At 45.3% G+C, this 64,527-nt stretch overlaps 2 protein-coding genes across 3 annotated transcripts; one reads left to right on the top strand and one right to left on the bottom strand.

Annotated features, from left to right (window-relative positions):
• Nucleotides 1–15,142: 15,142 nt before the first annotated feature.
• LINS1 (lines homolog 1) lies at nucleotides 15,143–31,011 on the bottom strand. 2 transcript variants are annotated; one of them, XM_090263645.1, is made up of 7 exons: nucleotides 30,938–31,011; nucleotides 21,909–22,391; nucleotides 21,708–21,797; nucleotides 20,728–20,869; nucleotides 19,717–20,307; nucleotides 18,377–18,548; nucleotides 15,143–16,532 (listed from the first exon to the last, which is right to left on the bottom strand). In XM_090263645.1, the coding sequence occupies exons 2-7, from the start codon at nucleotides 22,290–22,292 to the stop codon at nucleotides 15,668–15,670; spliced, it is 2,244 nt and encodes a 747-aa protein (XP_090119771.1). In that variant the 5' UTR covers nucleotides 22,293–22,391; nucleotides 30,938–31,011; the 3' UTR covers nucleotides 15,143–15,667. The 2 variants fall into 2 exon arrangements, with proteins under 2 accessions (XP_090119771.1, XP_090119772.1); XM_090263646.1 differs by lacking the exons at nucleotides 15,143–16,532; nucleotides 30,938–31,011 and having other exon boundaries at nucleotides 18,393–18,537; nucleotides 21,909–22,383.
• Nucleotides 31,012–32,031: 1,020 nt separating this feature from the next.
• Nucleotides 32,032–61,598, top strand: ASB7 (ankyrin repeat and SOCS box containing 7). The gene is made up of 5 exons (XM_090263605.1): nucleotides 32,032–32,125; nucleotides 39,274–39,389; nucleotides 41,151–41,412; nucleotides 48,863–49,468; nucleotides 61,260–61,598. Exons 3-5 carry the CDS (start codon nucleotides 41,202–41,204, stop codon nucleotides 61,397–61,399), a joined length of 957 nt encoding a protein of 318 aa, XP_090119731.1. The 5' UTR covers nucleotides 32,032–32,125; nucleotides 39,274–39,389; nucleotides 41,151–41,201; the 3' UTR covers nucleotides 61,400–61,598.
• The last annotated feature ends 2,929 nt before the right edge of the window (nucleotides 61,599–64,527 follow it).

Raw genomic sequence — 64,527 nt, 5'->3', positions numbered from 1 at the left:
CTGGCCTGCAAACCAAAGGGTCGCTGGTTTGATTCCCAGTCAGGGCACAAACCTGGGTTGTGAGCCAGGTCCCCAGTTGGAGGCGCATGAGAGGCAACCACACATGGATGTTTCTTTCTCTTTCTCCTTCCCTTCCCCTCTCTCTAAAAATAAATAAATAATTTTAAAAATCTTAACAAGTCATTGCATTTAAAAAGTGAATATCACCTCTCTGACAATTAAACGTAGGCAATTAAGCCTGATCTCAGTGGAGAGGTTTTGTGGGGAGCAGCCGGAATGGTTTTTCACACACCAGGCAAGGCTGACACTAAGTGCTACCTAAGTAAGTGTTTAAAGCACCTACTGCAGAGATTTCCTGTAGTAAAGTAAGGGAGGGCATAAGAGCAGAGCGGACCCAATCAGGGTTCCAGAGGGTCCCCTAGGCATGCAGCAGAGGAGATCAGAGTAAGCAGGACAGAGGAACACGGGCCCTGGCCCACGGGCAGAAGAGAACTGGATACCGTGCCCACGGCTCTGCAGGTCAAGAGCAAAGGGGGCACAGCTGCATGGAGTGCAGACGTGGATGGAAGCAGGGCAACGTCGGTATTCTTGGTTGGATGGTATGTTTCAAACAACCCTTCACCTGGTTTTCTAGAAAAGAACATGTAAATATGATAACCTTGACTTGTTTTTCCATCAAAGGAGAGAGTCCCTTTTAAGAAACAATGAATACAGTTTGGGCCATATTGATCTAACCTTGCCAGCCCAATTTCTGAGCTTTTATTAACAACAAACTCGGTTTTCCTATAATGTTTCATCTTATCATTTTTACAGACTTTTCACATGCAAAGCTTTGCTCATGGATAGAAATGTTAGTCAAAAGGCTACCAAACTCTATTGTGGAAAATCTCCTGTGGTATATAACGAAACAAACAAACGCCTTCGTAGATGCCGAGACCAATACCTGCACAGACTGAATTTGGAGACCACATCTGACTGACATAAAATAGTCCCCTCGATGATTGGCCTGAATCGACACAATGGACCACAGATCACGCGCACCCACCAGAGCTCTCACGTTCCCTACCAGGCCCCTTTGTGAGAAAGTGAGAAACTGGAAGAGAAGATCATCAGAACTAGTGGGGTTCACATACTCCTGCCCGAGTGCCCGAACTCCATCCCCTGTCCTGCTGTGTTTCCCCACGTCACTTGGCACGTCTAACACAGGGACCTCTTACTTATTTCCATGAGGATGCCAGCTGGGACTTCTGTCTGCTTGGTTCACTGCTGAGTTTGTGGGAGTCAGCACAGTTTTTGGCAAAGCCAACACTCAGTGCTGCAAGAGTACTTTTATTTAGTGGTTTGCGGTGTGTCTCTTCCTCTCTAACCAACAGGTTCTTTTTCAAAGGTAACTCACTGGGGTTTTTCAAAAGTTAAAGTCTATACTGCGAGTCGTGAAGATGGCCAGATCTACTCTGAGTTTGTTTGGAGCGGGGAGACTTCTCCCACGAAGACACGTCGCTCCCTCACTGAGCCCTTGAAACAGAGGGCTTTTGGAGCCCATCTGGCCTGTGCTCTGGGAAGGCTGGGGAGCCGTTTGCCAACCAGATCACACGTCTGTCACGTGAACGGTCTCTCAACAGCCTCGCGGCGCACAGCCCCCACTGGGGGCGGGCGAGGTTTTCTGTGCACACAGCCCCTGGCCACAGGTGTGGCTGGCAGGAATGGGGCCGGCGGCATCTCAGCTCGTCTCTTCTTCCAGAAGGTTTTTGTTGCTAAACCCCAGTCCCACTTGGTTCTCGTCATGTGACCTTACTCTGGTAGGGTGTGTGGCTCCAGACCAGTCACTTAACCTAACTCAGTTCTTTGGATTTCTCAGATGCAAAGGGAAGAAAATAATAGCAATACCTTTTGAAGTTGCAGAAACATTAATATTTATTAAAGCACTTGGGAGAGAGCCTGGCGTATAGTAAGCACTATGTCACTGTTAGCTATGATTATACTTATAATTATTAGTTTATTTCATCCACAGGCTTTATTCCTATGTTACTTCAGAATAGGCTTTACTTCATGTTTATAGACTTACTTTCTCCAGTTAAATCTCAAGTACAAGGACTTTGTAATGTTTCAAAAAATAGCATCCATTACCATTTTCTGAACATAGTACTTATTCATTAACTTATTCAATAGTAGTTATTGGGTTCATACTATGTGCCAGGCACATGATACCTTTTAAAGAATAAAAGTATAGCATGACTGCCAAAACTGACATAGACACTCATACAGATGAGCAAACGTGTTCTCACACTTACTGCACAGAGTGCAGAGGGAAACCCACCCATGCGAATGCCATGTGGGTGCATTTACATTCTCTCCACAGCTACAGATTGGGGCCTCAGAGCAGATGGACTCGCAAACATCTACTATTTCACATCCCACATGCATGCAAGCATGAGCCATGGATTTTACATGAGGAGCTAAGACCACGTAAATATGACATCGGGACACAGTCAGAAATGGGCAAAGTTTTCACCCCCTCCCCCAGAAAAAGCAACCCGTCCCATGGCTCTCTCAGCCCGTGAAGGCAGAACCTGGTGGCATCCACACTGGTGCTCCCTTTATCCAATGCTGTGCTGACATCTAAGTAAAGTAAATATCCCATGTGCTTTGAATGGATTTATACAAGATCGGCACTTGTACAGGTAGGAAGAAACAGGAGGCAAGAGGGAGATGAGTGAATCAATATGTCAGTTGTCAACGCCGTGTCCTGGATGACAGGCAAGGAGGAAACAAAATGCCCCTTCTCCATCCAACCATCCCTCCTTCAACATCTGTCTTCTATAAGGGGTTTGGAATGCAAACATGGGGACAATGTTTCCGACCTCAGAGACATCACTGCCTACCTTCTCCCTCTCGCTCCCGTTCTCTCTCCTCTCCCATACTCCCGACAAGGACTGGGAGATCTGCTTGGCGAACCCTGGGACGGGCACCTCTCTTTAGCATGTGGGTTCTTAGGGACGACGTTTGAAAAGCAGGATGGAAAAATCACAGTGCTCAGTGGCAGACTGTAAACTAGTGCAGCTAACTGTCTTTAATGTTTATTTTCATTTAAAGTTTGTTTTCATTTGAAAGAAGAAGAAAAAAAGCAGGATGGTGTACCCCATGAAAAACACAAGCTGGACAAAGCTTCGCAGTGTCAGCCAACTGAGGCTCATTCTCATGAAGAAGACACGTGTGACTCTGCCTTCTTATTAACAGAAGGCTTGGTGACTCCACGGGGCCCCAGAAGCACAGACCAGGCTTGAGGTTGAGTGAGCACACGTGGGACTGTGGCTGTCGGACAGGCTCGGTCACTCTGGTCATTTCCAGACCCTCTAACGGCGGACTTCTAAACCAAGTGCCTTTCCCCGCATCAGTTGCTTTTGGTGGATGCCGCCACCAAAGCTTTCGTGGCGACTAGAAAATCCCAGTGCACCTTAAACGTAATACTGAGACCCCAGTCCTGGGGGGGTATTTTCTTTTCCTTTCTGATCCCTGAGGTCAAGCTGCCTCCCTGCCTGCCAGATCACCAGGTAATCTTAAGACAGAGCCAACATCAAGTTACCTCCTTGCTCCAGAAATTATGGCTTCTTTACACTGGTTACATTAAACAGAAACTTCTGTGACTGGCTATTTCCTAACTCCCCTTCAAAATGGAATCCTCACCCTGCCTACCCCACTTTACTCTCCCCTGTACCCCAGTACTTGTCTCCCCTGGGCTGAGCCAGTGGCTACGCTCCCTCTGACCTTTGCTCACGTTCACCCACGACACCTCCTCATCCATCCATGCCCCACTCAGCTTAGCTTCTCAAACCAACCTGAATCAACGTTTCTCTTCCTTGAGTCTTTACACTTATTTTCCAAGCCCCGCCATGGTCCCCATTTTATATGCAGCCCCATTCTTTAATAGGAAAGTACAAACTACTTCTGTAATACAACTTGATCAGTGTGTGTGTGTGTGTGTGTGTGTGCCCGCGCAGATACACATGTAGATATGAGCCCTGTCTCACCATATGAGCCCAGCTCTAACCCCAGAAACACTACCAGGTTCATAGGGGACCCTCAGTAAATATGAGTTAAAGATCTGATAACACTTTCCCGTATATTTTAAGCTATATGTACCTTCTGCTGTTGCTCTTCCTCCTTCCATGGGGTGGATGTTGGTTCCTTCAACAATTATTAATGGAGCGCTTCCTATGTGCCTGGAAAGAAGGAAATCACAGTGAACAAGGCGGCTATAGTCCCTGCTTTCTCGGTCCTAAGAGTCTCGAGTTTTGGCTGTGGCTGGAAAACCAGGCCCTCTCTCTGAATGTTGACAGTCATCTGCTCTCCCTCTGTGGGAGACAACCACCAGGCCAACTGGGCTACACAGCAACTGCTGGAAGACAGCAATGGGATACGAGCAAAATGCCACATACGAAGTTGGTTAGAAAGTGTCCTTCCTCACTGGCTTCTGCTGAGATCTCAAACGAGGAAAAATATTCTTTTTTTTAAACCTCTCTTGCATCAGGCTGGTTTTGAATTAAAAATTGAGATGTCTCAACCTGTTCACTCTTGGGTGCTGTTTGAAAGTGTTCTACAGGACAGGGTGGTTTCTATTTACTTATCTCTCTTCAAAGCCATAATTTCCCTGAAATAAGTCGGTCATTATTATTATCGTAAAAGAAACCAGTATAAAAATTAAGTTTTACTAAAAACTAATGATACGAATCACTGAATGCTTACATGAATAATTTACAATAATATTCATTCATTCTTTCATTCATATATTAATGGAATTCTTATAGCAGTTATACCAGTGAGTATGATTAAAGTAAAAATAGTTTGCTTGACCGTGTTAAACTGTCACAATGCCCATCTGGAAAATAGAATACTAGCCATTTACAGTTAAATATCTGCCCTAGACGTTAGAGGGTAAATTAGAGGATAAAACTGGGACCTTATCTCTAACAGCTTCAAGTCCAAACTTCTGGTGGTTTAAACCCTTAAAATCAAAATCAACCAAGCATTCAGCAAATACACATAAATACAAAATATAAAAGTAATTATTGGAATAAGCATTAAAGGCTTCAAATTTTAGTTATTTTTAAAAGTCTTTTATCAAAGCTGAAAAGAGCATCATCTGACAACTCAACAAGAAAACCCCTTTAGCCCCAGATGCTCTGTGTCCAGGTCCCGTTTTCAGAGAAAGCAACATAACAAACGAGAACAGACCAGAAAACTCTTGGACTGTTAAACTGCCTTGCCAGGTTGCAGGCAGGGCAATGTTAAGCAAGGATCCTCAGAGAGCCACACAGGGCAGAAGCAGAAGCGACCTATAAATCATGCATATTTTCACAGCAAGAAGGCTGGCTCGTGGCTTCGGTAATCAGCAGCCATCAGAGTGAGTGCCGCCACACAGGAGAGCAATTCTGCCATTCCATTCCTTCCAGGTCAGCAACGATCTGCTCTGCCTGTGATGGACCAGATACCGGACAGATGCCATGCTAATGCCATGTAAAGTAAACATAAAACATGGAGCTAATTAGGGCAGAAATACCATCTGACTCTTCCACAGTTTCGATCACATAACTAGTTGGTTTCAAGGCAGATGATAACAACTTGCAAGGGTCCTTCCTGATGATGTCACATATTTATCCAGTCTACACCAGCAGCTTAATTTTTCAAGTGTGACCCACAATCAATATATTTTACATTTTACATCATGACCTAGTCCCAACGCATGTACAAATATAAAAAATAAAATATAAAATCATATTTTCCTAAAGCAATACTTACCCATACTACTAGTGATGCATTTGATGGCCTATTCTAGCCTCATACAGACTTTTAAAAAACGCTGATCTGGACTTCCTAAAGTATTGGATAATGGGGCTCAGTGTACCCTGCCCAGGCCGGCCTACAACTCTACACACTACCTAGTTTTTTTGTTTTTTGTTTTCTCATTCCAGTTGATTTAAAGACATTTTATAATGGGATAATATATATATGCAGCAAATATCAGAGTACGATTTAGGGCCGCAAACTATGACGACTGGAAGAGGGTAGGTGCCCTTCTCATCTCTGAGGCCCCAGTCCCTAGACCTCAGTACAGGGTCCTTGATACATTTTGTTGAATTTTAGAGCCAATAAAGCAAGGGGTAGTTTTAGTGTTTCAAGTCCAGGCCTGAGGATAATGTCACCGAGAAAAACAAAGCCCAGTCCAAGAGGCTTCCTGGCCAGGGGTCCACAGGCCACAGAGACCCTTGGCCTCCAGCCTGGGCCCTCACTCCATCGGGACAGCTGCCAGGGCCCCCCGCGGGACCCCGGCCCGCCGACCCTGTCGGAACCCTGGGCTAGACCACGATTCCCGCGAGCGGCGCTCCTATCCAGAGACGACGGACCGACCCCGAAAATGCGCACAAAACCATTGAGGTATCAGAAAATCGCTTGGCACTGTCGCCCTGGGCGGCACCTACGGGACTTGGCCAGGCCCAGGACGCAGGGGCTGCAGCGAGAGGCGCGGTCACCCCGCCTGGGAGACGGCCTCGGCCGGTGTGGGCGACAGTGGCCCAGGACCGCCCTGAGCGGCGACAGGGCCTCAAACACGACCTGCGCTGGACAGGCACTCAGGACAAGGCCTCGACCTGTGCAGGTGGTGAGGCCGTCCCCATCCCCACACGTCAGAGCTCCACACACTCCGCACCTGTCTCCCGCGCCTCGGGGTCCTGAGGGGGAGGCTTGGTTGTGGCGCTGGTGGTCAGCGCGGTGCATCCTGGGACGATGCTCGACGCCCCGTATGGGGCCGGTGGTCAGCGCGGTGCATCCTGGGACGACGCTCGACGCCCCGTATGGGGCCGGTGGTCAGCGCGGTGCATCCTGGGACGACGCTCGACGCCCTGGGTGGGGCCGATGGTCAGCGTGGTGCATCCTGGGACGATGCTCGACGCCCCGTGTGGGGCTGATGGTCAGCGCGGTGCATTCTGGGACGACGCTCGAGGCTGGGCACATGCGCGGTGGGGGCACAGAGGGACCCTGCCGGCCACCCACCGCGCTGTTCCCCAATGACAGCATCCTTCTCTTTGTGGCAGGTACTTGACCTGGGCTACTCTTCTCTGAATCGGCACGTTGATTAAAATATAAATAAACCTATGAACATCATTTATGGAGGCGGCATAGTGCAGTGAGGGTGACAAGCTTTAGAGCCCAGGGCGTAAACAGCGACTCTTCGATTGACTAACTTTGGGATGTGTGACCTCGGCCTATTTAATAGCCTATTAAAATGCTAATTTCTTCCGGAGTAAAACGGGGGTAATAATTCCTCCTTGCAAGGTGTCCTGAGCATTAAATGAGATAATTTCTAGAAAGTATGTAGCGTAAAGACTGAGCACTCAGAAAAAGATCGTTTTAGTATTTGCACAAAATTATTGTTTTGTTAAGTCTTATTAAGTCTTTAATGAGGTCTCCGTGAAATAAGAACAGAAAGGCATCACGGAGAGCTCAGGATAATATAGAAAACCAAGGAGTCGGGATGCAGGTACGAGACTGATAGACGTGGATGAAAGAAGATAGCAAAGAAGTGGGAAAGTAATCACAGATTTATCACCTGCTCTGGCGGTGACGGTGAACCGAACTGACACTGGAGAAGATCTAATCAGGTATGAAGAAATCAAGAGCTCAGGTATTGTCCCAGAATAGAGAGAAGAACAAAGATGCAAGTGCTAAGCCAGGAAGCCTGGAGATTAGAAAGTGGAAATGCAAATGATGATTTAAAAATGAATTGTAAATATTGAAGGAATGGCAAAGAGAAAGAAAAACAATATCTGGGATGGTACAGAAGACTCATCATGTTCTAAGCAAGAATACTCAAAACAGCACCAGATCTGGAGAGCATCTCAGGGCATTTTTGAATTTCAATGACAATAAATTATTTGTGACACACCCATCAGAAAAAAATCACAGTTAACCTGAAAATAATCAAATGAGGATGTTCCCAGCTTTCTTCTCCAGAACAGCTACGGAGAGAAAACGACAGAGCAAAAGGGCAACAGTTTAAGAAAACTTGTAACACAAAAACTATTCCCCCGATAAGTTGTCACGTAGCTCAGCAAAGGGAATGGCAACCAAAAGACACACTCTGATACGCAAAAGACACACTCTCTTCCTAGAAAAGCTGGTGAGAGGCATATTCCAGCCATCCCTCCTGCAAACATTACCCAACGGGAAGCAAAAATGAGGTTAGCTCATTAGAAAGTGTTAAAACTAAGTAATACAGGTAATGGTGATGATAAAATGGAATGTAAAAGGTAAAAGTGAAACTTGAAGATAGATCATGTACAGAGTTATTGGGAATAGCAACTTGGTTTGTGAATTTAGATGAAATTAACACTGGCCGGAAACCTTGAGTGGGCAGGAGAGTGAAAGTGAACTAAATTCTGCTCATAACAGAGTCTACATTTATGGCTTCCATCTTGGCTTTGATGACAAGAAAAAGGAATTTTCAAACATGTTTTTTGAAAGCATCAATGGTAATGATTATACAGTTAAAAAAGTAGGTGTTTTCCAAATAACTATCAGACATAAATACAAATAACTAACAACCCACCTCAACCTAAGAGAAAACAAAGGAAATACCAAGAAAGAATAAAATATAAAATGGCAAATATGTAATTTATTTTTTTAAATCATAGATAAAACTGGGTATGCTATATGTCAGTGACAATGAGTAAGTTTTGATTTTCAAAAGGGGGAAACTTTCCGTTGTGTTTACAATCTAAAATCCAATTACCCATTATCTGCTGCTTATACCTGATCAAACCAAAGAAACCATTCCAAAAGGTTTGGATTAAAAGTCACACCATATAGTTGGGGAACCTCAGACCCTGGTCCTGGATGGTCCCAATGTACTTTTCTTTAGATACCACAGTTTTTTGTTTTCTGTATTTCCCCAGCTGGTTCACAACAGGCAGGCTGGACAATACAGGCTTCATGAGAGTTCCAGCATCATCTGTTCTATACATCACTACTGCAGGTGGCACGCTGTTGTGTTTGTGAGTCCAGCCTCCCACGGTGGTTATGTCACCGCTGACCTGTCACAATTGGAATGACACAACTTCCTGAAGATGGGCCTCTGCCATCCCCACAACAGACGATTAAAGAACTAAAAAGGAGGTACTGTTAGCTTACTTTTTTATAATGCTGTTGAAATAAATGCTCCTGGTGGAATTCCAATGGCTTCTCTCTCCATGCCAATCCGGGAAGTACAGCATGGTGTTCAAGATCCATTTCCAAATCCCCAGCTGATGATGTGCTGACGTGTTTTTTGTTTTGTTTTTGTTTTTAATTTACCCAAACAGACCTTTCAGAGAATCGGGTTATTTGTGGTTACTCATAAATGTTACTCTGATTCCACATTTCGTTTGTAATAAAACTCACCCGTAGAGAGAAAGCTGTTGGCAATTAAGTTTATTTTCCAGTTCACCACTCACCTTCCTTTCCATATAATCATCAAATCATTCATTATGCAGGCTATACTAGTTTTATGTTTTACAGAAATGAACAACAACAACAAAAAATAAAAAACCCAGAAATTTAGAAATGAAAAATAAACTCTTCTCAGCAAATAAAGTTTAGCTGCACTAATTACAGGACACCTGCCCATCCTTATGATAATTTATTGAATAACTTAAAAAAGAAAGTCATAAGCAATCATAAATGTATTGCTGGTGTGTTCACTTCGGGGGCCTAAGGGGCGAAGTGTCTTAAGAATGCCTGAAGCACTTGAAAAATACACACTCTAATGAGGACACAGGTAATTCCAACTGCCACCCCTAGAAAAATACCTTTAATGTGAATCATGTTTTAAACTCTATAGCTTTCAATGACTGGGGAGACTCTTGTTTCCAACCAGACCGAGAACACTTGAACGTTTCTCACTGAACAGAAAATCATACCCTGATCACATTTTATTTACCAGTTCTTCTAAATCTCAAAGAACTGCACTATCTTTGAAAACAAAGCAAGAGTCTCCAAAATGAGAAAGGCAAGTAAACCAGAGTGTACACAAATTTGTATTTTATCCAGTGTAGTCACTGTACTATTGTTTAAACTACTTGGTAAAGCTCAAAGTCAATGGCAAATTTAGACGGAGATCACTGCTTTTCTTGTATCTTAAAAAGATGTACCAGTGAGCTTCGTGATTAGGAGGGAACACATGGTGTTAACTATAAAGGCTCTGATGCCTTTGTCCAGCTCCACCTTCCTTAGAATAAGCAGGAAAACTCAGAATTGGTTTGCTAGTGTGACCTATGATAACAGTCAGAAGAGGCATTTTATCAACCCCAATTTTCCAAAGGGCCTTCTACTAAAGCGACATAACTTTATACGCTGTCCTAAACGAGGAGACCAATTAAAAGTTTAGTATTTAGGTCAAGTTTCCAAACACCTGGGCAGTTCAAGCCTGTTGAATGTAGCCCAGGTGGGGTGTGTGACGCACAGGGGACCCATGTGCTTCCGGAAGAGGTGGGAGGAACCGGAGGACAGGCCAGAGCCTGAGGCCGAGTGACCTGAACTTGGCCTTCAGGGATGGTGTTCAGGTGGTTGCTGACTTGGATGGTGTGGTCTTTAGCCTGTCTATCATTTCAAAGGTGCCACCAAAAAAATAAAAACTAAAAATAATTCCCAGTATTCTGATGGTACAGAGAATACAAACACGTTGAAAACCTCTGTCCTTTTGTGGTCTCTCTCCTCCCCTCCCGTGCACATCTGGGTCCCACTAAAATTGCTGTCACAAGTCAGCCACTGCCTCTCAACGGTCAAAACACCCAGGGGCTTCTTTTCAGACAGTGAACTCCACACACACTCGACTTCTCAAAACCCTATCTAACCTGTTTTCTGCTAGCGTTTTTGTGTTTTCCTGCCAGTGCAATTCCATATCCCTTCTCCTATCCAGGACGTTTCCCCTCCTCCCGAGTTGCAGGGCCCACAATTTTTTGACTCCTATGTTTTGCTCAAATGCTGGCCTCATTTTCCACACAGGATCTGTCTGTTGGACATCAACACGTACTGATGGCAGCACCTAAAGCCACTCAGGGGAAAACAACTCATTTTCTCTCTCTTAAGACTTCCTGCTTCCCTAGTTCCTTGAACAGCGAGCGGAAGCAGCTACACCGTGAAAAAACGTACCAAGGTTGAGCCTCTCCCTCTTTGTAAAAATTTTGGTGCCTCCGCCGCCCAGTTATATGTTTAAACACTCAAGTCTCTGAGTTCTGGAAATTTCTTAAATTTCTTTCGTACTTTCTGCTCTCTATTTCCTCTCTTCTCTCTTTGTGGAACTTCTATTATTCAGTGACGGAACTTTGGGGACCGGTCCCCAAGTTTTTGCATCATTTCTCATTTCCAATTTCCTTCTCCTGTTCTTACACTTTCTAGATTTCCTCCACTTAATTTTACTACATGTCTGTTGAGTTTCAGTTTCTGTTACCATATTATCCATTAATGAGGGTCTTTTTTTCCCCCACTGAATATCCTTTTATACATCCTTTATAACCAGGGCTCTCTGAGAGTATCAACAGATGAACTTCCTCCTTGCTTAATCTGGCTCATGTTAGAGATTTTTCCCGAATGCCTGATAATCCGTGGCTGCTCACTTCAGGATAAGAGTTGGGCACATAAATGCCACTTAGAAGGTCTACACTAAGGGGTGAGGTTTGCCACTCTGGGTTTCATAGTATGGAAACTTGGCTGAGCAGTTTCTGTGGGGAAACCCAGTGTATCTTGCGATCTTTTGGGGTGGTCAGAGTCCCCAAAAGTCCCTTCTGGTTTCCCGGGGGAAGACTAGGCAGTGGTTTTCAGATTTCGGTGTTAAGCGTCAAATCAATCCCATATTCGGTGTGCCGTACCTACCTATCCTTGGCTGTGCCTGCCAAGGACTTGGTTCTCTTGGGCTGCTAGGTCAGTCATTGTGTGTCTCCTGCTCTTGATTTTGGCCCCTTTACTCATCTTAGATGGCTGGTTTGGCTCAGTGGATTGAGCGTCGGCCTGCGAGCTAAGTGTCGCTGGTTCAATCTTCCAGTCAGGGCACATCAGAGAAGGAAAACTCTGACTCCAAAAAACCTCCGCTGCCTTGCGGCATACCTCTTCAGGGGAAAGGCTAAGGGAGTAAACCCCGACAGAAAATCCGGAGCCGGAGTCCCTAAGGCGGTTTGACGTTGTAGTCAACACCGGCAACTCCTGCGGCGCACCTGAAGCCAAGCTGTATTGACTCCGTCTTTCCCTTGGACCCTTCAGCTGCGAAGAGAGGGGGGTCTGCTGCATGGGCAACAGCAGACTCTCCATATCACCCTGCCCAGGCTCTGTAGCTTCAGCTTCACTGGAGGGGACACTCCAGCGTCATCGCACGATGTCGATTCAACACGGGAGGAGACAGATACCGTGTCACTCCCGAGTCGGACTGCACAGCCATTCTCGGCGGTGCAGATAGACTCTTAAGAAGCTACACCATCGTCTCTCGAGACGGACGGCTGCCGACGACGACGACGACGACCCATCTTAGAGGGTCCCCGGAGGGAGAGAGCCTGCTGCAGGCATTCAGTCACGAGGCCTTGGTCCCCTCGTCCATTCCCCGTGCCCTGGCTCCAGTGGGACGTCCGTGGGACTTCCGTACGTCCTCTGAAGTCACTGCCTTCAAACACAAAACCAGTGATTTACTCAGAAACCTCGCTGGCTCTCCACGGCCTACGGAACAATCAACACCCAAGGTCTTGGGCGATCTGACCCCAATGTTATCTTTCAAGCATGATTTCTCATCCGACCACCCACTCCACAGACCCAGGGCTGCAGTAATTTTAGTTTTAATAATGCATCCTGTCTTGAAGACTATCAGTTACGGTTGGAACCTGACTGTTTGCGTCCATCACCTGGTCTCTGCCACTTTACCAGCTGCATGATGTTGAGCAAGCGACTTAATCTCCTCATCTGGAAGCCGGGGACTTTAATAGCGCCCGCCCTCCACAGCCTTGTGAGGATTAGAGCATCCAGAACAATGGCTGGCACGTAGCGAGTGCACTGTGTTCAAAGATTTTACGTCTCCGCACACCTGTCTGCCTCACTAGGTTATCCAATCCTCGGAGACGGAACTCCGCATTTACGCAGCACTTGTCATGTGCTTACAATGGGACAGACGTGACGCTATTCACCAGGGACCATGTGAAAGAGAGCTTGGCAAATGGAGACTGTTGACTAAGGATTAAAATATACCGTGGCAAATGCTATGATACGGGAAAGAACACGGGGAAGGGAACACGCAGAGTAAGAGCGAATGGTTCAAATCAGACGGGGAAGGCTTCGTGGATCCAACATGGAAGACGGGGCCTGATGAACGGCTGTGTAAGAAAACACCAAGGTGGTGCTGCTAATAGGACAGTGGGTGGGGGAGAGCCACAGGCCAGAGGAGCAGGTTGGGGCCAATTGCACAAGGCCCTGCAGAACCTGTTTGCTTCCCCAGTTTGTTTGAGGCTGTGTTTGTGTTTCACCATCCTGGCAGGTGGGGAGTGCCGGAGACAATTTGGGGAAGTTTCAGAGCCGAAATGCAGCTCCTGGACACTCATTGAGAAAATAAATTGGAACACGCTCCCAAATAACGCTGAAGAAGCCAGCCACAAAAGAACATATATTCTAGGATTCCATTTATAGAAAAGACAAAACCAGGCAAAATTTGTCTGTGCTGTTTTAATTCAGGATAGTTACCTTGTGGGCAGATAGGGGACTGGAAGATCCAAGAGTGGCTTCTGGGATACAAGTAACATTGTTTCTTGATCTGGGTTCTGGTTCTACAGGTACTCTGTGAAAATTCACTGAGTTCGAAGTTATATACTTATTTGTGTACTTTAAAACAAGAAAGCAGGCTCATTCCACTGTGCTCACTGGGACACGCACAGGCTTTAACTCAGGGAAGAGGTGGAGTTAGCGACTGGGCAAATACCCCAGCTTCGATGTTCCTTTAAGGACTAACTCAGAACAGCTCTTGGATACCCTCAGTGGCTGGGGGTAGTTACAACACAGCCGGCACCAGTCAGTGTCACCAACAGTGGGACTGCCTGAGTGTATGACAGACTGACCCACACCCAGGGGTAGGTTATATATGTGGAGGTTCTGAAACACCAACACTCAGCAGCTGCATTAGACTGCCTTTTTCTCATATGACCAGGGGCTGGTGGTTCCTTATTAACCTTATTGAGAAGAAACATGCATCAAAAACACATTTGTACAAGCATGACTTAATGCAGTCAACATTTATGTACCCTTGGAAACATAAAGAATCAGGTGGGTTTTGGCCTTTCTTTTCTTTAAAAGTTATTTTTATTAAAAAATGTGTGTGCACAGTTAAAAACAAAAGAATAAAAAAAAAGATATATGAGAAGTCAAATCTTCTACTTCCCATCTGTTTCCCAAAGCAACCACTATTACAACTTTCTTATATATTCTTATACATTTTATAAACCATAAAAGCATATATAAATCTGTATTATTCCTGCCCCACCTTTTCTTAAACATTATTTTACTACATGTTTCATATCTGTAAACATGAATAGAGCTCAGTCTTTATATAAGTATTCCACTCAGTATGTGTTATGACTTATTAACTTATTTCTAGTCTTTTGCTTCTATAATCGGGCATTGACCATATGTGGGTAAATGCTCTTTGACATTCTTTTTACTTTATGTGGAAATTGCCCCAATATATACCCCAACTCTATTATCAAACATTTTGACCTCTGCATTTCTAAGTGGTTGACATTAGTATCTCACTGTTATTTTAATTAGCAATTCTCTGTTTAGTTCATTGATCTTTCCATTTCTACCCGAGTACTAACCTGTTTTAACTACTAGTCTTTAATGACTAGTGCATTGCCTTCCTTATATTTTTCTCCAAAGGGGTCATTTAAAAAAAAAATTAGGACATTTCATATTTTTAAATAGGAAAATACCTAAGGATTAACACATACATATACATAGAGCTAATTACCTCTTTTTTAAAAAGTTGCTAAGATTTAAAATTTTTACATTTCAGAATCTGGAGGAAATAATAACTGTACTGGGTCAGTGTCCCCCAGGCTCACGTCCACCTGGAACCTGTGCATGTGGCCTTATGGAAATGGGTACCTTGTGGATATAATCAAGTTAAGATGTCATTCTGGATGACAGTGGGCCCAGACCCAGGGACTGGTGTCCTTATGAGGGCAACTGGATGCAGAGAGACACAAAGGGAACACACGCCTCACGTGACAACACCAAAGGCTGCCAGCTGTCGCCAGAAGCTAGGTAGAGGCGGGGAGAGTTCTTCCCCAGGGTCCTGAGATAAAGCACGGCCATGTGGTACCTGGATTTTGGACTTCTAACCTCCAGAACTATGAGATAATCAATTTCTGTGAAGTCCCTAACTTGAGGCCATTTGTTACAATAGGCCTAGCAAACTAATACATAACCATTCCAAGTGGTGTTCAACTGTATCAAGTGCCTGGTCATTTTTAAGTCACTAGGCTGCTTCCAATAGGCAAAAAGAAAGACTTAGTTTAGAAAACCTTTTGTAGGTTTTTTTCTCACACTATCTCATCAAGGCAAAAACAGCTCCTAGAAATGAAATGCCACTGTTTTACAAAGCGTTCATACTTTAATGACATTTTGCCTCAATCTGTTTTAACAGCTTCAAAAGTGCTGTTGGGTTATATGGGAAAAGACTTTTCTTCTGCAAACGGTAAATGGCACCTTGTAGCTGTTCAAAGCATTTTACTGTTCTGTAAGCTAGTCCCACTTCACAGACAGTGTTATCTGGGGCCATGGCACCAAAAACACAGAAAGGGGGATTAGATTCTTTCGGGACCACAGGCCTTGACTGACACTCCAGGCTAAGTCCTTTTTTATCCCTCTTTGTTCCATCTGGGTCCTGAGTTTTCTTCATTGCTCCAGGGTGTAAAGATGTCTGTTCGCTATTTGCTAAACACAGGTCTGTGGCTTCTGCCTCAGAATCATCAGAGGTGTCATAATCTACTAGGCTTTGAGGTGCTTGTGGGTAAGACAGAAGAGTAGCCTGGCGTGCAGCATGGGGCTCCGGGGACATCACCTGGTTCCGTGGTTCAGAAGAAGCATCAGCGACCTGGGCGACAGAGGCAGGAGCCCTCCTGTGACTGCCAAGAGCAGCCAAAAGACTAAATTCTGTTTGGTTGCTGTTTCTGTCTTGGACAAGTGAGGAAACACAGCCACAAAGATTCATGCTATCGTTAGAGTCAGGTATATCGAAGTACTTGCAAATAGTGAAAAATTTATCCCAGTCTTTGAGCAGTAATTTTAAATATCTGACAAAATATTCAAGGAAGCAGGTTTCTGATGAAATCAAAAAGTCCAGAAGAACTGTAGAATCAAACCCTATATTTTTTAAAAAGAATAAAAAAATACAGTGTGGGTTATAGCCATTTTTATGTGTGTGATGGTTCCACACTTCTGTTTCTTGGGTCAAGCTTTCGGCAGCTTCATATTCTCTGAAAATAAAGAGAATAAGAGACCTCAGATTAAAGACCTTTTACAAAAATAAGTTTTGGCAGATATAATTCACCTATAATAAATTCACCTACCAGGTTACTTTTTAACCTATGCATTATTTCAAAAGAAAAACATTTCAAACCAATCTCTTCCTCCACAAACTCAGTATGAATCTGACTCAATAAAACAGACAAAGTCCACTGACTGGTAGCTCTAGTTTTTGTGCCCAACAATAGCATTCTTGTCTTCCGTCCCTTAACATCAGACTTCTCCGTTCCTACAGGTAACCACTAATTCCTTGTGGTAAGGTTGGGTAAGGTGCAGCTGCAGCCCAGCCTCCTTCCTTTCCTTCCACACTCTCCTGCTCAGGGGTGGGCATGTGTCCCCAGGTGACCAATCCGAGCAGCCCATGCTTCTGGCCACCGCGACTGGTTCTGATATGAGTGTATCACCCACATAGCCAATCAGACCTCCCCTGGGACTTCTGCTGGCATTATTAATAATGGTAACTGTAAGGCTGCTGCTAGTGGCCCTGCCTGGGGACGAATTTAGAGCTGTGAGACAGAAAAAAAAGAAATAATGGCATGATTTGAACCCAGTATATACAGTTACGCCTGATGCCAACTTGACCCTTTAGAATTCCCAAATAAGAGCCAATAAATCCCAATTTCTGCATAGAATATAGTTTGTGTTGGTTTCGATCATTTACAGCCAAACAATCTTAACTAATACAATTACCTTAAAAATATATACATGGCACACATACATGCCTCTCTGAACACAACACACTGAGGGTTAAGAAAGTTAGCAAATTCACATCCAAAGTGAGTTTAATTCAGAGGCTTCCTCTTTCCCGAGGAGTAAGCAGCCGGCTTTGTGCGCGACTAAGATGATTCTACAAGGCATGTGCATCCAGACTAAATTTGTACTTGACCGTTTCCGAGCCTAATTCAAATCACATGCAGGAATTCTGTGTTCCTGATTAGAACCTTTCGGAAACTGGCCCCGAACACTTCCAGTCGGAGCGCAGCCACGGACGGCAGAGTCGTTACACAAAGGGGCTGACGGCCCGGCGCTGCACCGCCGGTCGTTAGGAAGAAAGCCCTTTCTCCGGAGCCAAGAAAGAAACGGAAAAAAAGCAAAGACTTCAGTGTTTTAATAAAGCAGAAGCAGAACTAGTGTACAAGGTCATCAGTTATTAACTTCATAACCAATTACAGACAGTTGCCGCGAGAAGATATGACCCCAAGTACAGCTGTTTTAATAAAGCAGAAATCGGATCGGTATAAAATGTCATCGGCAACAGAACTTCGTAATCAATTTCGGATATTTGCCTCAAGATGAGATCAGCTCCAACTCAGCTGCGTATTAACATGAAGACTCAGAACAGCTCCTGTGACGATGGACCAGTCTGTGCTCATGGTTACAAAGGCAAAATCACCTTATAGGAGCTCAATCTGGAAAAGATGGTCTTAGAGATGGAAAGAGTTCTGAGACCTCAGTTCGATTAAGATTCAGACAAGGGTATTACCATCCTCCTTATCACACAGGGTGTGCAGAGATGAGGCCACACCAGAGCCTGGGCTGTCTAATCCCGGTGTAACTGCTTCCCTGGGTCTGCTTAGCCAACCAAGTTTTCTAATGGGAACTCAAGAGTGAGCTCATTTTCATGTAGGGCTGAGTGAAAGAAAGGAACTGGAACTTATAAGGAAACCACAAGATTGTTAGGGATTTTTTTTTCCCTCCTAATGATGGAAAGTAAATAATAGGTCCAGCACAGTATTAAAAATGTTGCCTGCTTTCCCGGCATGCAGTTAGTCCAACAGCTTCACAATGTACTAACCTGGTCAGCTTCAGGTAGATGCCCAGTGACGCTCTGGCAGCCTCCAGCATGTCATCGTCTTGCTCTATGAAGACCCTGGCCAACCACTCACACGGGTGCTGGGACCGCACAGCAGGCTGCAGGTGAGGCTTCAGGAAGGCCAGTAACTCCGGCATGAACCTCTGCAAATCGACTTCGAATAATAAACGTTTCAAAGCACAGGCAACAGTTTACGAAGAGTCATATCTTGCCTACCTATCTGATACACAGTGATAGTTCTCTAAAATACTTTAAAAATGCATTAGTATCATTCACATTTTCTAAATGTCTGCAAGTTAGGCATGGTCTCTACTTTGCAAATGAGGAAACTGAGCTTCAGAGAAAAAAAAGCGACTCACTCCATAGAATGCTGTTAAAATGTGCGATCAGATTGTCTATTTGCTACAACTGCCAAATAACTAATTATCTTTGAGAAATAAAAGTTACATGAATTCTTGCCAAAAGCATGTCAATGAATGAGCAGCAGACCACAGCTGTCTGTTACTAGCGGCAACAATGCAACAAAACAAAAATAATTCTGCTTTAAAAAGAACAGAAAAAAAAAAATTTTTTTTTTTTGCTTGTCTAAAGCATTAAAAGAAAGTACTACTATTAAGCACAAAAAGCAAAGAGGTCTTGGGAAGTTTTCAACGGCAGTTTAGAACTCGGAATTATGTAACAGCTGCCACCTAGTGTTGTAAATTACAACTGCACAGAATTATGTCCCATGAAGAGTTGCTGGCGCTGAAGGCTGGCCAAGGCAAGTCAGGGAAGCCACGGCTTACCCGTCAAACCTCTCACTAAAACTACGTGCTGCTTGTTTAGAGAGGTACACGCTTCCTTGTTCTCAAACGAGAAGGGGAATATGTCTTTCCAAACACCTAAGTTGAATATCATACTTTACATGCCTGTCCTTGGACTCTGAGCTGGAAATTACACGCAACAATTTCTTCATCAATATAACTTTTCACATATTAATAGCTATATCAATTTTACGAACACAAATTTGGAAATGCTACAGATATCCACCTATGAGGTGACTTATGTCACTTACTTTGCAGTGACTTAATGGCACCTACCTTTTTTTATCCTTTCCCATTAATTATGCTATGCAAGTTCAGCTTAGCCCCCCAAAAGTTGATGTTTCTTAAGGCAATTCTAAAATTCTTTTTGAAGAAAACTTGATAAATTATTACTTGCATTATATACACAATAGCTTAAATTAGTAGAAGTACAGTTCTGAGATTTGATAATTACAAATAATTCTTACTTCAGTAAGTAATCACCCATTACTTGGCATACAGAGGAGTTAGGAAAATTACCTTTCATTTCCTTTGCTGAAGCACAATTTTGAATCTTGATTTCTAAGGATTTAATAATAAGCAAGCTTGCTGCTCTAAGGATCACATGATCTGGACCAGGGAGCCGCTCACATCCAGGTTGAACTTCACTGCCTCCAAAGCAGAAAGGTTTTCCATGCACAGACAACGTCCTCAATAGGCCCAAATCCACAGCTTGCAAAACAGCATCAGCTAAAGCCAACATGTCCACATCTAAATGCTGATCTGGTGGCACTGAGGCAGCGACAGGTCCCCGACAAAGGTCTTCACCCACTTTCCAGAGAAGGCATTTTTTGATGAATATGATGAACTTCCTTTTGACGAAAGCCTGAAGAGGCCAGGTAATAACATCTAGGACACAAGCAGGTTTCAAAAAGAAAATCCTCTGGCAGGTGAAATGTAACTCCAGGTGGATTCTGGAAGCTATAAGAAGTTCAAGCAATTCCAGAAAACATAACAAGCTGTTTACTATTTTAGAAGTGTCTTGGAGGCTTTCAAAATGCTGAGAAAATAAGGAATTGTAGAAGCCTTCAAAAATAGTGTCAAAAGGAGTCAGGAACCACTTTAGAATTTCTGCAATTAAAAAATAGTAATTAAAAACAAAGCCTTCTTAAAACATACTTTTACCATTCAATGTTTATAAATGTTATCACTTTACAAGAGGAAAAAATGAATTTGCGCTGTTTACCTCTAATGTGAACAAATGAAGATACACAGACTAATAGCCAATAACCAGTTAATATCCACTTTACAAATAACCATAGCATCAGATTGTAATAATGAAAAACTTTAATTTTTAATAACAGTGAAAAGCTTTTCATTTTTTCCCTTTAAAACAGTATCCTCAATCAAAAAATACGGGGCGAGATTCTTTAGTTTTTCATACTTCAAGACAGATCAGCTGTTGTAAAATAAGTTTTACTCTTTGTTATAAGTATAATTCTCCGTAGGAGCAAGATAATGACAATTGTTTATGGAGGATATAATCCGTACCTGTTTTTTGTGAACATGTATCTTTCAAGATTTCTTTTATTACAACAGTAAGAGTGTAGAGGCAATATCCTACTTTATCATTTTCAGAGTATTCAGAGAGATTTTCTTGGCAAAAAGCAATCCAGGAATTACTTAATGTTATCTAGAAGAGAGAAAATTTTACAAAGTGGTAAGCTATAATACAATATTTTCTTTACAATTATAAATCACCTATGATAAACAATACAACTCTATACTACACTGTTTTTTATTTTTAAAGTATACTTGTTCAAACAAGGACACGAATATTCTAATGTTCTTTAAGTCAAAATTGAATATATCGTAGACATAAAGGATCAAAAGGGAACATAAAAATATCAGCGGTGGTTATCTCTAGGAGGTGAAATGTACAATTTTTATTTTATTCTTTATACGTTTCTCATTTTCCAAACTTTCTACTGCAAACACCACCTTTTTAGCATTCAGAAGAAAAATGTTATTTTCAGAAAAGAACAAGCATTTATAGCTGAAAGTCGGGAGAAGCTTAGATTTGTTTATTAACTAATTATTAAGAGAAAAATGTGATGCTCAATTTATTAATTTTTTTCATTATGCTGAGGACCATTCTTAGAATTTCTTTAGAGTAAAGCTGTAAAAATGGTCTTGGTCTCAAGCTGGGGTTCCTCAACCTTTTTTTTGGAGGAGAAGGAAGTTTACCTACTCCTCTGAGAATCTGAAGTTAGGGACCCTCTGACCTGAAACCATCCTCCTGCCCCCCCGCCCCCAGAGTTAAGAGTCTGATTTGTAATGAGTTACAACATATTAAAGGCTCTAACCCTTGACACGTCACCATTATATTATTGCAATCTTATACTTTTGTGGACTTACAGATTATTATGTTAGCAATAACATAATACAAATATTTGAAGGGAAAAACTGGATGCCAAAGAGTCATTTTAAAGACACTAGAAAAGGAATAATAATATAGTTTGATTACTGACCTTTTCTTTCAGTTGGAAATACAGAAGTAATGCAAGGCCCTTTGCAGCCAGGTGAGCTAACAATTTATCCGAGCTTTGGAACAGACAGGTCTATAGGAAAACAAAACAAATGTACCCACCATTGCTGATGTTTTTAAAACTGTTATTGAAAAAATGTAGATCTTCAAAGATATATAACCTACAAAAAAACGAACGGCTTACTAATTTAGACTCGAAGTCAGATGACTGTAAGAGACTTCTAACGATCTCTCTGTAGCTCTCCTTCGCGTGGAACTCGGTCTCGGAAGCCAGTGTTCTGGTCACCATGACCTGGATCACGGTTAACTGAAGGAGCGTTGCTTCCCGGGCGCTGCTCCTGAAACACCCCGAGGCTGCAGAGCCGGGAGCCGAATGGACAGGGCATGGCTGACGCCTGCCCTGGACACCAAGAGTCCCGGGGCCTTCCGAGGGGGTGCCCGTGGCGCCATCTGGAGCTGACAGTGCCGGGCTGAGATAGAAGATGTAATCCTGGTCGTTGTTTTCCAGTGCGGCTCCAAGAAGTACCTTCTTATACAAGCGTTCTAGGACTTCAAAGGAATCGTTCATTTTGACAGCCAATGTCTTCTAGGTTGTCTGACAACTCCAAATGGTAAAGATTAATCTTAGACATGTGACAAATCGATAACGGTGCTTCTTCGGTAAAACCTAAAACAGGAAAAATTATTTTAACATTGTGTTGCACACATCATACTATAAAGCAAAGGCATCTGTTTCCACTGGTCATTTAGTCTCTTAACTTAAAGGTAATACTGACTTCTTGATTTCTAAAATGGCGTGTTGGTAAGAAGAACATTATTTTAAGACCGTAAAAACAAAGTGTATGTTTTCCATACAGATTTAAGCCCATGAAATTATTTATCACAGCTTTCCTCTAACGATTTTCAACGGGCTAACGTGGCTTCTCAACCTCAGTCCTGGCATCGCTGCTGGAGAAGCCGCCCTGCGCACTGTGGCACGTTCAGCAGCATCCCCGGCCTCTGGCTTTTTCCCACGAAGGTAAGGCTGGCACTCCCTCCGGAGGTGAACTCCTCCAGGCTGAAAACCACCGAGCAGCTCAAGTCCATTAACCTCCTCCACCTTCAGCTCCCACATGAAAACCTCAAGTTAGAGACCTACGTCGTCCAAAGGCGCGCGGTTACTGCCGATTAATTTCCAACTTAAAATTACGTAATAGAAAGAGACCTAGGTCATCACTTAAAATAGTAAATAAAAATGATAAAAATGCCAGCCCAAGCAAGACACAGGATGTTAAACCAAAGTAATGTGAACGTGAGTAAACTATCCCTTGTAGCCGGATGCAGATGCAGACGTCTGCTTGTCCCAGAACCCGCTGACTTGATGGAGACCAGGAAGAGCGGGGAGGAGGGAAAAGACATTTAGGGACAGAGATACCTTCTAAAGCAGAGAAAATGGCAATCCCCTACCGATGACTGACGACCAGAGGGAGTGTGCTAACTATAGAGTAAGCAGGGCAAGGAAAACTTGAAGACTTGCGCACAGGCAAAGAGGGTCCTAAATATCCTTTCAAGGAAACGCTGGGGCCTCTGGGAATGATCTGATCCCAAGAGGCTGAGTTCTTTCCCAGCCTTTGAGGCGCTTTACACCTCCCTAAATTATAACCTAAAGCAACGCAAATGAATCTGGTCTATAGACATGCAAATAGCTGTCTGGAGGAGAGGAAACCCTCCCGGCAGTGGGAAAAGCCGGCCTCACTTCCATCTAAAAATAAATTTCAACGTTCCTTCACTCCATCACGTAAAGATGTGGTTCTTTTACTTTAAAATGGTTGACATCTACCGGGCTCTTTCATGAATTAATAAGTTAAATAAGATGATGGATACCCATTCATTTTATATGCGCCATGACTTTGTCCACCTAAGATTTGCCCTTGAACAAAATCCCCAGTTCCCAGAGTTATTTACAAAGAGTCCTGCCCATACTTAACTCTCCTCAGTGGAAGTGACCTGTCATTTATATTGGGTCCCACCAACGCCATGAGGCCCACAGGGCTGTCCCGGGTCTTCAAACCTCCCTCTCCACTGCTTTCTTCCCCTTGCTCATAAGCTTCTAAGGAATTTCAATTCCTGCTCACGCACAGAAGGCAAAGGTGCCCTGTCTTAGTCCTCTGGGGCGGAAATAAATATTAAGAAACCTATAGATTTTTATTTAAAGTTACAAATAAAACTTTTGTTACGCCTCTCCTGAATCCTATTTTCAAACTGGAGAGTACCTTCCGTGTGACTTATAAACATAACTAAATATCAGTGACCTTGTTCCACTCGACAGTGAAGCTTGATCTGAGCCCCGAGCTCCCAGAAAGCAGAAACGCTTCAGAAGCACAGATGTTCCAAGAGAGGGCTACCCAGGGAGGACCAAATCCCCTTCCACACTGACATCCTGTTTCATAACACCCCACATTTCATTTCCTCCTCCTTGGAGAGGTTTCCCATTAATGATCATTTTCCTGTTGCAACAGCCTAGATAAAATTATCTCCTTAATTAATTGGTCTGCCAACATCAGGAGTTAGTGTTCATATTCCTCTTCAGAGTTTAACTCCATTGTACCTATTTTACTTATAACGATAACATTTCTTCCCAATAAACTACTGACATTTTTATATGTTGACTACTCTATGACAATAGACTATTTTAGATTAACTAATAACATATTCTGAACTATCATTTTCAGCCACAAATGGAATTATTTTTATTTCAATGCTGTAGCAGTAAAAGAATTCTAATAATATATAAATCTCAAGTCCTTAAATTTTACCCCAATGAGAATTAAATTGCTGTTATTCAAACACTTTCGACCTACAGAAAGGGCCATTTCAAATGATTTGACCATTTTAGCACACAAAACTAAAGTGAATGCCAATAAACAAACAGATAAACAAACAGGCATGGAGGGGTGGCGTGGGGGGTTGAGCTGTTTCCTATCATGGCCAGACCCCAGTTCCTTGCCAAGGGTGCTTGTGAGAGATCAGACTGAAAAGTTAGAGACTTTAAATTAAGACACAGATTCGAAATGACCCTCCACAGGCAGAGGGAAAAAAACAAGCATCCACTAGGGGTCACAATGCCCAGCAGGTAACGAATGAATGAAAAAAAAAAAAAGGCACTAGGCTTCTTCTATTGTGACTCAGCATAAACCAGCTAATTACCAAGTCTTTTAAAATATTAATGCTGGCCAAAGAAACCTGCATTAAAATAAATGTCTGTGCGCAGCCCACTGACAATTCAGAACTGCAGTTATTTCTTTTTTGTCTTTGTTGCTTTCTTTAAAAAACAACCACCACCAATTATAGCATCGAAGGGCAAATTCTGAGAAAACCAACTAGGGAATTTAACCCACCACTCGTTTTCGTTCTGAAGTGGCAGCTACCAGGCTGGCTGCCTCCGGCTGCATCGTCGCGCCGACCTGGAGGAGAGAGAGAGCTGTCCGGCCAGGAAAGGGGACAAGTATCAGGGAGGAGGCCTAACTAGGACAAGTGAGCGCTTCTCCGAGTTTTTTCAGAAAACTCCTCTTGGCAGAGGAGAGTGAACTTCCACACCACGGGCCGAGGGGGTACCCGGGACGAGCATCAAATCTGAAGTCTCTTGTATTGCCGAAGCACTGTCAGCTATTTTAATTTTGCATTCTATTACTAAAAGGACCCCGAGTGCCTTAATACAAAAATAATGTATTTCCCAACCACCTTCAAATAAAATCGACTCTTAGGAACAATAATTCCTAAACTGTATCAAGTGCCTATTACATGTCCGAGACGCTAGTCTAAGTGACTGATTGCTTCCCCGCAACCACGTGAGGGGGATACTTACCTATCATACCCATTTTACAGACAGGGAAACTAAGGCACACAGCGATCGGGTTATGGAGATAGTTAAGTGGTCGAGTTGGGATGTGAACCCAGAGTAGCTGCTTAATCTGTGCGGCTTCATTAACGCGGATGCGGAGATTCTCGAGGCGGAACTTGAGGTCCTGCTCTCAACAAGGCTGTCTCCTAGGACTCTGACTTCCTGTCTGATTGGACTCCGCGGAAAGTTTAGGAGGTGGGGGAGGCCTGGGTATCAGGGCCAAGGTTAGGGGAGGCTAATGAGGGCGATTAGCCACTGAGAAGGCCCAGGAACGGAAAGGACAGAGGTTCCCATCATCCACGTCCACCACCTGGGCCATCAAAGCCGATCAACTACGATTTCAAAAGCACCTCCCGCCCTCCCCTAGTGAAAGGAGGGGGGAAGGGATGTCCTCCAAAGAGCCTGCCCTGGGCTGGGTCCCTTCCCTTTGCCCTGCTCCTGATACTCTGCACCTCTCTCTCCCCGCCCCAGCAGGTTCCAACAGGAGAGTGGGGGAGAGGGGGGTGGAGGGGGGCGGGGGGGGCACGGGGGAGGGCAGGCAGCTCTTTCAAGTTTCAGGAACTCCTCCTTCTCTTTACCTTCAGGCCCAGAGCAGGTAATGGCAGTGACTCGCCCCAGGGGTGCAACATCCCAGCTCAGTCCCTTAAAACAATGGTGCTCAGGTTTCAGCCGCCCCTGGGAGGCTGCCGGGTATTTCAGGGACAGTAGTTCTGGGAGCGGGGGCCCAATCATTTCCATTTCTAGGGTCACACGCTTGCAGGTACTTTAAGGTAGTACCTTTTCCCCTCCTCACCAAGCATTTGCTTCCATTCCCCCGGGCCTCATCTCTGACAAACACCAATCTATTGTGTATCTGTGAGCTTGGCGGGTGTTTGTTTGTTTCTTGGTTTCTGTATTCATTCATCCGCGGATGGACACTTAGGTTGTTTCCATATCTTGGCTCCTGTCAATAACGCTGCAATGCCAGCTTCTTGATAGGAAATGTAGTAAGCACCTGCTAACAGATATGGGGCCTCGGAAGGGGGAGAAGGGGGTGAGGTGCAGTCGCAGAGACGGGAAGCAGGGCAAAAGCAAGAGGCCACATTCATCTGAACTCCACAGCTCCTCTAGGGTTATCCTAGTTCGTCTCTGGGTAAACTCATGAAGAGCCTGTGTTGGTTTTAGACATTAGTGAAACCATCTTGTTCTCAGGAGCCAGTAATAACGGAGAGATGGCAGCATTGAACGTAAACTCGATCAACAGAAAACCACCATGTGTATCTTTTCCAGATCGGGCTGTCCAACTGATCATTCCAAAGGCAAGCTTCTTTGCATAGTGCAGATTGGGCCCCTTCCTATCAGAGCATTTTAGTACCAGAAAAAATCTCAGAGACGATCTAGACCAGTGTTTCCCAAACTCTAGCTTCCGGACCCCTTGGAAGGCTTGTGAGAACATGATGGCTGGGCCCAGCCTCAGTGGTTCTGATTCAGCGGGTCTGAAAGGGGCCCCGAGGACTGGACTGGGGACGATAGTTAGATAAGATACAAGCTACTGGATGTTACTGATAAGGAATCTGAGACCATTAGGTTTATATTATGTCATGGTATTGCTACGCAGTTTGTTTTTTTGAAAAATAAAAACCCTCTAGTGTATCAGCAAAAAAAAAAAAAAACAAGACTTTTCTACCCTAGTCGCTAATGTACGGTTTTAAATTTTAGGTGATGCTTCCGAATGCAATGGTTCCTCACCCGCTCCCCTTTGCCAATCTGTGCCTCTTTCCCTCCTCCTCCTGTCCCTGCCGAAAAATCCCCGCCACCAGTGGGCAGGACCGTCTATCAGTGTGACAATAGCACCACTTAGATTTTACTCAGCTCCTGAATTCTGAACACTGTACAGATAAGGAAGATGTGACTTTGAGTTGAGAAACCACGGTGACTTCCCCCATCTCAGCAAAGCGGCGCATGCTTCTGTGGTGAAAACATTTGTGCAACTCAAGTAAGAGGAGGTCAATACTTTATTTAGTCACCTTGAAAGGTGCCTTTCTGACTCTGGAACTTGATACAATGCTGTTCCCTCTGCCTAGGAAGCTCTTCCGCTTTTCCTTCTGTTTTAAGCTTGAATATCATTTTCTATGCCAACGAACTGGACAACCTAGAAGAAATAAAGTCCTAGGAACATATAACTTACCAAGACTGAATTGTGAAGAAATAGAAAGTCTGAACAGGCAGAATACTACTTAGAAGATTGAATCAGTAATCAAAAACCTCCCAACACACGGAAGTCCAGGACCAGGCTTCAGTGTGAATCTCACCAAACATTTAAAGAACACTGACACCAATCCTTCACAAACTCTTCCAAAAATACAAAAGAGGAGGGAACACTTCAGCATCATCCTGATACCAAAACCAGACACATAGACCAGGACATCACAAGAAAAGAAAATTACAGGCCAATATCTCTGATGAACATAGATGGAAAAAAAAAAATCCTTAACAAAATATTAGCATACCAAATTCAATAATATATTAAAAGGATCGTACACATGATCAAGTGGGATTTATTCCAGGGATGCAAAGATGTTTCAATGTCTACAAACTGATCAAGGTGATACACCACATTAACAAAATGAAGGATAAAACTCATATGATCATCTCAATAATTGCAGGAAAAGCTTTTGGCAAAATTCAACATCCATTTTGATTAAAAAAAATAAAACTCTCAACAAAGTGGGTATAAAGGGAACATACCTCAACACAATAAAGACCACATATGAACCAGCCCACTGCTCACATCATACTCAATGGTGCAAAACTGAAAGATTTTATCTAAGATCAGGGATCAGAAAAAGGTGTCTACTCAAAATAGTATAGTATTAGGCGTTCTAGCCAGAGCAATTTGGCAAGAAAAAGAAATAAAAGCCATCCAAATCGGAAAGAAGTAAAATTGTCACTATATGCGGATAACATATTATACATAGAAAATCCTGAAGACGCCACCAAAAATCTGTTAAAACTACTAAACAAATTCAATAATGTTGCAGGATATGAACTCAATATACAAAAATATGTTGTTTCTATATACTAATAATGAATACCAGAAAGAAATTAACAATCTTATTTACTTATTTATAATTGCATCAAAAAGAATAAAAATACCTATAAATAAATTTAACCAGACGTAAAAGACCTACATACAGCAAGATTTTAAGGAAACAAATTAAAGAAGACACAAATAAATGGAGAAATAGTCCATGCCCATGGGTTGGAGCAGCCAATACTGTTAAAACGCCCATACTACGCAAAGTAATTGACAGATTCCATGCAATCCTTGTCAAAGCTGTGATGGCGTTTCTCAGCAGCAGAGGGAACAACCCTAAAATTCCTATGGAACTACAAAAGGCCCTGAACAGCCAAAGCAACCTTCCTTTAACCCGTTTTCCACTACACTCCCCATATCTCAGGACATGGCATCTGTATCTCCCAGTCACCCAAGGAAGAACCTTAGACACCTCACGGGACCCATCCTCACCCAGGTCCTCCCCATCCCCAAGGCCATGGCTGCAGCCTACCACGCCCGCACCGGACGACTGCACCCGATTCCTTGCTACGTGGTGCCTTGGCCTACCCTTCACCCACTTCCTTCTTAAAACCTTCCCTTAGGTCCAGTCCAAACCCCTGACCAAGGCGTAGCAAGCCCTTCAAGATCTGACCATGGGAGCCTGCTCACATCAGTGCCCCACAGACGAAGTTCTTCAGAAACTCCGTGTGCTTGAACGACTCCCAAGCACTGCGTGGCCCCTTCTTTTTGACTAACTCAGACTCGGTTTTCTATCTTCCACTCTCAGCCTTCCACTTGGAAACCTCCAGTCTCCGGGAGGCCATCTGTACGTGCAAGTCAGGGGTGGGGGTCCCCGCCAAATGCACCCTCGGCGTGTTGCATTGTCTATAACTATTTCCTAGTTTGGTTCACAATCGATTATGAGCTTCCTTGGGCAGGACTGAGCCCAGTTTGCCTACACAGGCCAACAGGTAGCTCGTGTGGGGGGCACCAAAATGAACCTTCTCGAAGAAATGAAAATGTACAAGAAAACATCAGGGCAAACTCAAAGTGCCTGTAGTGACCCCCATCGGCCATACAACATCTTAATATGTTTGTTTGTTTGTTTTTCCACTGTGTGGTTGCCTCTCACTCGCGCCCCCAACTGGGGACCTGATGTGCAACCTAGTCATGTGCCCTGACAGGGAATCGAACCAGCGACACTTGGCTCAAAGGCCGATGCTCAATCCACTGAGCCACAGCAGCCAGGGCTACATCTTAATATGTTTTTATTGACATACTGAAATTATGTCTTTTATATAATTAGGTAGGACATTGGTGGTAGCCAAATGCCTGGTGTATTGGGTGACTTAGTTTAAAATAATATCAGCTCTTTGTTCAGGCAATAGCCTTCCATATTTGCAGTAACCCAGCTCCCAGCTGATCTTCCCCTTTGACCAGCCGGTGATCTTTACAAAACATAAACAAGATACAATAACTTCCCTGCAAGATCTGCAGCCTGTCCCACACCCCCAGCCTCGTTCCCAGTCATTCTCCCGCTTACTCACTCCGCCTGACCGCGCTGGCCTTCCCTGCAGTGCCTATCAACGGCAGAGGCTTTGCGCTTTGGTTCTCTCCGCCTGCAGAATTCTTTCCCTCCAGATCTCGGCGTGGCCGGATCCTCCTCATTCACATCGCTGCTGAAACGTCACTTCCTCCGACTTGTCCCGACTGTCCATCTAAAATAGCCATCACGTCCCAAACTCGATGCCGCTATTCGGCTGCCTTTTCTTTACATAACATATCCGAATGTTAATTTTGTGTTTTCTGCCTCCCCTGTTAAAGTGAAAGCCGCAAGGGGGCAAGTATATGCACCTATATTATTCACCGTCGTTTCTCCAACAGCAAGAACAGTGCCAGGCATGTAAACAATCGCTAAATGAATCAATGCACTTAATCAACGTGCACATCTCGCACGTTTTCTGTTTCTTTTCCCCCTTCATTCAAAGGAACCCGTGAAGGTCGCTATCCTTATGGGAAGAAGTCGCTGAAGCGTCGCCGCCACTACAAAGACAGTCCTCTCTTCCGATCTCGGCGAGGTGTGCTCTGCCTGGTAGTTAACGGGGCCTAAGGGACAGAGACGAGCCCAGGACCCCGCACGCGAGGCTGAAAGGCGCTAAAGGGCGGTGGGACAAGGCGCCGCTCTCTTTGCTTCCTGGGACTGCCGCCTCCCCAACCTTAAACCCTCGGGCCAGCCTCTCAGTCGGACGCGAACACGGCTCCCGCACCGTCGAGCTCAGCGGCCGATCCCACCTACCTGTCAAGAGATCTAACGGAAGGTACCCGGCCTTCGCCCCGCCATTCCAGCGAACACCGGCCCCCTCCGGGCCACCGTAGTTCACTGAAATTACACGCTGGCTCCTCCTTCCGCATGCGCAGAGGCCCCTTTCGGCGTACCGTGTCTCTTAGCAACCGCTTTGAGTCCCTCCGCTAGGGGCGGAGCATTAGAAGGCACAGCGGGGCAAGTGAGTGAGGCCAATCAGAGACGGGTCCCAGATTCGATCGGCACGCCTCCTTTAACTGTCGCGAATGAGCAGGCGGCTTTACGGCAGGCAAGGGGTGGCTGCTAGGGAGAAGGCGGAGAGAAGGAAGGAACCAACCAACCAAGTCGTCCCTACTCCCCACCCCCACCCACCCCGGGCCTGGTTTACGGCTCCGGGCTCGGGCTCTAGGGCGGCCGCTGATTGGCTGCTGAAGGCTTGGTCCCATCCCAGTGACCCCAAAGTGCTGGAGGGAGGGGGCGGGGGTGGCCCAGTGCAAAGTGCATCCAGAAAGCCCCCTACCTGGAGCCCCCGAGGCTGGCACTTAGGATCCCGTTACGACCCGGGACCTCACTGCCCCGAGACCTCCCGCGTTTCCCCCGTTGCCTGGAGCCTCCGGCCCGGAGCGCGGCAGCCCCCTGCTCCGAGTCCTCAGACCGGGACTGCCCCCCCCTCCCCGCCCCGAGCCGGGACTTCCTCCCTGCACCCCTGCCCTGAGGCTGCCCCGAGGCTGCCCCGCGGCCAGGACCGCCGCCCCGCGACCGCTCGGCTGTGTGGATGCTTGCGGGGCTGGGGCCGTGAGGCACGGAGGACGCTCAGGAACACCCGGGTCCGGCCCTGCCTGGGGTGTTTCTTCAATGGAGAAGTTGGTGAGTGTGGAGGAGGCTGAAAGGAGGAAGAGCAGCAGCAGCTGAGGAGCCAGGTAAAGTCAGTTACCTTTCCTAGAGGGAAGGGGGCGGCTGGGAGGACGGAAAATCACTGCATCTGCCTGCCTGCCCTTATCGCTCCCTTCCTTTGCTCCCCTTCCGCAAAGCCCCCTCCGCCTCGCCCCGGGGGCACCGCACCTCTCACCGGTTTCTGGTTTCCAGCTCGGAGTTGGCTCGGGCAGCCTCGGGAGCTGGGAGCGGCCTGCCCACCCGCCGGAGGACCGGCAGCGAGAGCCCCGCACCAGCATCCTCGGAAAGGTAACCGGCCGCCCTCCCCTCCCCCACTGTCCGCGGCTGTCCCTCTCTCACTCGGCGGGGCTCTATTTTCGGGGTGGGCGCCTCGGCGTGCATCTCTTCCCTGGCCCCCGTCTCCCCGGAAAAGACAAAAACACTGCTCTCGCCCGGCTCCTTACCATTTTAATAACTTTCCTGCCCCCCAAATGGCTTTCCACCTTCCTCTCCGTCTGCGTCCGTGTTTTGCATTCTCTTTTGGTGACGACCCTTCACCCTGTTCTGAGCCTTGGAGACCTTTTTGGAGCCCGATCCGCTTCCTCTCGTAGGAATTCCTCCGTCCCTTGTTCCTCGCTTGTTAATTCGGAAGGGCTCCGCTTTTTCATTAAACCACAGGTTTCTCTCTTTTCCTTTTTATTCTTTCCTATCACCTTGCTTCTACCTCCCTCGGAAAATCATTCCGGGTTGCCTAAACCGACAAGGGTTTGTTTTGGTCAAGGAAGGTGCAGGAATGGCTTGAAATGGATGAGTTTCCGAAAATAATGGGACTTTTTCCCTAGTGCGCGTACCCGAATAGCGTGGATCGTCAGGAAACTCTTCTGTCTCATTAACGCGTCCGGCTTCCGCGTGTTTCTGCGGGACCGACGCGGGTGGGTCCCGAGGCTGTTACCGATCCGCGGTACTTGGTCCACCGCAGGTTTCCTAGAACTTTTGAACTTCGACGTGCTCGCTTTGTTCCTATTGGACACTCGAGGAATTAAAAAACGGAGGAATGTTTTGGTGTGTTTAGAAGCGAGGGCTTTCTTTGGGCCTTCCCCAGAAATGAGACCTCTCGTTTCAAAACCCTCCCGGGTCGTTCGCGAGATTGAAACGTAGGCACCCGATGCATGCGATCCCGTTTCTGCTGCCGTTTTCTGTTGCCTCTGAAAATGCGCCCAAGGACCCTCGCATAATTCCTCAAGAGGGGCTGTGATCGGGTAAATCACATAAGAGTTCATTTAGTTCAGAAATTAGCTAGGTGAATGACTTTTCTAGCATCCAATAACACGAGCATAAAGCGACTTGGTACTCTCAGAGTTATTTTAATATCTCCGACTGTTTAGGGAATGTTAGGAACTTAAAATAGCAGCAGCTGTTCGGAAATCTTGGATTTACTCTGTTCCACCGAACTTTCTGCCTTCCACAAAAAGGAAATTAACGGCTTCCGTGGTTCTTCTCATCGTCAAGACATAGATAGCTAAAGATTCTTTTCCGCGGCTCTGAGGGTTTGCGGATCCTTGAGTCCCGAAAGCAGACACCAGAGGGAGACAGCGGCCACACAATGGGATTTAGAATCAGTGTCCACCAATGACTTCATTCTGTGGTTACACCTTCGGGGCGGTCTCTGGAGGAGCCTATATAGGGTCCGCTCCGTGTCAGTGTGCGCTAGTCAGACGGCTGTGAAGTTGAAGGCAGTTTTCCTCCTTGAAGTATGTGACTCGCCAGAGAGATGGCCTAGCGATCGGGACTTCTAAAAAATGCTACAATATTTGAGGTATGTTTTTAAGGTAAGAATGAATTAGGTATTTTCTGCTCAAGCCTCCTCAGTTAAATATGTCTCTCCTTCAGACGTGAGCATTTTTTTATTATCCCGTGAGATGATGGGGTGGGGGTGTCTGTGGAGAGTCGAACGTGTCAGGTAAAGAAAGCGCACTCCTCCTTCTCAGCCAGTTCATCCTCATTGCTTAAATGATACTTCATCGATCCTCCCCGTTTTTAATGGTTTTTCTAAGATTAGGGAATATATGTAAATCGTCGGCATCTGCTCCTAGTGTTAACGTGGTTGAAAGTCGTTGGGGTAGGTGACGGCAGACGTTTAGAATGTTTAATTTGGGTCCTTATTCACCAACACGGCAAGTTATGTGGTTTATTTTTTTCAACCTGGTAGTTAATTTCGTGTTAATTCTATTGCCCGTCACAAGGGGAAAAAAAAAAAAAAAGAATTCCTGATTTATTTGCTAGCCAAATACAGATTTATAATGGCATAGAGAATATAATTGATTTTAATTGAAGATATTCCGTGCTGCATCTTGAGTCTGCTGTGGCCAGGACGTATTTTCTTTATACCTAAAGAGATGCCACTCACAGTTACTTAATATTATAACACATACAAGATCTCTTGATTTCGTTAACATTTAACTTTGGTAAAAGAGACGTACGTACTATCTTTAAGAAGTCTGAAGTCAGATGAAGCTGGTAGAAGTGTATCCAACACCTGACTTCCAGCCTTTCTTTTTATTCTCAGCTGAAGTCATTCCCCAAGTAGAGCGATCGTGTCTCTTGCAAACTTTCTAGGCACTCCCCTGTGGCTGCCGGGGTGATAACGCCAGGCATGAGATCCTAAGAATCTTGACAAGCCCTCCTCATTTAAAAATTCTTGCGATCGAAACTGTGATTTGGGTCTGGAGAAGTGAATTATAAAATCACCTCTGTTGCCTCATCCCCATTTCGCGGAAATTGTTGGTTTTTCTCCTGGAAACTCTGAGAGTTTTAGATAATCTGGGCGTGATAATGAATCCTTGTGTTACGTGGAGGCCCTGTAACTGGGAGGAACTAACGAATTCCTCACCTGTTTGGAACTTTTAAACAACATACAATGTTGAGTGATACTACTATCACACCCCTACTTTATTTGGGGTTCCAGGCTCTTGAGCATGTAAATAGAACTCATTAGCATACATCTGATCCAGATTACACACTCGGGGCCTCATAGCGCGTCTGCGTCCATCTTCGCTGTTAGGACTGTGAGCCGTTGGTAGGTTTGTTTTTTTATTTCTCCCTCCGAGCCAGTATCCTTGGAGTTGCTCATTTTATTTCCATACCAGCCTGTATCTCTATTTACTCTGCAAAGAAATGCTTATTTCTTTTTTTTTTCTGAGTAGCAAGCTGTTTCCTTGTTTCTAGCTCACGTGACATCTAAAAGCACACTTCTGATCTGTGTCACTTAATTAAAAAATGTGTGAGTTTCCGTGAAAACGGCATGTAAAAAGCCACTAATGACTAATCATGCCGAAGGAAATTGGGGACATGTGGGCAAATTTGGTGAAAGTTATGTAATTTTAGTTAGGTCTTAAATATATTTTGTTTTACAGTTACTCTTTCCTCCATTCTAGGGATATAGACTTTTAAAAATGCTGTGAAACAAGACGTTTTGGTTTTAACTTAATGCAGCTTACGTGGCATCTCTGTGGAAATGAGATGGTCACATTTAATTCTGAAATCTAGAGTTCCTAATAACGGTCAGCAGTATAAAAGCTTAGAGGCCTATTTGTTATCTCTGACCCCATGTAGAGTAGAAAAGATGAATTCGTAAGATCTAAACATAGTATTAACATTGGGCAATAAAGCCTCATGAAAAAAGGAGCTACATCGGGAAAGTGGCTCATCTATAGTATATCATTCTGAAGTCTTCCTCCTTAGTATGTCTTTTTCTCTTTTTTTCCTAACTGTGAAACCTGAAATGGAATTTCTGAAGATTGCAACCGCAAAGTTTTAGTCATTCTGAGTCATTAATAATATAAAACAACTTACATGGCACATGCGTTTATTTAGAAACTCGCCTCCCTTGCTATGTTCTTTTATTTTATAGGTGATTTCCATGAGCCATCAGGTTCTTAAACTTGCACTCCCTGAGGGGAAATAGACTTTTTTTTTTTTTAATTCTCATTTCTGGACATAGTCCTGTTCTTTTAAATATATACGCACATGGAAAGTAATATTCTTTCAAGTGCAAACTCTCACAAAATAGCACCAAGATAAAATTAATTGCTTGTCCGATGCTTTGGGCTGTTAGGACATTGGGTAATAACTCATCGTGCTTCATAATTTAAGGGATGCCGTGTTCACGGTACGTGTGTCCGTGTATTCTTGCCTGTGAAGACTGAGGCAGGTGAAGAGTGTTTTGGGGGGTTTAAAATTATGGTTATTATTTATAGCGGTTGGTATTTTCAGAAGAGAGAAAAGTGAGACATCATTTCTAGGATTATTCGAGTCGACTTAAGTATGCAGAACATTCTACTGACGTTCTCCCCAGGGGAAATACCAGTAGGCGAAGTTCACGGCAGGTGCTCAGGGGACCTTTGGCTGAAGTAGCCCACGTGGGATCGTCACAAGTTTCTGTTGTCTGGGCGTCTTTTCTTGTTGGGAGAAATCATTTAGTCACTTCACTCTTTCGCACAAGGGCTTTTCTTGATCATATTAATGAATGAAGACCATTTCCTGTTCTCAACCGGCCCCTGCCTCCCCCTCAATGCCCAGCTTCCCCCGCTGCCTCTGTGGACGTGGTGATGGCCAGGTGGGCGGCCCCAACAAGAGCAAGGATTCGGGGGGCGGGAAGCCATGGAGGGTCACCTCCGCTTCTCTGGGGAGCCAGGAGATACTGAGGACGCACTCAGAGGCGAGGCACCCAGTGATCCCCATTCCTGAAATGTAGGTGCGGCTCCCCTGGGGAGTAATCGCGTGTGCATTTGGGGACACGCGGGCGGCTCATCATTGGAGACATTGGTTTGTGTTTTTTAACATGGTCCACACTCAGTTTCCCCTGTTTACATCTTACATCAATAGATACACTTGCCACGATTAATGAACCAGTAATGAATGAACATTATTATTAAGTAAACTGCATATTGCGTTTCGATTTCCTTCGATTTTACCTAATACCCCTTTTCTGTCCCACAGTCCCACCCAGGATACCACATTGCGTTTCGTCCTCTTGTCTCCTTATGCTCCTCCTGGCCGTGACAGGGTCTCAGACTTCCGTACTTTGGATGACCTTGACTCTTGGGGGAATACTGGTCAGATATTTTGTAGAATGTCCCCTACGTAATTGCAGTTTCTCTGATGTTTTTCTCATGACTGGACTGGAGTTCTAGCGTATCATGTATCATATATCATATCATGCCATATCATGTCTTGTCATACTAACCACATGACTTGGCCCTGTTGCTATGACTTATGATCACCTGGCTGAAGCAGTGGTTTTTGCTCTTTTCCCTCCTTTCTCTACCGCCCTCTTAAGAAGGACCTCACTGTGAGCATGGCCCACACTTAAGAAGTGGAGGGTTATGTTCCACCTTCTTGAAAGGGGAGAATCTGTACAAATTATCTGGAGTTCTTCAGGAAATCCCCCACCTTGTTTGTTGATTCAATCAGTTATTTGTTATACGCTTTGGGGTAGAAGCTGGTAGTACTTTATCTTGTCCAACTCGTTCTGCCTTGGCTGTGGAGAGCCCTTCGGTTAGCTCCTCTGTCCCTTTGACATTGCCCCATCATTGCCTTTCTCTCTCTCTCTCTCTCTCTCTCTCTCTCTCTCTCTCTCTCTCTCTCTCTCTGTTTCTTCTTAGCACTTCCTTCCTGTTTGACACTGTAAGATGCCCAAGGTTCATCTTGTATATTTCCTGTCCTAGTCTTAGAATCAGCATTTGTGTAAGGTTAGTTCTGCATTTTTTTTTTTTTTTCCTTACAACTCCTTGTAGGAGTTGTTCTGATTATGTCTAATTCGGAAATAACGGGCAGAGTTTCTGTGGTGATTGCCGGGGGGTGGGTGAAGGTAGAAGAGCGAATAGGAGCAATAAATGGTAGTGGGAAAATACTATAAAAAATAATAATAATAATGGGCAGAGTTTTCAATCAAGTATCATTTCCAAGTGCATGTTGGCAAAGGCCTTGGTCTTCCTCGAGGAACTTTAACAAGGAAAAATAAGATGTGAAACGAGGAAATGAACAAAGCGGACTATATTAATTGGGGCTGGTTGAAAATTTGGGTGGGTGGCCAGCAATGCCTGTGACTGTCCCTTTTCTCTGTAGCACCTGTGGCCAGGTGGCCCAGTCTTGTTGAGGTGACAGGGTTTTAGCACTCTTGCCCCACAGGGGTGGGTGGCAGTTCTCCCAGTGAGAAATTCCTGCAGCGATTCTGGTATAAAGTGTGGAAGTCACTTGGCGTGTGTTCCTAATCACAGTGGGATCCACAGACCTAGGATTTCAGCGACTCAGAGAAAGGTCTCTTTTCCTTTAGTTGTAAAGGGAACTTTTTCAGAATTTGTATAAGGAAGCTGGCAAGACTGTTGCTCATCTTTTACCTACTTGGGTGGTTGTGTGAGGGAATGACAGTATTTCCTTTTGGACATAATGAAGGACCAGCATTTAAAGACATGTTGTCATTTTGGTGGTCATAGGTTCCATTTTGGCTTTGGCCACCTACTGTGTTAAATGTACACAAATTCTCTTTTTAGTCTTGTTTAGGAAAAGCAAGTGACTAGCCGTGTCAGTTAAAAAGTAGTTCAGACGAGCCCTGGCTGGGTGGCTCAGTTGGTTGGAGCATCGTCCTGTAAACCGAAAGGCTACAGGTTCGATTCCCGGTCCAGGCACACACCCAGGTTGTGGGTTCAATCCCTGGTTGGGGTCCATGTGGGAGGCAACCAATTGATGTTTCTCTCTTACGTAGATATTTCTCTTTCTTTTTCTCCCTCCCTTTCCCTCTCCCTAAAATCAATAACTCAGGTAAGGATAAAAAAAAAAAAAAAAAAAAAAAACATAATTCAAATGAAGCAAGTCTAAAAATACATTCTGAATACAGCAAAATGAAGAATCTTTGTTTGCATCTCAATTCCAAATGTGTGATTTATTATTTTCTTTATTCTCTTTCTCTTTTTTAAATCTGCGTAAGAGGGGGAAAAAAATTCCTGGAAATAAATTATAGTCATACCTCAGTACTCGCAGGCTTCAGAACCCGTCCAACCCTGTTCTCATTGCATTTTGATGAGAAATAAAAGGTTTCCGCGCTTGGTGCTTGCTCAGGGCCCTCGTCGCACTTGCTAGGGCTTGTATGGGTCACAGCGCCGCCCCGCAAGAGAAAAGGCTTCGTCCCTTGTCACTTGCTCTGTCAGTTTCCGCACTCAGCACGTGTTCCGGAACAACTGAATGCCGAGTACCGAGGTACCACTGTGTTTTATACCGCCGTGGAGGTGAATGTAGCTCTCAAGGTCACTTTCTCTGAGACTTGATCTGAGTTCTTTCTCTACTCTGTAAGTTCGTTGGAAAGTCCTGAAATTCAAGTTCACCCAATGGTAGACTCTGCCGGCGGTTATGAATCTTTTATTATTTTTAGGAGTTTTCCCATGATTGTTCTTTGTTTTTAGGTGAAGATAGCTGATCTGCACATCGTCTAGACACACACGGAGTCCCCTCCCCACGATGCTGTATGTGCACAATGGTCATTAGGCCATTGTCAGGAGAAGGGACATTCTTCTGGGAGGTAAGCGATTGGCGATCGGTCACTGGCCATCTGTACTGTTCTCGGAGGAAACCCTCGTAGCCTTTGCTTTTCTCCCTCAGACCAGCTCGTGTATACTAAACACAGCACTTGCTGGAAGAAAATGCAGGTTCCTTTTGATATCATTCAACTCTTTCTTGCAACGTGTCCCTCACTTAAGTGCCAAGATAATCATTCCATTAAAAAAAACATTTTGTTAAAGATGGTTGCTTTGAGCACAGATTTGTAGTTTCCATTAATTCCTTCCAATGGTCTTCAGCATCTTCTCTTAAATGGCCAATAGTAGATGAGAACCTATTTGAAAAGGAGTCTTGGTTTTAAAATTTCTGAAACAAGCGACTTGATTTTAGTGTCAGCTGAAAAAAATAATTAAGTGAAGAAATGGGGGGGAGGCCATGTTTTTTTAAGAAAACAAGTTGTCTTGAAATTTCTCGTTTCCCAATTTTCTCTGAGGAAATAACTCTTTGTAGACATAGGCTGATATTTTTAAATGGCATTACTGAGTAGTGAAGCTTAGGAGTTTGTAATAACCCTTTTCTGTGTATAAAAAACCATAGGTTATTCGACTCTCCTCTCAGGCTGTGGCAATATGCCATAAATTAGGCATAAGTTTGCCTTTGTACAATCTATATGAGAAGTTCTGCAAGATAAATTATTATTGGTAACTTATCCCAAGATGTCTAACCTACATAAGAGACCGAAATGTCTTTAAAGAACTCTACCACATAATTTTTTTAGTTATATTTTTAGAAGTGGAAGCCTATTAATTAGGAGAGGAGTCTAATCTATTCCTTAAAATTAGCCCAGATGGAATGGCTTCCTAGAATAATGTTAGTTTACATTTCTGTATGTCTTTAAAGGCTTAAAAGTGCACTGCAGAAGTTTAACATATGTCTTTAAAAGCTTAAAGGTGCACCACAAAAGTTTTTGTACACGTTTTTAAATATTTTGTATGACCTTGTTACTTGGCATACTTATAGCATAAAACTTCTAGAAAACTGATATAGGAAAAAAATGTCAATCCTGCATTAACGAACACAAAGTGAAGAGGATAGAAATAGACAAAAGAGAATTAAAGACAATCTACACATTTTACTCTCTAGTTTTTTTAACCCCACTCACTTCCCCTTCCCCTCAGCCTTCCATCTTTTGGGGCTAAAATAAAATATTGTTCATATACTTTAGGAAAGCAGCCTAAAGGTTTTTGCGCTTTTTTAAAAAAACTGCCTCTCATAATTAAAGGTCTTTAGTTTTCAAAGTCTTTGTCCATTTGATACTTGACGTTTGCTCGCTGATCGGTGATAGAACCCCCGAATAAGGGGTCCCAGCTTAAATCTCCTCCGTGCGCTTCACATAAATCCAAACTCCTAAGACAAGCAGCCACGTGACTCCTCTGCCGTCTCCTGTTTTCTGGCTGCCCAATGTCACCGTCCATCTTGCCCCAAATCATGCTCTCGTGTTCGTAGGATGTCTGCTTTGAGTTTTCAAAAGGCTGCAGAGGAAGCGGTCCCGTTTCAGCCATTTAGGGCTTTGCTCCGGGCTTTCTTTTTGAAATCTTTTACCGCCTTAGGGAAATTCCTGAAAGTTGTGGTCCTAACACATACTTGCCAATTAGTTGAAATAGCGGGAACTTTCATGACCAAGGTGCTCGAGATTTAGCCAAGGAAACTTCTGTGCTCTTTCACGGACGCAGCGCAGGGAGCCAGGAGTCCTAAATGTCCTGCATTCTGCCCACTTCTCAAGGCTCATCTCTGCGCCCTAATGACTCCTTTGTGAAAAGCGGACTCAGCTAGGATGTTACACCATCACTGCCGAAGGAACCCGGAGCTCCAGGAAGAGTTGCAGATCCAGGCTGCAGTGGCTGCTGGGGATGTTCACACTGTCCGGAAGATGCTAGAACAAGGCTATTCACCGAACGGCCGCGACGCCAACGGCTGGACCCTGCTCCACTTCTCGGCGGCGCGGGGGAAGGAAAGATGCGTCCGTGTGTTTCTGGAACACGGAGGTGAGTTCACTGACAACAGATCTCTTTCTCCCGAGGAGAAACCTGCAGTGAAACTATCCTTCCTTTGAAATATATGTGTGCCCGTGGGCGCAGTGTGCAGGGCTTCTCTTTTGTGAATGCTCAGTGTCGCGTTTTCTCTCCGATGGGAAGATTTGTTATCATTAAGCTGACTTTTGTTTCCAACCTCGTTGTCGAACAGATCCGTTCGGCGAATGTGCTCTTCCCTCCGTCACTGTAGCTGATACGCAGCCGGGTTTCTCCAGGTTATTTGAACTAAATGCAGCTCCCCTTCAGGTTGTCCAGTGGCTTGTGCTTCAGAAGCAGAAGGGGCCGTGGTACCCACAGCAAGAGAATCGCACGGGGTTACCTACGGATGTTAACTCAGGCGGACGGACCGGCGCAGGCCCCTTTAAGAACCGTGGCCTCATGTCACCTGGTGTTTTGAATGCCTTGTTTAAAACTCTTTTTTTCTGGACGCTTTTATTACTGTTTCACAGCACTTACTTGCCTTTTCCAGACTCGTCCATAGTTCGTAGGTATCCCACTAGAAGATTGGGTCTCTGAGGCCCAGTTTTGTATAAATATATGCGGTTGGAAGCTACATTTGACATTTTATGTTTTTGCTCCACAAACTGCCCATTACCATAATTAATAATTCCTGTGATTAATAATAACTAATAATTGTCCTAAGCTGACATACTTTTTTCTCCAGTTGCATTTCCGCTTTATTTTGCTAAAGATAACCTGTATGTACTTCATATCATTTGTACCCACGTTATCTCTGTAACGTCGCTCGGTTGGGGTTCAAGTCCCACATGTGCCATTCTAGGCCCTGAATCGCTCATTAATAGCATTTATTTTCATTTTAAGGAGTAGTCAGATTTTCACACTTACTTGATGTGCAACTGTGGTGTCCCGGAGCTCTCGTGAAGGTCATGTGGCTTGTGCGAGGCCGGGACTATGAAGGCCATGAGCCCGGACTAATAGCCAGACGATGCTAGACCTGCCACTGGCTGTTGCCACACATCCTAGGGGCCCTGAAATAGGAACTGTGTCCTTGAAAGAGCTGACCATTCCCCGGCCTGTGCTGTTCTCTGTCCCTCCCTGCTTCTTGCTCATAGCTTATTGTACCCAGTACTCAAAAACCTCAGTTCTGTGGTTAATGAAGGGCAGGGGTTTGCCAGGAGAAAGGTGGGGGAAAAACTGACAGGTGTGTATAGGATCCAAACACTTACAGTGCTGGCAGTCCTTTGTAGAGTTCCGTGGATCTGTCAGGAAGTGGAAAGACACTACGTATATTTTGAAAGTGGAGCCCACAGGATTTGCTAATAGATTGGAGATGAGGTAGAAGTGAAAGAAATCAAGAATAACTGAGCTTTGGGGCCCGAGGGTAAGGAAGAAGGGTTTCCGTTTATTAAATGAGCATAGGAAAGTTAGCCACATGCAGTTTAAAAAAAAAAAACAAAAAAAAACAGGACATGGCTGTTTGATACAAGCCTCTCCTGCGACGAGAAATTCTTTATCGGAAGCGTACTCAAGGATCAGGTCTTACCGCTGCGAATCCGTACAGCTGCCCAGTAAAACCACCACCACCGAGGGATCTCAGAGCTGAGAGGCTCCCTGGGACTGTGTGGTGATGGCAGCGATGTGACCAGAGGGAAGCCCGGTCGGGGAGCCGCTCTGCAAAGCCACCCCTGCCGCCGCGCTAAGAAAAGTCTAATTGCGTTGAGGAAGCGAGCAAGTGTGACTTGGGTTACCGGGACTGTCCATCTTCCGGAAGGAAAAAAAGGGGGGCCGTCTTCCTTGTTTAATCAAAGCCTGGCTGTCCGTGGCACACGTGGCTATTTACAGTTAAATTAAATTAAAAATTCAGTTGCCATCATACGAGCCACGTTTCAAGTGCTCCATAGCCGTGTGCGACTCGGGGCTATCACGTTAGGCCTCAGAGATACAAAGGGCAGCTTGTGCAGAGAAGTGACATTTTGCCACTTTACTTTCAGGCATCCGGCTTCGAAATGACGAATACCTAGAGTTTTATAAATGTCAGAAAATCACTGGAGGGTCTAAACACCGACGCGATGCCTGTAATAGTACCTCTGTGCAAATCCCGGTATTACCTTCTTCTGACCACGTTAGCGTGGGAGTGCCGGGGAGGACTGTCATGGGGGTGAAAACTATAAGAAACCCATTACTATTATCTTCATTTTCCCGTTTGAATTTTTCTAAAAATACTAATACCATGTTGGACATTTTGTGAAAGGAACGTTAACCCTTTGAGTGCCATGCGTAATTCAAAATTTGGGTCAACATGAAAAAAAAATGATATCAGTATATAACCTGAGGCACAAAAGAAGAGAACAAAACATAAAATACGAATTATTCCATTGTTATTTACATTTAGAGCCATCGAAGAAAAAGGTCACTGGGAGTGATGCTGGCACTTCTGGGAAAATTTGTCAGCATCGCTCCCAAGCGATGTCGGCACTCAAAAGGTTAAAAGACCCCATCGTGGGGCGCGCGTGTATCTTCAGATTCAGTATTTATGCCCGCTGATGTGGAGGGCAGCCAGCTGAAGCCCTCTGGAAGTTAAATCCGTAAAGCACATTGCCAGGGGCCCTGCGAAACGCATCTCAGGTCTCCTCTGGGTACGGCAGGAAAATCCTCTTGGTGAAACCCATGAAAAGGAGTGAGTGAGGTTGGGGATTAATTACAGAAACCCGTAGCAGAGGGGTGAGAAATTGCTTTCAGCTTCTCAAAAATAAAAGCTTTTGCCAATGACAATCCCAAATGTGAGGATACCAACATTGGTGATAGGAAGTTACGAAGGCACTGTGGAAAGCAGTTGAGTACTAGGTATTAGATCCTGAGACATGGGAGCTCTTTCTGTCCCCAAGCTTGACTTCTATAAATTTATTCCAAGGAAGCAGCCTTGAAGGCGGGAGTATTTTTTATGTGAAAATTTCCCCCCTTCATCACATATAGTTTTTAAAACGGAATCTTTCTCAGTACCTGGATGTAGAGAAAAAAGTTAAGTAATTAGACTGATTACAATTCATAATTTTTAAAAATGTACAGAAAAATGCTGGAAGTATCACTGATGCATTAATGTCGACAATAGTTGGTAGAGAATGCTGTGCTTTTGCCTCGCGGCTTTCCCGAGCTTCCGACTTTTCCTTCATGAAAAAGTAGTGAATCTGGGAGAAACCCCGTTTGGAAGTGTTATACCATCTGACTTTCCAGCTCTTGATTCTGTGCTGAATTATTAGCAGCTTTGAGTGGTTGTCTGGATTATGTTCCCTCTCTCACTGTTGCCTCTCTTCTCTGTGTTAATACTTAAGCAGAACACGGAGCTGTGTTTAGACCTTCAAGCGCTCCCTGTGTAGCTTAGCTAATTGCATTGGGGCTTCCCAAAACTTTGAAAAGAGTAATCGCATGAAGAGGGACCTAGGATATAGTTCACTATCCATATATTTTATAAATGTGTATATATATATGTACATATATATACTATACACTAGGATACAATTCTTATACATCTGTTTTATAAAATCTGACTTTCTTTTAGGATTTGTGATGTCCAAATCATTTGAGCTTTAAACACAAACAGGGTGCACGTAACAGCACCTTTGTACAAAATCCTGGTAATGTTTTTGACCAGATTACTATGTATATTCCAATCCTGAGGGCAGCCAGTAAACACACACACACACGCACGCAAAACAGGCACACCTCATCTGATTGCCCTTTGCAAGTATTGAGTTTTTCACAAAGTGAAAGTTCATGGCCACCTTAAACAGCAAATCTGTCTCTGGGGGAAATAATGAACTGGGATCTGACCTCCCACCGTGCACAAAAATCAACGAGCAATGGACCATTGCCCTAAACGTAAGAGTTAAAAGTATAAAACTTCTAGAAGAAAACATAGAAAACCCTTGTGACGTGTTGGGCAAAGATTTCTCAAATAGGATACAAAGAGCACAGACCATAAAAGAAAAAAAATGACATTTGACCTCCTCAAAATTAAAATTTGTGCTTTAAAAGACACTGTAAAATATGAAAAGGCACAACCAACTTGGAGAAAATATTTACAGAACATACCTGATAAAGGTCTTGTGTCCGGAATATATAGACAACTGAGTTGAAAACAACCCAATAAAAATAAGTAAATGATTCAACAGACAGTTCACAGAGCAAAGTGTATGAATGAGCGTCATAGCAGTGCATCATCAGCAAAATGTGAATTACGTTCCCATAAGTTACTATTTTATACTCTCTAGAATGGGTGAAATTAAAATTACTAATGATGCCAAGTATTAGTGAGGCACAACTTGGAACTCACGTATCCAGGTTGGGGCAAAAGTAGATTTATAGGTCGTATGGAAACTAATACAGTAATTAATAATACAAGAATAAACTGTTTAGTGTACTCAGAACGATAAACCCTGTATTGCTGGTGGGGATGTACTCTTGCACAGCCTCTAGAAAAAGTTTGGCAGTTTCTTTAATGTACATGTAGCATATGCCCCAGCAATTCTAGGCATTTACCAAGTGAGATGGGAACATACATCCACATGTGGACAGACGCATGTATGAATGCTCACAGTAGCGTTATCCATGATAATAGCCTCACACTGGAAATAACCCCATTGTGTATCTGCTGATGAACAGATAAACAATTGAAGATCCATAGTATGAGAACTACTCAGTAATATCAAGGAATGAATGAACTATTGATACACACACAACAGCATGGATGAATTTCAGAAGCACCACGCTCAGGGAAATAAGTCAAACACAAACTCTCCGTACTCTGTGGTGTCATTTACATGTGATTCTCGAAAAGCAGAAACTTCCGTGGCTGCCTGGGGTCCAGAGTCTGGACAGAATTGACAGTAAAGAGGCAGGAAGCAGTTGTTTGAGAGGATGGAAATGTTTTGATTGTGGTGGTAACTACTTGGCTGTGTACGGTTGGTCAGAGCTCATCCACCTGTACACTTACTTAAAATCGGTAAATGTCATCGGACCTCAGTTAAGCTGTTGGAAAGAAGAAACCATATTGATAGGTCATGTTGATTTGCTTTTATCGATCTATACCCTCAAATGTTTCCACAGATTTCAATGGGTGCCTTCAGACGCTGCTACACCTTGTTTTAAGCAGTTTGCTAAGGGGACAGAGTTGACAGGGCTGCCCTTAGCATTCAGGGAAAGCATTTCTGATGAAGGGACATGTGAGCAGACGTGGACGAAGTGAGTTCACGTCCAACATTTTTTTTTCCTATGTGCCTTGTATATTTCTCAGTGAATTCATAATCTAGGCGTTTCAGAGTTTCTGTTGCTATTACAGATAAGATCTTTTTCTTACTGCATTGGCTAATAACAATCCTTAAATTCGTTTCTGTTTACATGGCCCTTGTTAATCCCTCAGGTAACTGCAGATTTTATGCTTTGTGACTTAAAGCTCTTTATTCTGTGCGCGTTTTCAGCCTGCGCTCAGCTACTGTGTTTTAATGCTTTCCACTGAGACTAACCAGATCATCGCTGTCCGTGTTCATTAATCATTGTTTTTCCTGACTCAGCCTAGCACCCAAATGTAAGTAAAACCTCAGAAAGACCTAAAGCGGAAAACCAAAGATGCAAGCGCAGTGTCACGTAGCGTGATTTTAATTTTGCTGTGAAACCAAGGACAGGAGGCACGTAAGAATGTTGGCTGGCGATGTCAAGCCACGCCGGGCAGACAGAAGGTGGGAGCCATGAAGGAAAGTATTCCAGAATTTCCCTGACAGATCAGGAGGGAAGGTCTGGAAGCAGTTGATTGGTCAGGGATAGATGAGAAACGGACGTCTTGGCAAGATTGACTGTTTCATTTGCCTGGAAGGGGCTCTTCTTTATGGTATGCCTGCCTTCGCCTTGCCCGCCCTTGGTAAGTGAGGTGTCAAAAACGGGATCGAGGGCTCAGCACCTTCTGGCAAAATGGAAACGCCGGTAGCTCGTCTTCATGACGTACCAGCAGATGGCAGCAAAATGCCTTGTGAAAATATTCTCGCCTTCATTTTTGTTTTTTTAAGTCATAGCAAGTAGTTACTATATATTTTTCTTTCAGCGAAGACCAAGGCAGATAGGCTATCCTTATTTTCTTGTAAGTGGATAAAAATAATATTACTACTATGTACCGTTAGGTTATATTTACTGATTTTAGAAATTGAACTGATACAGCTTGCCTTTAAAAATGTCCACTTTTCACAGGTTTCGTTAGCCAACTACGTGCTAACCGAAACTTCCGTTCTGCAGAATATTCTTATTTTACGTGAAGCTTTCTGCCTCGTAGGCTTTTCTAAGAGACCCGACCGTTAGGTTTTAGACCTCAGTGACATTTTACTAAAGAAGACACACATGCCTAATCACACAGCATTGGAGGCTGTTTGTTTGAGAAACCCCATGACTTTTTCTCTTTTCTGACCAAACCCGAAACGAAGGTGACTTTTATGAGAAGAAAGCCTTTTAAGCCTCGGCAGTCGGGTCTGACCAGTTTACCTTCACAAGGAATTGCTGGCCTCCAGCAGGTGACCTGCCTAATAGGATGGGCGGTGGCGCTCAGGAATGCCTGTGCGGGGGGGGGAGATGAGCCCCAGAGAGCTGGGCCAGGTGACAGGTCACCGAGCAGATGAGCCACTCTGGTTTCTTTTTCTTTCCTTCTCTCCCACCCCCGTGAGATCAGTCAATTTTAAGAGCAGGTCTTGGAGCTGTTGTAGAAAATAATATTTATACACTGTGGAGGTTTCTTCCAGTTTTTCACACAACGTACCACTTAATTCTTACAGATCCCGAAGTTCTTGTCAAACTTAGAATTCAGAGGAGACTTTTATCTTAGGAGAACACGATTTATCCAGATCACTTAGCGTATATCTTACAAGCTTTGGAATTTTTACAGACCGCAGAAAAACTTTTCTTTTTTTTAAACCTAATACACCCTAAAACAACATAGTCTGCCAGACCACAGTACATCCGTAATTTAGAACAGCAGATGTTGCTACACATGCTTCTCCTTAAGACCGAGAAGCACAAGAGAAAATAAAACAAAAAACTTAAATCAGACGAGAAACCTGAAATAATACAGCGATGGGGGAGCTTGAGCCGCCAAAGGCAGTTGATTCAGTTAGCAAAAAACTAGGGACTCTGTGATCTCAACTGTGTGTTTTTGTTTTTAATATGTCCTTTAAACACTTTGTAAGTCATTCTGTTAACCAGGGTTGGTAACTTTCTACTAAACTTTTATTTCCCATTAACACCTGACTTCGGTTAAACTGAGGAAAGAAAAGCTTGATGGTGTCCATCGTGAGGTTGAACCGTGGCCTGAGTTGCGTGAGGCTTGGCCGGAGCGTGCGTGCCACGGTGAGAGTGTGTTATTCTATCTCAGAGTCTGCTAACGTTTTCATTTTGGTTTTGCCTCTAGCTGATCCCACAGTTAAGGACTTAATCGGAGGCTTCACCGCTCTTCATTACGCGGCCATGCACGGCCGAGCCCGGATTGCACGCTTGATGCTCGAGTCTGAGTACAGGAGCGACATCATCAATGCCAAAAGCAATGACGGCTGGACTCCCCTCCACGTGGCCGCCCACTATGGCAGGGACTCCTTCGTCCGGCTCCTCCTGGAGTTCAAGGCCGAGGTCGACCCGCTCAGCGACAAAGGCACGACGCCGCTGCAGCTTGCCATCATCCGGGAGAGGTCCAGCTGCGTGAAGATCCTGCTGGACCACAATGCCAACATCGACATCCAGAACGGCTTCCTCCTGCGCTACGCCGTGATCAAAAGCAATCACTCCTACTGCCGCATGTTCCTTCAGAGAGGCGCGGACACAAACCTGGGCCGCTTGGAAGACGGACAGACTCCCTTGCATTTGTCCGCCCTCAGGGATGATGTGCTCTGTGCACGGATGTTGTACAATTACGGAGCAGACACGAACACGAGGAACTATGAAGGGCAGACCCCGCTGGCTGTTTCCCTCAGTATTTCCGGAAGTGGCCGGCCGTGTTTGGATTTCTTACAAGAAGTCACAAGTATGTACTATAATTATTACTCTTATTGCATTTTTAACAAAATCTGCATCCTCTGAGGAGCTTAAGGTGTTCTTACAACTAAAAATTAATCACATATTCATGCTTCCTTTTAGCCCTGCGTGGTAAGTAATATCCCATTCATCCGACATGAAAAGAAAGCTCTTATCACAAGATTGCGTAAAAATTTGGTTGTGTTACTGGAAGGGATGGGGTTAAAAAGTCAGGGTGAGGGAAGAGATGGAGAAAAGGACAGAAAGAGAAGTTTTTTGTTTTTTTCTCAGCAACGATCTGTGTTAGAACAAGGCAGTTCCTGCTGGTCGTACACGTAGTTTTTCCAGGCTGCCATAGACTTCAGGTCGCGGAATTGGGAGGCATGTGGATTTTAGAGTCCATACCTTTGCAAGTCTCCTAGTATTAGTGCCTTTTTTAATTTTTAAAAATTTTTTATTGCTAAGCTGTTGTTCACGTTTGCGTCCTTACAGTGTGAACCCACGTGGAATGGAACAGTGTGTTATTTATTTGGGTTCCCTAGTAAAGCAGGCTAAAGATGTTAGAAATTGTTGTAAGAAGAGAATTGTCCTCAGTGGACAGTTTGGTGCCGGCTTCTGTTGTTGTACCTGACCTGCTTCGGTGTGGGTGCTTTTCTGTTTTCTCCTAAAAGTGCCTGGAAGAGTCTGAGCCCACTCTGTAATGGTACGTGGGCCTGTATTGCTTTTCGGATAGGAGCACTGGTTTGTGCGGCTGTAGCTACCCTCTTACCTGGCTCCCTTGCAGCTAGCTGAGGGCGTGCCTCAGAACTTCACGTCCCGCAGAAAGCTAAAGCCCACTTGAAGACTGGTTAGATTTTGCTCTCTGCTGTACTTTTTAATGAAATTTCCTTTTCCTCCCCTGATTTTTCACATTGGGGAAGGAGAAATACATTCTGGATGCCAGGTACTTGGGGCTAAGGGGGAATACTTGACCTTGGCAATAATCCACCCTCTCCCTTAGAACTGAACTGGGAGTAAAACAATTTTGAAAAAATGAAATGTTACTTGAATTTTGCGTATCCGTGCAGAAGAAAAGATGGAAGTATTACTGCTAAGTGTATTCACACTAAAGCATAAAAAGAAACCACAGCCCAGGCCTGTGCAGTAGAACTTTGTATGGTTGGAGATGGTCTCTCTCTGGGCACCAGTATGGTGGCCACTTGTTACGTGGCCAGTGCCACTGAGAGACTGGCCTTAACTGTGTTCATTTACATTTAAAGGGCCACAGTGCCTAGCGAGTGGCTTCTGTGTTCTGCTGCTGGTGTTCGGGGCTGCCAGGTAGGTGGTCCCTTGCAGGAAGCACTATAGCCTGTGAAGTAGGTCATTTTCATGATAAATTCTGGGTATCTTTCTGTTGTTTCACCTTAGTTAGAGTGGCTGCCTTCAGGAAGGCATGCTCCATACATAAGTGCCTCAGCCCCGGTTGTTAAGTGTTTTGCTCCATGGTTAACAGCAGAGGCTAGAGCCAGCCTGCGGGAGCGCAAGCCCCTGACTCAGCCACATGTTAGCTGTGACCTTGGGCAGGTTACCTGCTCTGTGTCTGTGTTTTCATCTTAAAATTAGGATAATGATATCTATCTATAGGCCTGCCGTGAGGATTGAATGAGCGAATATTTATAGTGCACCTAAAATAGTGTCTGGTACATTTTAAGCTCTGTGTTTGTGTGTGTGTGTGTGTGTGTGTGTGTGTGTGTGTGTGTGTTTTAAATAAAACATTAATTAAATGTGGGTGGGTGAACAGCAAGGGCTTGCTACCCACAGAGAGACTCCTTTCGCGTCTCATTCTTCCCGAGCCTCCCATTTTCAACCCTGTAGACTCTTAGGTCACCTGCATGTGGAGACACAGCCAGTGGGATGGACGGAGCTGGCCCTTTGTCCCCAGCCCTCAGAATGCCAATGGAGGACAAGACTGTTTGGTTAAAAAAGATGCACATGTACTTTTAAAGTTTGGGGCAGTTGGGAAGATCCACAGGACTGTCTCCCCGTGCTGGAGTTCCCCAGTGCCTCGAGCTGGCTGAATGATGGGATCTCAGGAAGGTGGCGGCCGAGCGGACGTGTGGTGTGCTTTTCAGACGCGAAGGACCATCCGTCTTTGAAGGCTCCAGTCAGTTAGTCACTGTCGTCAGGTGCCTTGACATCATTCATTACTTCTTGACTCTCCGAGGTGTCTCCCTGCCAAAAAAGCTCATTAGGTATTTCTGCTCCAGTGGTTCAGTATTTATTACGATTTCCTTTGCCTGGGGAATAATTCTGTGCTGGAAGAACCCACCGTAGCTGGCTACCTTTGGAGAGCTGTCTGCTGAGAGCCAGCGTGGGAGGAGGCAGGGAGTCGGGGCATTTAGTCAGACCTGTGAGCTCCTTGCAGCCGCCAGCACCACTGAGGTCCGCAGCCCCAGGCCCCACGCTGTTGGCTTCCAATCTGAGAACTCCAGCTCCCGAGGTACGGGGACCGCTGGAGTGGCCTTTACGCAGGGCCATTTTACCGTTCACTGCACCGTTTAACTAGAAGCACGTTGTTTGAATTGGAAGAGCTCAAGAAAATCATAATCCTGGAATGTAGAAGCTACTGTGGGTTTTTTAGAACACTCGCCATAAAAACTCAGATACGCGTTGCGTAAAAACAGGACAGACGAGCAGCTCCGTTAGGAAGTAGTGTCTTCTGGTGTCTCGCTGGCCATGAGCGGAGGGAGAAGCCACAAAGAGCGGCTGTCTGTTCACCTGCAGCCAGACCTTGGGGAAACCTCTGCCTTCTAGAATGGCTGGCACTCCTCCAGAAAGCCAGGCAGGTGGAGGGGCAGCTTCTTTGTGCCCGGGAACAAGAGACCAGCTAAGAAGAGCCAGAGATCCTCCCTGCAAAACGAGGGCTGTCTTGCACAATGGAAGATGTTTCCTGCTGCTTTGGTAGCGTTTATAAGAAGCCACTTTCTGTTCTTTTAGTGCTTTTACTTGAAAGAAAAAATAAAAGTGGAACAAATAAAGGAATAACAGCAGAAAGAACAATGAAGGCGTGACCGATGGCAGGAAGAGCTTGGAGTGAGGACGCAGCGGCGGGTGGGCTGATGGTGGTCCGGTGAGGGCCAAGGTTCCCAGGCCAGCTCCTTGCACCAGGGCCGGGGCTCAGGCAAGGCAAGCGGGGTGCCTGGGACACAGAACTTAAGGAGGTGTCGCTATTGTCAGGGTCATGCAAGTGCACAGAGTTAATAAAGTGGAATAATCAGTCCACAGCACATGCAGAGACACCATCACGGAGCGCTAAGAGGATCATGGCAGCTCTGGCATATGGGACTGGGGCGCAAACCCTCTAGCCAAGGTCAAGAGCAGATCATAGGCATGCTTGCCCAGGGCGAACGAGAAGGCCTACCTGTGTGCACTAGGAAAGGGCAAGCACAAGAGAGCATCACCGGCGGCTAAAAGACGTTTTGTAAGCCCAGCTTATACTGAGAATACGGATAAATAATACTAGAACTCGCCCTGAGAACTCGGGTTACAACTTAGCGCTCGTTTTCCTTTACCGTGTCTCTGCTCCACGACGTAAACCCTTCTAGTCAGCTACGGATGAAGGAGTTATAGACTATGACATCTTTGAAGAAAGAAAGAAATTGCAGAGAAAGCTGAACCTCGAGCAGTGACGAGGAAGAACTTTTCATCTTCTGGGGGAAGAAAAAAAGATGGGATTTTAATCATCTGCATGCCTGGAATTTCGCTCGGGGAGAAGCAGCGGAGAACCCGCGGTTGGGGGAAGAAGCCCCCTTTGGAGCGCGCGTGCACAAGGGCGCACGTGGCAGCGAAGGGCTCTCCCTTCGGCCACCACGGCGGCAGGGGACCGGGCAGGGCTGACAGAGCTGCTCCCGCAGGTCCTCGTGCAAAGGGAACGGAAGCTGGAGGAGAGTGTCAGCAGAGAACACGGGTCAGAGTGGGGCTGCAGGAAACAAGACGGTTGGTGTTGGAGAACACCGCTCAGGAGGAGGAGACCGCGTCCCCGTTTGATGGGCTAGATTATTTGCAGAAAAGGGTCCGTGTCGTGCTGCCTGCCTCGGGACCCCTTTCATCGTAAGGCTTACCCGTCACGGAGGAAAGGGACGTGGTCCAAAGGCGCAGTGGCCTCAAGGGCTGGTGCAAGCGGCGTGGTCCCAGGGCTGTGGCAGGGGTCAGCCTGTCACCTCTGCCAGTGACATCCTCACCTGCCCTCTGGGTGCGGAAACTGCCCTCATAGAAGCTGCTATTTCAGTAACGCATTAGATAGGCCAGGTACTGCTGTTACCATCTGATCCATCCCTTAGTTTTAATGTAGTAATCGTTCTGTTTTAAATTGCCCGTCTGCTAATTCCAACATCTGTGTCGTATGGAAGTCTGGTCTGATGCTTGCCTCGCCTCATCCGACTGTGTTTCCGTGCCTATTAGCTAGCATGTCTTGTCGTTTTTTATTGAAGCCAGACGTGTATTAGGTAATAGGAACTGAGCTACACAGGCCTTGACTGTCAGGCCTTGTGGGCCGCAGCTGCAGGTGGCAGAGGCTTCAGACTCCCCGGGGTCCTTGGTTTGGGGCTCTTGTCTCTGGGTGCCCCTCACTGCTTGGAGAGAGGCTGTGTCCCCGAGCTCTTAGCTGTAATGTACGCTCACCGGCGGGGAGGTGCAGAGGAGGCCGGTGGTCTGGAATCCTCACACCGAGTCTCTCCCTGTGATTTCGCGTCTGTCGTGATGCGAGTGGTGACGTCCAGGCTCTTTACGTGTTGGAGCTGAAACCGGAAGTGCGTTTGTTAGTTTTTCCACTTTTACTGACAATGTGAAAGACACCCCCTCTGTGGCCCCTGGGGCTGAGGAGTGATCACACTGGGCCTCAAGGGCACCGGGTGGCATCCTGATGAGCTCCCGCCTGCCTGGGTCAGAGGTGCTGCTAACCGGGCTGCATCTGGGGGTGCAGAGAGGCGGCGCCACCGGGCTCTGGACCCAGCGTCGGACGTGCCTGATAAACTTGGGCCATGTGCTCCCCCTCCCCCGCCTGTGGATCTCACTTTCCTCCTCGGCAGGATCCGGAATGACACCCTAGTCCCTGGGGTCCCTCTCCCCAGGAACCACTCTTAACGGGGATGCTTTCCTGCTCTTGTGATGTGATTTAATTTGATGTTTCCAAAAGGCTTCTTGTAAAACAGTGTTGGTTTTCTCAGTATGGACCCTTGGGGGTTCTCAAGACTGTTTTAGGTGCCTCTGAGGCCAAAACTAGTGTCCTAACAATACGAAGATGCTGTTTGCCCTTTTCCCTGCGCCGACGCTGGTGCTGGTGCTGGAAGAGCCGTGACAGGTGGCTGAGGGCGCAGAGGGGAGCCGTCCTGGTCTCCCTGCCAGCCAGTCCCGGAGGAGCACTCCGGTTCCATTTAGGAATGCCTTTAACGAAGCAGTAAAAATAATACAGTTGAGTCCCAAGCACGCACGGGTAAAAGATCCATTCGGAGGGCAAGATGGACCCACGGATTGGAACGTGAAAGAGTATTCAATGATTTGGTTTCAGATCCCGTGTTTCCACTAACTTTTAAAAAAACACCACCTGTCAAGTTTTGGTGGAGTATCGAAGAAGGTGCACATCGATCTGAAAAGACTTATTAAAATATTCCTTCCTTTTCCAACCACATCGCTGTGGGTGAGGACGTACTTTCTTCGCCTATTTCAGTGCGGAGAGCACATGAGCAGATGGAGTGCAGAAGCGGGGCTGGGAGTCCAGCTGGGAATCCAGCTGTCTTCTGTGAAGCCAGCCCTTGCGAGACATTTGCAAAAAGGGTAAAACATTGCCTCTCTTCTCAACGAAGTCCTTTTCGGTTTGGAAAGCAGTTTTTTAAAAGTTTTATAAAAATGTATTTCAACTGCTGTTGAGTTGATGGCTGTTATTTTTCAGTGAATTAATACATATTTTTTAAAATTTCTAAATGTAGTAAACATAGATAGAACCCACGGGAACAAAAATTCTTTGAGGTCCTCCCATTTCAAGAGTGCAAAGAGGTCCCAAAACTAAAGAAGCTGACCAAGTGATGGGCAATTTCTACCTTCAGATTTTTAAGGACACCCGATTAGGCTCATGTTTTAGAATTTGCTCACTCTGTTATCTGTCTGCAGTTCAGCCCTGTGGATAAAATGAAATGCTTTAAATTACTGTTTGCCTTGTGCCAACATGTTTACTACTTAGGGTCTGAAGGGACCCATGATTGCTGAGGTGTGTCTGTAAGATTGTGGTTCTGTCAGATGCTGTGGGGATGAGACATTTATCATTCACATTGGTTTGGCCAACTAGTGTGTGTAAAAGGTAGGACTGGCTTGTATTTTGATTTGTATGGTTTTGTTTTTTTTAAGATTTTATTTATTTTTAGAGAGAGGAGGAGGGAGAGGGATGAGAGGGAGAGAAACGTCAGTGAGAGAGAAACATCGATCAGTTGCCTCTCGTATGCACCTCAACCAGGGACTGAACCCGCAACCCAGGCCTGTGCCCTGACCCGGAATCGAACCGGCAACCTTTCACTTTGTGGATCGACGTCCAGCCAACCGAGCTACGCCATTGAGGGCCGATCTGTATGTGTTTAAGGATGGAATGGCTCATAGTTAGAAAACGAAAAGATTAGACAGATGGGAATGGAGTTGGGTGAGCTGTGCAGGGAATTCAGAGACATGGGCAAAGAAATAAAATGATCGTGGTAGGATTTTAAGCTGGGAAGCTGGGATAGGACAAAGGGAGAGGTCTTGGGAGCCCCTTCCAGATGCTGACCATGGCAAGGGGCTCGAAGGAGAATTCAGATTGTACAAAGCTAGCAGGAGGGGGCTAAGTCTTTCTTCCTGCCTTTTTCAGTTTTTCTGCACCCTCCCTGCCGCCTCCTGTCTCTACCTGCCTCTTCCCCCAAGGAAAGCCTGTTTTGCTTTTATTTCGTTCGTTTTTGGTTATAGAGAAGCGGTTTTGCCTCTCTGTCTACTTTTACAAGTACCGTATCCAAGTAAGTAAGGTTAGTCTCTCAAATACGGTCATGGCAATGTTCAAAGGAGGGGTTTAGAATATTTAATTTTCCAAATTCTGCTGCTGCCGTGGTTCTGTAACTTACACTAAGCGAGACCCTTCAAAAGCTGATTTCCTATTTTTATATCAGCCCAATTATTACTAATGATGGGCTTCTTTACCAAATGGAAAGACTAATAAGCCTTTGAACTGTTACGTAATATTCCATTGTAGTGCCTTAGAATGAATACCTTGTAGTTTGTGTGCATTCCCCAAGTGTTACAGTCCCTTAAATTAGACCCTTTTGTGTGATGTCCCCCAGGGGACGGTCCTCTGTTGCAAGACCACGGCATAGCGATGATTTTCTAAGACACCTCGTAAACACTGCCCGTGTGTGTTGATTTTTCCCCCTTCAATATCTTTATTCTCTTTCTCTGCTTTCTGTTTCCTCTGCCGCTACCCCCTCTCTTCCCATTCATCTTCGGGACGGTGCGTTTAATTCCAAGTAGTAGTCATTATTGCTCTCCTGTTCAGCCTCCTTTTTGCTCAGTGCCACTACCCGGCAAGGCGACTTCCCGTGTGTGACTCTGTGGCGCAACGAGGGGCCTCGCCTGATCGCTGTGCGTCCTTTGAAAGACAGTTAACCGTTCCCACATCGCTCCCCAGCCCTAGCCGTGCGGCAAGCTCCAGAAGGTGATTCCCATCCGTTCGCCCAGGGCCGTTCCCAGCAGTGGGTTACCCATCGCTCCTTGGCTGTTAAGATGTTGACCAGTTTTCTCTCCTATGACACCAGGAGGGTGGGGACCTCAGCGCCCAAGAAGGAGCTGTCTGCTTTTCTGGGAAGGAGAAGCAAACGTTATTTTTACCAGCATTTAAATATTACTCTGTTAACGTGTATTTACTTAATACTTATATAGCTCTTGCTGTGTGCCTGGTTCTATTCTAAGCACGTCACCAAAATTAACTCTTTTTATGCCTGTCAAGCCGTGATGGACGTGGTGCTGGCCTCTGCTCCACGGATGAGGATGCTGTGGCTTGCCTGGGCCACACCGGCTGTGAGCGGTGGCACCAGGGGTCAAACCCAGGGAGCCGGGACTACAGGGCAGTGCTCGAACCACTGTACCTCTGCCACGCGAGGCCATTCTGGAGACAGAAACTACGCGTGGTCGGGAGATCTTTCAAAAACCACATTCTCCCCAGATAGTAAAGGACCGTCACAGCGCACTGCTGAAGGAGAAGCAGCATTTCCCACACTGACACCTAGAGAGTCCCTCTTCCCTTGGCAAGGCCCGTGTGGAGGTGACTTCTGCGGACGGTGGCATTTCTGTAGCTCCGTCCCTCGGTGTAAAGTTGTTAGCTCATCTGTGCCTTCCTGCATTTTACTGTGGAGATGAGAGCCGGCCAGTATGCGGCCTGGGGCACCTCTCCTGTTCTCCACCTTACGCACGTGACAGCGTCACCAGACTGGCCTCCAGGCCCCGACCCGCAGCTTCCTCAGACCCCTAGGACAAAGCTACATATTTGAGATTTTTTTAAGGCAACCCTGCTCCCAGGACCCAGAATCTCACAGGGTCATCTAATGCTGCAAAACATGGTGGCTCAGGACAGGGATAGTCAGTCGTTTTACTTCTCTGCCCCACGCAGTGAATGTCACCTGGAGGCACTTGGCCGGGGCCTCTCCCTTCCCAAGCTGCTCACTCTGATGGCGGGCAAGTCGGTGCCAGCCGTGGGCTGGGAGCACAGCCGGGGCTGTTGACCTCGGGCCCTTTTTATAGACTGCTCGGACTTCTTCGTGGCATGGCGGTGGCTGTGTCCCAGTGAGTGAGCGGCCCAGGGCGAGGGGAAACCGTGTCGCCTTTTATGACTTAGCCACAGCGGTCACAGGGCATCACTCTCCCCGTGGTCACAAGCCCGCCTGGTCTCAAGCAGCAGGGACCCCAACTGCCCTCTCTTAGTGATCAGAGCCCCAGGGGTCGCGGCTGGAGTGTGCAGTGGGCCACACGGCGACACGGTCTGCTGATCACTATGACGGGGCCTTTGTCGGTCCCTTCTTTTTTACCAATAATGTCACAATTCCAGTCATTGATTTTTCTACTTCCTTGGATGGTGTGTCTTCATTTTAGGACGCATGTATGCTTCTATATGTCAACTTAATCCTCATCTTATTTTTGTCTGGTTATTTTTTCTTTCTTTTTTTACAGATTTTATTTATTTGTTTTTTAGAGACAGGGAAAGGGAGGGAGAAAGAGAGGGAAAGAAACATCGATTTGTTGCCTCTCGCCCACCCCCAACTGAGGACCTGGCCCACAACCCAGGCACGTGCTCTGACTGGGAATCGAACCGGCGACCCTTTGGTTCGCAGGCCAGCACTCAATCCACTGAGCCACAGCAGCCAGGACTCTCTCTCTTTTTTTTTTTTTTTTTAAATCAATATTATACTTGACAAGAACCTGCCATGTATTAGGAAAATCAAACCCTTTGCTTTAAAAGAAGAAGATTCACATCTAATTCATCTTCTGGTTTGCATGTGCAGATCAACTGTTGTGAGCATTTATTGAAAAATGACGGTGATCATTTATTCTCTTCCTAATGATAGCCCATGAATGGTGATGAAAAATAATTCAGAACAGCTTAGAAAATGATTTGTTGTTGGCACGGGTGTGTTTTGCAGAGAGCTGGCTGCTTTGTGCTGTACCGACAAGCCTAGTAAATGCTGTTCTTTCAGCTTGTGCTCGTAGAGCGTGGTGTCGGGCGCTGGCAGCCGGAGCGGCCCTGTCCTCATGGAGCGTGTCATGTAGGGAGGAAAACGGCGTCGCTGGGTAATTCCAAACAGATGTCAGGTCCCAGCCTTGAGAAGCACGCAGGGCCCTCGGAGCGGATCTGCTGGGGAGCCTGCCCTCGCCCCCAGCAGCGAAGTGCCCTTTCCGCAGAGAGCTGGGAGGCGGGGAAGCCGTCATCTTGCTGGGGGACGCACGGGCTGGGGGTGGGGGCGCGTCACAGCCCCCCACGGATCCCTGTGCAGACTTCTGGAGACACGCGTGCTCCCAGTGTACACAGCCATTTCTAGGGAATCGGTAGCTTCTGTGATTCTTTTCAGAGTCCCCGCGACTCTTGGGAAACACTTGTTCCTACGGGCCTTCCAGGGCAGGGTCTGCGTTTTGAGGAACCTTGTTCCCGTATGAAGAATTGCTTAATTTCGCGTAATGGGGATCGCTGTAGACAAGTGCAGTTCAAGCGAGGGTTCAAGTCCTAAAGAGAGCAGCGGGTCTCCGTGTGTGGCCGGGGGACCTCTGGGGTTCTCCGAGGCCCCTCCAGGGTAGCTGAGGTCAAAACGATTTTCATAGCAGCGCGGAGCCATTACTTGCCTTCTTCACATTCCTTCTTTCATGCGGGTTGAGTGGACTTTTCCAGAGACCAGATGATGTGATTTCATCGCAACAGATTAGATGCAGAAGCCGAGATGAGAATTCAGCCAGACCTTGAAACGCTTTGAAAAAATGCAGAAGAATGCCAATCTTCTCACTTTGTTTCTGGAAAATTCTGTTACATCCCTAACAGTGTTATTTGTGTTAGTATGTAATGGGTCTATTTTTATTGTTTCTAAAGGACTCAGTAAGTATTTCTAAAGTTTCGCTTTTAGCTTCAGATACGCTAATTATCCATAGCTATAACCCACAGGGAAACAGAAGTTCTTTGGGGCCCTTGATAGTTTTTAAAAGTGTAAAGAGAGCTTAGACCGAGAAGTTTGAGAACCACGGAAGGGTGGCTTTCCCCTTGACTTTGAGCGCAGTACTTAATCTCTCAGACACCAGGAGTCTGTAAAATGGGGTGGCGATCAAAGCCCTTCCCTCGTAAAAGGATTAAGGGAGTTAGTGTCTGCCAGGAGCGTTCACAAACCGCAGCGTCCATCCTCACCGCCCTTTAATGTGAACGCAGAACTGATGGAAACCCACACACGACTGAAGCGAAGAACATTCGCTCGCGTTCTTGTGATCATCTGTGTTGTTTTGGTAAGACACACAGTGAAAGAAGCTGGGTTTTGTCATTTTTCTTTTGAGCCGGCGTATAGGTCAGGGTTAGGGTTTTTATGGGCAAGTGGCCAGGGCGTGAGGTTTGAAGAGACAGAGATTCAGAAGAGCTTGGGGTCCTTTTCCTGTCTCCCTTCCTGGCTTTCCAGTCTACACCCGCACCCCACCCCCACAGCCAAGGCTCTGCTCTGTCCAGAATCATGGTGACCAGGTGGACCAATGTCATTTGGGAAAGCTCCCCAGAAACCATCTTATGTGTCGAGGCTCCGTGTCCTAAGGAGGAGCCGGCATCTCGTTTGCCCCCTAGCTTCTTTGCAGATGGATAAGCCGAAGCTCAGAGAGCAGCTACCCCACCTGCGCAGGAGAGGCCCGGCCAGGACGAAGGCTGGGGTCTGACCTGCCCTGGAAGGGACGCCACGCCTAGAATCCAAACTGCTTTCAGTCTTGGTCAGAAAGCCTTCGCTGGCCATCTGACACGGAGCAGTTTACTGAAATCGTTGCTCTTCAGTGTCCTTATGTGTAAAGCGCAGGGGAAAATATCAGCCATCCCACGGCTGTGAGAAGGATCCCGTGAGAAATCAGAGGGATCCCTTGAGAACATACCCAGGATGCGTTCTCTTTGGGGTCTGTCTGATCATGTGCGTGTTAAATCTGCAGAGAGACACTTGCCAGTGAAATAAGCAATTGTGTTCAGAACCTAAAAGCCTGCCTTACATATTCTGCTTCGTAGCTTTGTAACGTTTTCTTTTTTCCTTCTTTTTTAGGGCAGCCCAGAAACTTGCAGGACCTGTGCCGAATTAAAATTCGACAGTGTATAGGCCTTCAGAACTTAAAGCTGCTTGATGAACTACCCATTGCCAAGGTCATCAAAGACTACTTAAAACACAAATTCGATGATATCTGATACACACAGAACTGTGAGCAAGATTAGGAGTTATATTCCAGAAACTTAAAAGGCTTTTGGCCTTGCACAAAGTATATCCTATGCAATTTCTGATTTGCTGTGAAGTCAGAAAGCAGGTATACACTTTTAGGTTTATTTTTGTTTGTTTGTTTGGTTTTCATTGTAGGGGAGGGGTTTTGTTTTGTTTTTTTTATATATATATATATATATAAACACACCACATGCTTGAAGGTCTTAATTTGGTTCCTTGGTCCAGGTTTGAGGTCCAGGCTTTCTATACAATATTGCATTTACGAAACTTGTTTTTCCAAAGTGTCGCAAGCAGGTTTGAAGTGGAAAATTGACCCTTTTCAAATGCGTGGTTTCCCTGGTGTGCACGTTGTTAGAACCCAGGAGAGCAAGGGGGTCAGGGGGAGCCCCCATTTCACCCCAGGAGTCCTGAATTCTGCTGGAAAACGCCCTCAGAAATACCTTCGGGACTGCTGTCACCTGGTTCATTTTTAATGCCTCCAAATTGGCTGTTTCAGGCTGTTTCTTTCCCGATGACTGTAGCTTTCGGGTGACAGAAATCCTGTCCCTCTGTCTGCCCGACGGTGTGCTCTTGTTTTTAACTTATTTTTTTAACAACCGTAGGACACTACCCAGAGACAGCAGGCCTCACCGTCTCTCTCTCGATGAATAGTGCTTTAAGGAAAAAAAAAAAAAAAAAAGATTTAACGAGAACGAAAGTTAACTTTCTAAAGCTACTTGTTTTCTGTTTTTAAAACCGCCTCCAGTGCAATACCTTCTCTGGTATATTTTATCATGATTCCACTTGACGTTCCTCATTCCACGCCCGGCTTGGATGTGCCCGTGAGCACAGGAACTGCCACTTTACTTTTCATTGCAAAGCTGCAGTGTGTTCGTCACCATGGCCATTTTCAGCTTCGTCCTTTATTCCACTTTACGCAGAAAACGTCCTGTCCCGGTGGTAGAGCATCCCCTAAAAAAATAGCCCCCAATCTTGTTATTAAACCATTTGGCTTTCCTGGTTAAATCATTTGGGGTGGTTTCATGGTGTTTTGTTTGTTTGTTTGGTTGGTTGATTTTTCTTCCCAGTTAAGGAAAGTCTAAGAAGAGTAAACTTTCTCACAGGTGCACATGCGTAGGCCTGGTTCATTGCTGGTGTGCTAATGGGACATTTCCTGCCTGCTTTAAGGCTGGACACAGGGAAGCAGTTCAGCACCGTTACTTTCTGGGTGGATGGGGCATGCGCTTGCCATGTGGTAACGGCTATGATCATGTGTCAGCCGCCACGGAAGAGCTTCCAGAAGCAGTGAGGAAGCTGGGCGATGCCCTTGGAAATGGCTTCTGAACCTGACCGGCCATCCTGTCAGTTTCCGAAAAAAGCCTTCTCCGATATCCCAGTGTTGTTCCTAGTGCTTTGGAAAATTTCAAAACAGCTGCATACTAGTAATAAATTTCTTATGAAAAGTTCACACAATGAAGGGCTTCTCTTGTCTGAATTTCCAGTTTTCTGTCCTTCGATATACAAAAGCGTTTCACCTAGAAAGTGTAACAGCTGAATAGGAGTCTCCCCTGGTTTCCCTTTTCTCTGCAGAGCCAGCAGTTGGGTTCTCTGAAGCACCAAGGTTGTCCCCGTGGACACTGAGTGGCCATAGCATCAGGGTATCTGGTCTGGTTGTCCTAAAAGCGCACACATTCCTGAAGGACGGGCAGCTTCAGAAAAAGGATGGTTTGGGGATTGCCGATGGGGTACGTAGACTCCTGCAGAGAGCAGTGAGGCCGTGGTCACTTTTGTGACCCTCCCACAATTATAACTGCAGCCTGGTGGCTAGAAATAGGTGGTCTGTTCTTTTCCCCATAAAACGATCTCCAAAAAGTTAACTTCTAAGAGAGAGAGTCCCCTGTGAAATTGGGAGCTGAGCTGGGTTCTAATTCTTCAAACCAACACCCAGGTCAGAGCTGAGACTCATTAGTAGCACCCAGGACAGGACACAGCGGAAAATGTACGGCGCATTACTTCTCCCTAACACCCCGGGAGACGGGGGCGCAGGAGGGCGCCCGGACCTGGCACTGAGCAGGCATGCCAATGTCACGTTTGCGCATGGCTTCTGTCCTCGCGTGTGTATTAATTTAATCAGTTAATTGGAAATTATTACTCCCCCCAATGATTCAAAAGTTTCTAAACTAAGCCACTGAGTCTGAGTCAGAATTCTAGATCAAAAGGTCACATTAAGGTAAATTCTTCTGTGTTGCTGCTGCGATTTCAGAGAAAAGAACAAAAAAAAAAATGATGAGCGCTCTTCCTGGAATTGAAATTTCTATTTAATGAAGACATGTATAATTCCTTTATTTATTGTTTGAGGTTTGATTTATCTGGAAGCTTAAAAAGAAGGTTTTATTTTTGCTGTTAATAAAATCCCAATCACATACCATAGGTAACAGTAATGAAAATGTCTCCACGTTGATAGGTCTGCATTTGAATTTAATTATCAGAAATGCTTTCTTTGGTTCCATAATGAGGAGAGAAAACAGATGTTTTCAGAAAATCAGCTGATTGGTATTTTCCAGAATCTTCACTGAGATGTTCAGAATAGCATCAAATTTGTCACTGATCCTTCCCATTTCTTTTGAAAAAAAAAAATTTTTTTTTAAGCCTCTGACTCAATAAACCTTTATAAAAATATATTTGGCAAGTACACCAAAGAAACCAGCTCATAAAAGATTCTGGTCATTCACGAATTGCAAACCTCACCTTTCAAAACCAAGATTTTTTTTTTTTTCCCATGTAAATATTTGTGTTCATAAATGTACAGCAGAGCAAGGGTGTTTTTTTAGATTATTTAATTCCCATATTTCTAAACTATTTACTACAGAATAATCCGCGCTTGTTGGTTTGTTGGAGGACTGGACCATTTTGTTCTGTAATTCATTATCAGTCATGCTTGGAACAGCATTTCCGCTAGAGAATTCATTGTTCTGGTGCTAACCAGAGTGCGCACACAGACCACTAGGGAGCCAGCGTGGTTTGTCAGGTACACACCCTAAGTGAAAAGAATGTGCAGTTGAATGATCAGAGTGGACCATACGAAAATCAAGATTCTAACTCTCCTGCCAAGTTGCTC

Source organism: Furipterus horrens, unplaced genomic scaffold, assembly GCF_987537825.1.
Source record: "Furipterus horrens unplaced genomic scaffold, mFurHor1.1.pri manual_scaffold_16, whole genome shotgun sequence".
Taxonomy (NCBI): domain Eukaryota; kingdom Metazoa; phylum Chordata; class Mammalia; order Chiroptera; family Furipteridae; genus Furipterus; species Furipterus horrens.
This window is presented reverse-complemented; position numbering and strand designations above follow the sequence as displayed.

Coding starts and splice junctions, on each gene's coding strand:
- LINS1 (XM_090263645.1), bottom strand. CDS start 22,292: ATGAACGATTCCTTTGAAGTCCTAGAACGCTTGTATAAGAAGGTACTT. Junction 20,870..21,707: donor ATTTCCAACTGAAAGAAAAG/GTCAGTAATCAA, acceptor TCTCTCTTCTAG/ATAACATTAAGTAATTCCTG. Junction 16,533..18,376: donor ATCTACCTGAAGCTGACCAG/GTTAGTACATTG, acceptor CTTTATTTTCAG/AGAATATGAAGCTGCCGAAA.
- ASB7 (XM_090263605.1), top strand. CDS start 41,202: ATGTTACACCATCACTGCCGAAGGAACCCGGAGCTCCAGGAAGAGTTG. Junction 41,413..48,862: donor TGTGTTTCTGGAACACGGAG/GTGAGTTCACTG, acceptor TTTTGCCTCTAG/CTGATCCCACAGTTAAGGAC. Junction 49,469..61,259: donor TTTCTTACAAGAAGTCACAA/GTATGTACTATA, acceptor CTTCTTTTTTAG/GGCAGCCCAGAAACTTGCAG.